General features: G+C 45.0%; 1 protein-coding gene across 1 annotated transcript; it reads left to right on the top strand.

Annotated features, from left to right (window-relative positions):
• Window positions 1-1574: 1574 nt before the first annotated feature.
• Xdh (xanthine dehydrogenase) lies at window positions 1575-56455 on the top strand. The gene is made up of 36 exons (XM_013013800.1): window positions 1575-1639; window positions 4904-4961; window positions 7852-7948; window positions 9202-9310; window positions 12498-12624; window positions 13427-13488; window positions 19282-19350; window positions 19664-19750; window positions 20872-21013; window positions 21109-21201; window positions 21785-21936; window positions 23458-23551; window positions 24069-24178; window positions 26533-26717; window positions 28551-28725; window positions 29461-29544; window positions 31108-31277; window positions 33877-34000; window positions 35570-35689; window positions 36424-36520; window positions 37358-37482; window positions 38350-38483; window positions 38772-38859; window positions 39892-39978; window positions 41732-41923; window positions 42165-42310; window positions 43093-43174; window positions 43910-44005; window positions 44632-44760; window positions 45364-45438; window positions 47978-48030; window positions 50543-50657; window positions 51591-51656; window positions 52925-53113; window positions 54450-54626; window positions 55880-56455. The coding sequence occupies exons 1-36, from the start codon at window positions 1598-1600 to the stop codon at window positions 55928-55930; spliced, it is 4002 nt and encodes a 1333-aa protein (XP_012869254.1). The 5' UTR covers window positions 1575-1597; the 3' UTR covers window positions 55931-56455.
• Window positions 56456-71632: the final 15177 nt, after the last annotated feature.

Raw genomic sequence — 71632 nt, forward strand, 5'->3', positions numbered from 1 at the left:
CCCAGATATAGCCAAATGTGTCCTTTGATGGCAAATCTACCCTGGCTGACACTGCTTTATAGTGACCGGCAACCATGTTTTCCCCCTAGACTGAGGGACTTGCCAGGAATTTAGTACGAAACTTAGGACAGACAGGGAAAACTGGGATGCTGATCACCCTACAAGTGAAGGTTCATCTCCTGTTTACATTGAGGCTATATGTTTATATATCAACATATATCAGTATATCTCTAGCTATCTATTTTTCTTTCTATCATCTATCTATCTATCTATCTATCTATCTATCTATCTATCTATCTATCTATCTATCTATCTATCTATCTATCTATCTATCTATCTATCTATCTATCTATCTATCTATCTATCTATCTATCTATCTATCTATCTATCTATCTATCTATCTATCTATCTATCTATCTATCTATCTATCTATCTATCTATCTATCTATCTATCTATCTATCTGCATTGGCTGCATGGCCATCCAGGCAGTCTTTAATTTCTCCAAGTTTTTGTACTTCTAAGCTAACACATCTGCATAATGCTTCCTTCCTCCCTGAATATGGCCTGCCAGAGGTGCAGTGGAAGTGTTCTGCTGCAGAAAGGCTGGCTGAATGACTATGAGCTGCTACTGGGCTTTGAAAGAAGACCCAAGTGAATGCTGGTGGGAAGAGCTGGAAGTGTGCAAGACTAGAGAGAGACCATTGGTGCTGCTTGAGTGGACAGTACTTTTGCCTGTGTTTATACCAGTTAATAGGTACTGGATTGGGGAAGGTATTTTTTTTTAACTTTGTGGTAATAGCCTTGGTGTGAGGTGTGTATTTTTTAGAAAGGAATTTGGTATTTGAAACATTCTTATGAATTACTTTCCAAGGGCATTTTGCTGAGGGAAATGAAACAATCTCAAAAGTGGTTTGCTACCACGTTTATGTTTGTTGTGTGGTTGAGAATACTTGCAATATTTGTAAGTAGTTTGGTTCTTTGCAAATTTGAAAGGCACTTTCAGGAGAGCATTGGTTCTTCAGGTTTTGGAGCTTAGTGTCATTCTTCTGCCCCTCTGCAGTATGGAAAACAGAATTCTGGGGGCAGTGGGTAATGTGCTGAAGTCAGATACTGAGATTTGAACCAGACCTGTGACTCAGCTCATGCATGACTCCACCAGGTTGTGAGAAAATAAATCTTGCATGCTGGTACTGAAGCACAATGGCCATTGTATATGGGGAGGAAGTGAATCAGCCCAATCAGTGGGGACTGGCAATGTTCTTCTTCCTCTTTGACTGGCAGCAAATGGGAGAGTGAAACAAGTTCCATGATGGCAGTGCCCAAGATATATTGTCACCTGGCAATATCTGTGTGCACTTTGATTCATTGTATAGAGAGTGTGAGTTGTTGTGTGCGATTTGCATTTTCCTGGATTATGTAAACCACTGGCTTTTGCCAAGAACTGTCTGTGCCCCAAAGCTCTGAGCTGGCTCTCTCCTATTGGCCAACCACATTGCATTTTATTGGGAGGCGTTTCTTTCAAGTTGCAAAGCAGTGATAACAACCAGTGTCTCTTAGGAGTGAGGAGCTTGAGGTTCAGGGACTCCATCAGTGACAATGACAGCAGATGAGTTAATTTTCTTTGTGAATGGCAAAAAGGTAAGTGGATACAAGATCTTGGAGTTCCACACTCCTTGGGAGGGGCTGTGTGTCCTCTGGAAAAGGTATGTTTTAGTGTTCTCTCTGCTTCTTCCCTCTTACTGTTCTCATCTCTCCCTGTACTCCAGAGGTATTGCTTCATTTTGGTAAACACTGGGGTGAGACCTTCTCAGGGATATAGTACAAGCAAGTAAAAGGGGGTGGGAGGCAAGGAGAGAGGTGCCAGTGAGCTGATTGCCACCTGTGAAGTAGTGGACGTGTGGATGTTACCATTACTGTTAATGAGCTCTAAGGTTACAGAGCAGTGTATTATGTGTACAAGGGCAACAGCTAGTCCTGCTTTGCTGTGTAGGAACACATACTGACATCTTGTGGCAAGCCACTGTGTTTTCCACAAAGGACCCTCCTCTCTAGTCCTACATATATGCATTTCAGATATTTTACCCACTTAGGCGAATGTCATTGGTGCTCAAGGATGTAGGGAAAGTGCTATAGGTATCACAAATCCCTGGACATTGCAAGGGTGAACATTTTTATAACTTTAAGGCAGAAGCAGAGAGAGAGAGAGACAAACCATTACATTTTCTTCAGCTCTGCTTGTTTTTCCTGCATTCAGCATTCACTGGTAAATCGGCTCTCTATTTAAGAATGGAAAGGGTCATCAAGGAGTAACAACAGCTTCTTGTTAACTGTCCACATGGACATGGGTTATAAAATGGAGTGGTTTTTGAAGAAAATTTCAAGAAATAGTAATGTGCTTGTTAGAATCCCTAAGACCTGAGCTGTTGGGATGTGTTTGAGTGACTGGCAAGAGAATGTTAGGAGCCTTTCAGCATCAGAGCTGCAAAGGTTGTTGGGTTCAGTGTGAGTATTGCCACTGGGGGACCCTGGAGTCAGTGACATCTTTCTGAGATGCTTCTTTTCAGGCTGGCATCATGAGATAGGGCAAAACTTCTAAATTGGGGTCAGCAAGATTTTTACTCCTAACTTTTGCATACAGCAAAAGTCTTAATAATGAACAAAAGCAGAGGAGCAAAAGACTTCATTCAGCAGTTACATCATAGAGAATGTAAAAAATACCTGTGAAATTAGTATACACACACACACACACACACACACACACACACACACACACACACACACACACAACTTCCCTGGAATTTTTTTAAAGTGGTTTTAGCAGTGAGCTAACCGTGACTTCCAAAGCTGTGTCTTTAAGTTTTAATTATGGATACAAGCTATCAATTCATGTGTGAAAGTAAAAGCTCATGTTCTTCTTTTGGTCTAGGCTTGGTATTATTTTTTGGACCTAGTAAGGAACATGTGATGGTAAACTAACCTGGTAAAAATTCTTTATCCTTGGATTTTATTTGCACTTAGGAAAAGGTGATTTTAAATTCTTAGAAGATATCATGACATAAAGCTTTATTATTATTATTTTGCTGGTCCTGGGGTTTGAACGCAGGGCCTAGGCTCTATCTCTGACTCTGTCTATGCTCAAGGCTAATGCTCTACCACTTGAGCCACAGCACCACTTCTGGCTTTTTCTGAGTAGCTTATTGAAGATAAGAGTCTCATGGACTTTCCTGTCTGGGCTGGCTCTGAACTGTGATTTTCAGATCTCAGCTTCCTGAGTAGTAGGATTATAAGCATGAGCTACCAGTGCCCAGCCACAAAACTCCACTATCTCTGGGAGTGTCTACTGCCAGATTGTCGTGGTGAATAGCTGTATTTGTTATTTACAAAGATGTGGGCTCTTGAGAAAATGCTGGAAAGAGGAACTGCTGGGAGAAGCCATGCTGAGTAATGACACAAAAACAGTGCTAAAATACAGGACCCAGTGAGGGATTTCTGGACAAATAAAGACAAAGAAGTTTTGTTTTAGATATTGTACAAAGAAGTTCCTAAAGAGGCTGTGGAAACATGCTGACTTACTCCTAACCAGAAGTATTTTGTTCCTCTGCTTCTGTTGAAACTTTTTTTTTTTTTGGGTCCAGTTGTGGGGCCTGAACTCTGGGCCTGGGCGCTGTCCCTCAGCAATTCAGCTCAAGGCCAGCACTCTACCACTTGAGCCACAGCGCCACTTCCGGCTTTTTTTCTTTTTGCTTATGTGGTGCTGGGGCCTCATGCATGCAAGGCAAGCACTCTACCACTGAGCCACCTTCCCAGCCACTGTTGAGACTTTTGTCTGTCTCCTCTAGAGTGGGCTAGACACAAATTGCTGACCCCGTATGGGGCCGCGTGGGGTGGTTGGGCCTTGCTGACTTCTGCTTTCAGGTTAGCATCGAAGGAACTGCTGTCTAAGATTTTATTATCTTGTAATGATAATGAGGAATCTAGCTTTTTTTTTTTTTTTAGCTGTCAGCTTATGTAGTGGAGATTGTGATTCATGGAGGATTCTGGCAAGAATGAAGAATGAAGGGCATAAGGAGTGACCCCACAAGAAGAAAATGTAGCTAGACAGAGCTCACAGTGATTTTCACTTAGCTTACTTTCATGGTCAACATCTGTCAGGCTCCTGAGAGACTCAAGGCAGGAGGAATGCCATCTCTGAGGCCAGGCTTTGGGAGCCATTTGCCACTGGGAGCCTATGGGCCAGACGGACAGGTGAATTATGATTAGGTAAAGTATTAGATATGCTAGGAGAGACTCTTCTCAGTGCAATACTTTGTAGCACAGCATCTGGTACATAGTAAGAGCCTATTAATGTGAACACTGAGAAGGCATGATTACTTAAAGGGGAAAGGTCTTATTGCTTTGGTCAGCCTGAATGGTAGGTATAACACCTGTGTTTCTTGCTACACCAAGGCAGAACTTTAGGATTTAAGGGTGTATGTAATAAGAGCATGTACCTAATTCAGCTTTGGTTCATATGTTCATTCTTTTCATTCTTTTTTTGGGGGGGTCCGGTCGTGGGGCCTGAACTCTGGGCCTGGGCGCTGTCCCTCAGCTCTTCAGCTCAAGGCTAGCGCTCTACCACTTGAGCCACAGCGCCACTTCCGGCTTTTTTTCTTTTTGCTTATGTGGTGCTGGGGAATCGAACCCAGGGCCTCATGCATGCAAGGCAAGCACTCTACCACTGAGCCACTTTCCCAGCCCCCATATGTTCATTCTTATGGGACTAAGAAGAAAAAGACCCATTTTTCTCAATCTATTTAGTGTACTCCCATGCACTACCAATTCTTGGGTGAGACCTTGTAGGGTGAAACCAATTGCAGAAGGATGGTTAAACAGGCCTTTGATGTCTTTCTTTCTTTCTTATAGGTGGTAGAGAAAGATGCAGATCCAGAAACAACTCTTCTGGTCTACCTGAGGAGAAAGTGTATCCTGATTTTGGAGTGAGAGCAAGGGATGAGAATGGGGGATTCATCTTCCTGGCCGTAGTCATTTCTTAGTGGCTAGCACTGGATCACCACTTGTATGTTAGCTTCAGCTGTGACATTCAGAAGTGGTGTGACCTTATGTAACCTTGGACAGTCCTTGAGCTCCACTGCTCATGGTAGTCTTTGAGATCTTCTCTAGCAAAGAGCCCAGCAATCCCAAGATATGACGAGCGCTTGACAAAACCCTTCATTACCTTTAGTGGCTTCATGGTCACCACCCAACCCCATCCCTAGGAGGTGTGGGCTCTTGCTTAGCTATCATTTACTGGATATGTAAGGGGTCATATCTAGGGAACACCCCCAGCTCTTACTAGGAGTGGAAAAGCAAGGGAAGAAGTGTCCATTGGGAAAGGATGCCTTCCATGGGAATTGTTTAGAGGCCCTGATCATCATAGCAAAGACAGTCCTGGGAGTCATCAAAAGCATGGGAGTCTGTGTTGGGGTGTTGTTCTTCTTGGTACAGTGAAGGCTTCTGTAAAATCCCCAGAATCCTCTCAGAGTAGTCTGAGACTCTGAGAGTTCACAGGGTTTGCTTAGCTGGTTGCACTTCATCCCCATGGCAGTCCCACAGGAGAGAACACATCCATCCCATCATCAGAGAGCAGGGAAAGTGAGGTCTGCATGTGTAAAGGGACTGGCCTGCCACCATGTATTCTGGGCCTAGACTGAAGCCTAGAGCCATGACTTGACTTCTTATCCTGCCTAAACGCCCAGAGGTCTGTTGTCAAGACTAAGCTTATTCTGATGTCTCTCATAAGAAATGGATCCCTTTCCCTGAGGGATAGCTGTGACTTTCTCCAATGATCTATTTGAAGAATTGTTTGATGCAGAAGTGAGCCCAAATGCTAACTCTTAACCCTGGCCTCTTACCTCCAACCAGTCGGCCTGGACAACTGGAGGCTCAGAGCCAATGACCCTGCATCTCTCTTGCAACAGAAGACTCTTGGGTAGAATGAGGGACCAAAAGAGTCTCCATTTCTACCTCATCTACCTGAATGTTGGGAAGAACAATTCTCAGAGGCTGTTGAAACCGGCTTGAGTTTTCTTAGTTTCAAGTTCTGTGCTTTTTCTGTTTGAGATTTTCTGTAGCCTAAGCCAGTCTGGAACTCATTATTTTGTCCAGACTGTCATAGAAAACCAATCCTCCTGCTGCAACCTCCTGAGTGCCGGGATTAGATGTGTATATCACTATTCCTGGCACTCAGTTTTAGTTTTTAAGGCCCAGAAACCAAAGAAATCCCTTGTTTCAAAGGCCAAAGCTCAAGTGAAATCTGAAACTGAAAGTTGGTATTAAAGTCTTCACTCTTCATTGTAGTCTGTGCTAAGGGTTTATTTGGAGGAGTTAGAGATAAGATCCGAATCTTGACTCCACCTTGCCTTCTAGAAAGATGCTCAGGTTGGAAGAATAGATTGTTCTGCTGCCATCTGTCTGTCTGCAGGCACCTTCTGGGTGTTCGAACTGCAAAGAACTGCATGTGTCCTGACCAGTGGAGAAGATAGCCTAGGACATAGGAAGCCTTCCTTGGTGATGAACTTAGAATAAGAGGCAGCATAGGAGTGGGGCACATGCCAAACTAGAGTCAGGTGACTGTGTTGGTGCCCTGACACACAGGTTAGAATTTGTGTAGTTCATGTTATATCTTGGGTCTTGATTTTTGTTTTTGATTTTTGTGTGTGCCAATAGTAAGACATGAACTTAGGGCCCGGGTACTGTCTTGTAGCTTTTTTGCTCACAACTCGTATTCTACCACTTGAACCATAGCTCCACTTCAGGCTTTTTGGTGATTAAATGGAGACAAGAGTCCCATTGACTTTTCTCTCCAGGTTGGCTTTAAACCACGATCCTCAGATCTCAGCCTCCCAAGTATCTAGGATTGCAGACATGAGCCTCAGGCTCGCAGCTTTTGTTTTCCTTTTAATCTGTGGGAGAAATAGTATCTGCTGTGTTACTTACTGATCAAATGCTATGAAGAACAAAGGCATACGTGGATATAACTGCTTCTTAACTATAAGATAGTGTATTATTGTTAATAATGGTTGATTTTGTCTTGAAAAGTGAAGGCTGTGGCCAGATGAGAATAACCTTGGTCCCCTGCATCTCCAGGAAAGGCCTGGGGGAAGTGGAGGCTTGCAGGCCTGCATAAAATCAGCAACAAAACCTGTGTGTCTCAGGGAAGGGGGCCTTGTAATTGCTGTTACCTGGAATCACCTATTAGCAGAGTAATGGATTATCTTTCCTCAATGTATCTAAGAGTTGGGCCCCAAATGGCTTCCTGACCTCAAAAAATGTTTTAATTTCCACTTGTACATATTGTGGGTTAGATGTTCCAAGGCCCTTAATTCAGCTCCAATTTTGGTTTCTGGGGCTTTATCAGCTTGCTAGGTTCAGGGTGAAAAATTGGGACCAAGTGAGCCCCAGAACAGATTATCACCTTGCCTGTGTGACTTCAATGTGTATCTACTCACTCAACTGTGTGGACTTGGAGATGTGTGGTTTACCTGCCAGGAAAACCACACCTAGTGGACTACAACCCCAAGAGAAATCTTCATAGGATGGTACCCCATTCCCTTGCTCTTTGGTCTAGAGAGAAGGAGAGAAAGAAAGGGAGAAAGAGAGAGGAGGGGGGGAAGGAGGGAGGGAGGAAGAGAGACAGGGAGAAAGACAGAGACAGAGATAGAGACAGAGAAAGCTCTGTTCCTGTCCTCTGGGGTATGAGCCTGAGCCATGAGCTAAATGGGAGAATTGACCCACAGGGCTATGCTCAGGCATTCCCAGAACCCCACAGCCTCTTTTTCCTTGTCCTTGTTCCTTAACTTGTGGCCATCCAGTGGGGCTGAGTGGAACGAAGCTTGGCTGTGGAGAAGGGGGCTGTGGGGCGTGCACGGTGATGCTCTCCAAGTATGATCATTTCCAAAAGAAGATTGTGTATCCTTTACGCACTCGCTTGCTGGTGGCCCAGGCAAAGGCCTTGGATGTAGGGTCAGCTGTAGGATGTAGGACGGAGGGTGTTAGTGTACATGTGTATGCAAGTGGGTGAGCCCTTGTGTTTCTGAGCTGGCTCAGACCATGAACAAAACCTTGTAGAATGACCTCTTGGCTGGTATGGTATGGCTTCTGAATTGATACTCTCTAAAACTCTAGGCTAACAACATACCCTATAAAACCCTTCATGACTCCCAGGGTAGAGCCTGGTATGTTCCTACTTTCTTCTCCAGTCTTCTCTCTTCTCCCTTATGTGTGCAATTCTCCCTTCAAGCTGAGACAATGTCCCAGGCACTCATTCCTGATTGCCGTATTGTTTTCCAAGTCTTGAATGTCCTCTCCTCCAGAACTTTTCCATCTCACAAACTTTTACCAATTACACTACAAGGAAGTCCTCCTCCATCTCCCAAGACTAGGTTAAGTGGCCCCTTGTTTATGTGGGCTTCATAGTGCTCCCCTGGCACAGTCTTATTGAAGTACTTGACATCAGACTTGTACATTGCATCTTGACACTTGCTTCTCGTTTCCTGCATTGATATTTCCCTTCTATTTCCTAGCTTTTTAAAGGTCAGAGATTTCATTCTATTCACTTCTACTTCCTCAGCCCTCAGCCAAGAACAGTCACGTGGGTGACAGTCAGTGATGTCAGTTGCATCTGTAAATGATGGTCACTGAAGTCACAGGCCGCAGGGTGAGGAAGCTCTAGCTCTTGGGCTTGGGGGTTTCATGTTTCCCTCCTCTCTCCACAAGGAGATGGGAGAGTAGAGCATGGTAAATGCAGGGAGACAAAGGTGATCAGAGGATCTGACCCTGGGGACACTAAGGAAAGACCCTGCAGAGCAAGGGACATGTTTCAAGGATATAACCTTCTAGAATTTTCTTCTCTATAGCCTCTAGGACTGGGCTGAGTAAAAAAATGGCTAAAAGGGACCCCAGCTTCTTGCTCCAGCTTTGGGATTGAGTGCACTTCAAGGGTGCCCTGAACCCGATAGCACTGTAAAGGAACTCAGCCTAGTTTGGGGAGAGCTTCTCTTGTCTCTTGTTCAGAGTCTTCAAAGGAAAGGCAAGGACACTAGAGGAATCAATGGCATAACATAGAGTAAAGAGATAGACTGAAGCCTCTCTGAGCCCCCCAGGCCCTAAACTACTTTGCTATCTCAAGTGGACAATGCGATGACCTTAATCTGGGGTTTTAGTCACTTTTCTGCCAATGCCTGCCTGACCCCCATCTGTTCCTTGCATCATGTTGCTGTGACGACGGTGGAAGGCATCGGGAGCACCAAGACGAGGCTGCATCCTGTACAGGTGAGCAGAGGAGGCGCTGTGCTCCTGAGGTCAGGGCAGTTTTGCAGGGAGATTCATGCCAAGGCTAGAGACTTGCTTGGATTGTTGGACAAGGTTTCACTGCCTGAGCAAAGGAGATGGGTCAGGGTTTTCTCCCCATCTTCTCTGGGTATTGTGAGATACCCAGAGAGCTCCCTCCTCTCCCCACCCTGTGGCTAGGGTGATGTTACATTGTGTGAATCTGGTGGTCAAGGGAGTCCAGATGCTCTAGAACTGGGAGAAGGGGAACACACACCTTGTTTCTGAATCTGCTAAGCCTTCCCACATTCTGGATTCCAAGTTCTCCAGGCCCTATGGTAAAAACATCTAATTTTGGTTCCTCCAATGGTCTTTTCAGTTGCATCCCTCACTTCTCACCCACAGACAGTACAATGGTGGATTTCTAGGCTTCTGCCCTCCTTGGAATGGCAAGTGGTAAACAAGGGAATGAAGGCCTATGAGTGCCTGATCAAGCTTGTCTCCCTGATGGAAACAGACCATCTGAATGAACGTGGATCAGAATCAGGAGCACTTGGAGGAGAGTAGGCAATAGTCTTGGAGGTTTCGTGGAAACAATTTGGATGATCTTAGGTCAGGTGGAAACAGTGGGAAAGGAAGGCTGTTGTTTTGTTTGGGGAAACTATGATAAGGACCCTTTGGGAGATCATATACTCAGGAAGTTTTAGAGTTAAGCCCATTGGAAAAGACATGTCCTTCCTTCCTTGGGCACCTGTCATGACATTATGGAGCTGGGGCCTCCAGTTGAACAAGTTAGTTCCATTCCTTGAGAAACATCCAGGACTAGTCTATGAGATCAGAAAAGGGTGGAGGTGACATTTTGCTTCTTAGGCAGGAAAAGGGGATAGTACTAAACTTGTCCAACCTGCAGGAAGCATGAGAAAATTAGTTAGGTGCCTGTCATTTTCTTTAAAATGACTAGGGGAAAGAAAGAATGAATAAACAGAGAATGTGTCAGTATAATTGGTCTAAAACCCATCCTTCCCAATAATAGAGGCCTTTGCTCTTTCTATCAAGACATCATCCAGATTTGTAATTTTATCCAAAAGTTTATAGTTCCATGTCTTAATTTTGCACTGCCTTTCTCAAATTTATTTCCAAGAATTTTATTCTTTTTGATGCTATTATAAATGGAATTTTAAATTTTTATTGGCATAAATTAATTTCACAATGGGATTTCATATTGTGATATTTAATTACACATATATATTATTTTGATCAAATTAATCCCATTCATATTGCTTTTAATCCCTTCTCCCCCTTAAATGGTTTCTAGTGTGTCTCATTATACTAGTTTCATATGTATGTTTATACAACCTATTTTTATCATATTCAACCCCTCAATTATGTCTTTCTTTTCTTTCTCCCTTTCATTGTTCCCCTCAAGAAAATCTGTCTCCCCTTTACAGTAATCAGACCTTAAATCTTTTTTTATATTAAATTTTTAAATTTTTTTATTTTTTAGACCTTAAATAAGCTGCAGAACTAGATCCCACTGTTTGTCAATTATTTGTTTTCTTTGGCTTCTGAGATCCTGCCCTTTCTTACAAGTCAATATCATGTGCTGATTCCACCTCAACCCCTAAGTGCTACAGTGCCGGTCTCTGGCCTCAGAACCTTTCCTCTCCACCCTCACATTCTGCCTAGGTGAATTTAGCACCACCTATCACACACCCATATAGGTGTCTTCAGCTTTGACTTCTCAGAAGTTAGGCATCTCCAGTGCCTACCTGGCTTCACTACAGAAAGGTCTCATCTGACTTACCAAAACCTCAGTTGTTTTCTAACTTCTTCCTTCCTTAGTCTTGTTCCACTCAAGTCTATGACAAAACTACCTATTGCTCAAGCTAAAAATAGTGTAGTCACTTCTGAGTCTTTCTCTCTAATCTCACACCTGATCTACCCAGAAAATAAGGTCTACTGCATCACCCAAGCCTACATCACCTTCACTCTCTGTTTACATTATTCCCATGTGGTCCAGGGCAGCACTCTGTTTTACTCAGTCTATTACAGTATATTGATGTCCTATTCTCACTTTTGCTTCTTGAAATCCCCACCTAGCAGCCAGAGGGACTCTTTAAAAAACCACAAATTAGATCATATCACTTCCTGTTGAAATCTGTCACATATAGAAAGTTCTAGATCCTTGCCCTGACTTGTAAAGAGTTGCTTCATAGCCAAGTTCTCTAGTTCCAGCAGTTCCACCTACTCTAGCCTCTCAGCAACTCTAGCAAGCAAGCCTGTTCTGTGCTGAGCCTTTCTGGTTACTCTTCTTACCCTCTTAAATAAGCTCTTTGTTGATCTAAACCATGTTATAAAATCCAGCTTCAAGGGCCCCTTTCAGAATGGCCTTTTCTGACCTCTCTGATTTCGCTGACATTCACTGTAACTCAACCTGAACAAACTCTACATTCAACCTGCAATTGTCTTATTTGTTCTTGCTATTATTTTCCCTACTAGAGCCTCTCTTCCTACCTTCTTTTTGCTATTGTCCTCCCACTACCTTTGCATGTCCGGGTTATCATAGATTCTCAGTCTGTAGATCTTTATGTTCATAAACATCGATGCACATACATAAATGTATGTGTATACAATTCTGGAAATTTTACTTGGCAAAAGTAGCAAGATGAACTCTCAAGAGATCAGGAGAAGAAAAAGAAAAATGAAAAGAGAACAAAGGTCATGTGGATGAGAAGAGCTCCTTATCCATTTATGAATGGAAATTCTGTGACATGGCTGCAGTGAATCAATTCAACTTTATACATTTCCTCACTCTCATGCCCCTCACTGGGCATTGGGGTTATTTTCACTTAAGAGCACAAGCACCTCAGTTGATCTTTGCTAAGATTTCTAAATCCCCTGGGTCAGAATAATCATGATTCCCAGCCTTCTGACACAGACTGCCTGCCTACCATACATTAGGTGCAACATCAAGACTTTTACATGGGTTATCTCATTAAGTCTTTAGAAGTAGTAAGATGATCCCCAACATGCAGACGAGGAACCTATGGCTCAGAGGGAGTTGGAGACCTGTGTTACTACCCACGGTGTTCCCCTCCACTGCCTCTCAACATGGGCTGCCTCTCATCCCTGGCAAGTGCCCCAGGATACCAGAGAGGATTTTGCCAACACAGTCATCTGTCCCTTCTAGGAGAGAATTGCCAAAAGCCATGGCTCCCAATGTGGGTTTTGTACCCCTGGCATCGTCATGAGCATGTACACACTGCTCCGGAACCAGCCTGAACCCACCATGGAGGAGATCGAGAATGCCTTCCAAGGTACAGGCTTCAGGCACAGCCAAGGAGGTGGACCGGGCCCTGGACAGGGCATGGTGGAGTGATAGGCAGGAACTGGCTAGGAGTGAAGGCACCGCCCTCCGGAAGAGCGCTGACTGACCCAGAGTCCTGTGCTTTCTGGGGAGTCTTCCTGCCTTTCCCCTGTATTTGGGACATCTTGGACATGGGCAGTTGCAATGGGACCTCATTTGAGAAACAACCCATGGGCAAGTCATATGGCTGCCTGTCCTCAGCTTCCACCAGAACAGGATCCCCCAGCGCACTGACCCTTGGGAGGGAGAGAGTCAGAACACAGCCATGACAGTGATTGCCTTCCTCTTTGGCCTCTTGTGAGTGGGCTGAGGAGCCCGGACCATGTGACTGCTCCTTGGCATCAAATCCAGAAGATTCCCCATCCAGCCAGCATTTCAGGCAACCATTTATTCAACCAGTCGTTCTGAGTCCTGTCCTGGATCAGGCACTGTACAAGGGGCAGAATGAAAGACACAATTCCTCCCTTCCCAGGGGTACGTGGGTTTATCATGTAGTTTGTAAGCTCACTCATGGGGCTCTGACCAGGCTTGGGGTACCAGGAGGGTCTCAGTCTGGGCATTCTAGGGAGACTTCCTGCAGGAAGCTATAAAGGGTATTTTTGAGATCAGAACTAAGAAGAACAAAAGGGTCTTTTAGGGGAGGAAATAGAATGTCAAACCAGAGTAGTAATCACTGAGCTAAGCTGGTGCATACAAGTCTCTCTGCCCCTGAGGGCTGGCAGTGACACAGTGGCCTTTTCCTTGCTCCACAGGAAACCTGTGCCGCTGCACGGGCTACAGACCCATCCTCCAGGGCTTCCGCACCTTCGCTCAGGTAAGTAGGGCCTGGGGAGCTCAGTAGTCTGATTCCTAAAGCAGTGGCCCACAGAGTGCATAGTTAGGGAGGGTGCCAAGGGAACTCTGCTATACAAAGAAGAAAGATGACCTAACACGTTTAGCAGAGTCTCCCCCTGGACAGAAGACTGTGTTGTTCTAATTCAGAGCACGGCTTTCCCTGTTAGTGAAGGCCTGGAGTCTTTCTTCCTGGAAGAGGCACACTATCTGGGTTCAGAGTCCTCTAGTGACTTCTGGCTTGGCTGCTTTCCCTGGAGGACTGGCAGGCTCAGTATGGCACAGGCACAGCATTTAACAACAGCCTGGCTTGCTTCAGACTTGTGCCCCTCCTTCTTCTCCCTCCTGGCTGCTTTCCATGGTTGGCACTCTGCTGGGTTTATGAAGCTGATAATTAGACCTCAAGACATTTTGTGACCCTCTGCAGTGTTCATGTAACTCCAAGTGAGAAACCACAGCCAGGCGTGTGGGCATTGATTCTCCAATCACAATGCACACCTGCCATCAGCCAGGCAGGGCAGAGGGCTGGCATGTCTTTTCTTGGCTTCCTTGCCTCGGCTTTTACCTGAGATTCCAGTCAAACCTTTGCATTCTGGTTTGGTGCTGGGCCCAGTGGTGAGTTACAGACACCAGTTCTTCTCACTTAACCTTTGGGGTTAACACAACATGGAAAGGAATGTTGTGTTCATATAATCCAAGAAGGAGTGGCTAGAAATGGAGATGGGGCTTTGTAAGGATACAGAACATGACATCCTGCAGAATGTTGTGATGATGAATTCGGAGGTGCACAGTTAAATAGAAATAATGGAAAACATAGATTCAGGGTCTTATGACCTCGGTTTAAATCCTTTTCTATTACTTAATTGATGCACAACTCAGGTCAATTTCCTTGTTGTTAAAAGGGATTATAATAATACCTGCTTTACAGTGTTAAGCACTTCTTGCAAAGCTCTTTGTACAATGCTTGACCTATCTTAGACATTTAATAGATGGAGCTATAAATTACAACATTGACATAGTTCTTCCCTAATGAATCACATGATGTTTATGAATCGCTCAGATTTCCCTGAGAATCAGGCGTTGTGGATCTTGTCTGTATCATAAGAGCCTTACTCAGAGACATTCCATCCAACCAGGCCTCAGATTGCTTCACAAGACAAGGGCATTTGAGTGTAATAAATAATGGTACTCCTTTCTGAGGTCTGAGTTAGATCCACATTGAAATGGTGGTTCCTGATTCTATAGTTCAGCAGACAGAACGTGCCTCAATTCACTTTTGGCTAAGAGTTGTGTGTGCAGGACACAGAATGGGGGGATGGGAGCACTGAAGCCTATGCCATCTTTATGCAGAGCCTATTGACTCTGGCTTTCCCCATGGTTTCAACATACTTGGAGTTTTTAGTTTTCCTGTGGATAGCACACACTGGAAAGAATCATACAAATAGGCACAAAGAAAGTTCTTGGTGTATAAGAAATTTAGAAGTTTTCATTCCATCCTAACAAGTAAAAAGCTAACCAAACTGAAAACTAGCAACTCTTCGAATCATCAGAGAAGAGATAGGAATGACTTCTGCTCCTCAAACAAGAGACAGACAAGAATAGAGTCATAACTGACTTCAGCAGAAACATGAGCAGAAATGTCTGCATGAACTAGTACTAGAGCAAGAACGCTTGAACAGTAATTGATAAACTACTGGATACTCAATATGGATAAGACTGGGAGGTATAAGCTATTGCTGTCTGAGTCCCTGAGTTCAATCCCCAACTCTGGAGTAAAAATTAAAGGTAGATATTACCAGAGTGGATCAAAACATAAGACTCAGTGATGATGTCTAAATGAAACTGACTGAATATAAAGTCACCTATAAATTGAAAGTTAGTGACAGTACACTTGTCATCCAACAGTACGGGAGGCAGAGGTGGTAAATTATGAATTGAAGGCCAATCTGAACTACCTAAATAAATAAACCCACACATGACTTTTGTTTCATACAATTCTAATAAAAAATCCCAGGACATTATTTTTTAGATATTGACAACTTGATTATCAAGTTGATATGGAGAGAGGAAAAAACCCCAGAATAACCAACACAATACTGAAGGACCACAAACTTGGAGAACTGACACTATCCAGACTCAAAGGCTTATTGCAAAACTACCATTATCAAGACATCATGGCATTGGTGAAAGAAAAAAAATAGATCAATGAAACAGAATAGAGCATCATCATAAATAGGCTCTCATTAATACAGTTCCCTTACCTGTGACAAAGGAGCAAAGACAGTGCATTGGGGCAAAGATAACCTTTTTATAAAATGGTGCTGGAACATCTAGGCATTCACATGCAAAATGATGAATCTAGACATGGGCTGGAAATTCTCTCAGACTATAAACGTAAATGAAAAACACCAAATCATTAAACTACTTATAGATGGCAAAGAGCAAATCTAGATGACATTGGGTGTGGCAAAGAATGTTTAGATATAGCACCATAGGCATGATCCACGAAAGAAAAGTTTTGATAAGCTGGGCTTCATTATAAATGAAATCTTCTTTGCAAAAGCAAATATCAACAGAATGAAAAAGACAAGTTGTAGACTGGGGGAAAGCATTTGCAAAGGACATATCTCCACATAAGGACGTTCTCAACATATACAAAGAAATTGTAAAACTCAACAACAAGAAGATGAATGACCCAATTACAAATGGGAAAACGACATGAACAGACCCTTCGGCCATAAAGACAAATGGATGAAGAGTTAGCATTGAGACTTGAACCTCATATGCCACCAGGGAGTTGCAAGTAACTAAATACCACCACATGCCTATTAGAATTGCCAGTTCCAAAACACTAACCCCACCAGTGTTGGGGAGGGTATGGAGAAACAGGAACTCTCATTTCTGGTAGCAAAGAAGAATGTATAGGCACTTTGGAAAATAGCTGGGCAGTTTCTTACAAAATGAAACACACTCTTACTATATGATTTATTAGTTTTCCTCTGTGATGTTTACCAAAGCTGCTGAGAACTGACATCTCCATAAAAACCTGAACAGAAATGTTTGTGGCAGTTTTATTGTCAAAACTTAGAAGCAATTGAGATGTCCTTTGAATTATGTAGGTGAACTGAATGGACAAAGAAGCGGTGGAAATTAAGAAAACAGAATATTATTCTGCTCTGAAAAGTAATAAATGATCAAGAATATAGATGTAGTGGTGTGTGTCTGTTACCCAGCTACACAGGAAGAGTTAGGAATAAACAGCGGCAATCTCTGACAAAAGTTAGTGAGATCCTATCTCAAAACTAAGTAAGGACTGTCTAACTAGGTAATGCCTTTAATCTAGCTACTCAGGAGACAAAGTTAGGAAGGACTTGGTCCAAGGGTAGATCCAGGCAAAAGTATATAAATTGCTTGGAAAACAAAACCAACTAAATAAAAATGGGCTGGAGGTGTGGCTTAAGTGAAGAGTATGATATTGGTATAAGCTTGAGACTCTGAGTTTAAGCCCTTGTAGAGCCAAACAGGAAGGGAGAGAAAAGGGAAAGAGGGAGAGAAGGAGAAGAAGAAGAGGGAGGAGGAAAGGAAGAGGAGAGAAAGGAGGAGGAAGAGAAAAAGGAGTATCAGAAGGAGGAGAGAAGGAATAAAGGAAGGAAGAAGCTATCAAGCCATGACATGGAAGAAAAGTTAAATGTAATTTGCTAAGTGGATGGAACTAATCATAAATGTGGACATATTGTATGATAAGATGCATGTACATTTGTCAAACCTCACAGTGCATAGAGCTCTGATGTAAACTCTGACTTTGAGGGCTAATGATGTATTAATGATGATATAGGTTCATCTATCATAACAAATAGACCATTCTCCTGCAGATGTTGATATTGAGAGAGCTTATTGGTATGTGTGTATAGGTGGGGGAGGGGCGGGGGTTTACAGCGCCATTCTTTGTACCTTACAATTTGGCTTTGAGCCTAAAATCACTCTGAAAAAAACCTTGGTTTATTAAAAAAAAAGGTACAAGTCTAGAAATCTTCACTGACTTCATAAAGTGGGAATATCAGGAGGATTGGGACAGGAAATATCATCCTTATCCAGTCTAACAGAACTTGGGGGTGGTGTCATGTTATTGTATATCATAATAATTTAGATCATAAACACACTGACAAGGCAATAAGGACAGGATCTGGGTGGTAGTGTGCCGACATATTAGCAAAATGTACCTGTATAAAATATGTCCTTATCCTGTTATGCAAGTCCATCTTTCTATAGGCTTGAGAGAATGAAAAGAGATATTAAGGGACCGTTCTTCCATTCTGAATTTGGAAGGGAGGGGGATTATTCAGTGAAAGAGCCAGGAGCAGGAGAGGAGTTCTGGAACAGACAGAATAGGTCTGACATCCAGTGGCCAGCCTGTAATGCAGGAGGGCTCAGCACACAGAGCCAAAGGGAAGGAGGGTGAGGTCAGGGAAAATGTTTCTTTTATGCTTGGCCATGCTTATAAGTTCTCAAAGGCCATATCTTTTAGCCTTCAAAAACTCTGAGAACTATCTTGAGAAAAGCTAGGGGAAGCTGGGCACTGGTTGCTCACGCCTGCAATCCTAGCTACTCAGGAGGCTGAGATCTGAGGATCATGGTTTGAAGCCAGCCCAGGTAGGAAAGGCTGTGAGACTCTTATTTCCAATTAATCTCAGAAAAAGCTGGAAGTGGTGCTGTGGATCAAGTGGTAGAGTGCTAGCCTTGAGCAAAAGGGGACTTAAGGAAAGCACCCAGGCCCAAGAGTTCAAGGCCCAGGACTGAGGAGGTGTCAGGGTTGGGGTGTGGAGAGGATGGGGACAGGGATGGGAATATAGGGGATTGTGTGATGCATCCTTGGAGATTGCCAGGCTGGAAATTGTCTCCTGGGGGGGGGGGACAGACAGCTCACAGACTGTTCCTTCAGGAATTGGCTACCCCAGAAAAGTCCCTGCGAATTTCCACCACTCCTGTGTCTGACATTTTAGAATGTCTGCTGCAACCCCTGCCTTTCTGGGGCCTATGTGCCAGGTGCGCGTACCCCTTCCTCACGCACGAGGCCTCCATAGTGGGAGGCAGTCACTTTGTGCTCTAATTGAGCTCGGGCAATGGCATCCCAAAGCGGTCCCTTAGCCAGGGCCTTTCCCATAGGTGATGGGGGAATCTAACTTTCCTCCAGAACAGGCTCACAGTAAGGAGTGGAGATGGTTTCGCTTTCTGGAAAGAAGTCTGCACTAAGTAGTTTGAGACTATTGGCCAAAATGTCTGGGCATATCCCTGGGACCAGCACTGGCCTTGGATATCCTTAGCAGCACCCCACAGACACATCAGGCTGGAAGTCGAATCCCACAGAGCCTGGCTGAGTTAGCACTAGCACATCTGTATCATGAGGGAACCAAGGAGAATGTCTCTTCTAGGGGCTGCCTAAGGAAGCAGCACCAGAGAAGGAAAATGAGCATAAAAATAGAATTTAACGAAGCAGGAGCTAACTTTCATGGAGAGTTTCTTGAAAATAAATTTCCCACTTGTCCCTATGTGTTTATCGCCGAGCTCTTTAATCTGCCTTAGCTGAGCAATAGAAAACACAGCGGAGGCCCCCACTCTGCATAGAGGCCTGCGGGTTGGGGCAGAGGTGTCATTTCCACCTGTGGATGTTGGGGTAGGTGTCAGAGCTGGGGTTCCCTCGTTATTCATAATCAGGACTTCTTAGAATCTGTGAAGACTATAAAGTATCCTCTTGCGAATCTGTTCTTCCTACTTCTAGGATGGTGGCTGCTGTGGAGGAAGTGGAAACAATCCAAATTGCTGCATGAACCAGAAGAAAGACCACATGGTAAGAGAGTCTTGCTTCCCTGGGAGGCTTGGGGGATCTCAGATGCAGAGGAATCACTACACTCTCCCCATGTCCCGGGCAAGGGTGGCAAGAGGATAGAATCATGATGAGAGGTGGTGCTGGTCAGATGATGAGCATGCTAAAGGTACTCATTGGCCATGAATCCCTTGGTAGGACCTTCCTCTTCCTGCCTCCCAGGAGCTGCCTGCCCTCCACCAGCCTTCCAGGGTTAGAGTTTACCTAGTAAAGGGCTGGATCAGTCCACCTGAGAAGAGCGGAGACTGCACAACTTCCCTATTCTCTTTCCCTACAGGATACTCTCACACCATCGTTGTTCAAACCGGAGGACTTCACACCCCTGGATCCCACCCAGGAACCCATCTTCCCCCCAGAGCTGCTGGTAGGTGATGCTTGGAGAAGTCTAACCGGGTCATTGTGCCATGGGCCTGTAAGACCTGCTTGATTTTTCATACCCACCTTCTTATCTTTTAGGATTTAGCCTAATTACATCTTCCTTTTAGTTTATGCCTCTGTAACCTCCCACACCTCTTCCTACTGTCCCACACTACAGTTTCTAATTTCATGTCTGTATTCCTATATTCCTAGACTCTAAGCCCTACAAGGAAAGGGACTAAGTCTTCCTACAGCACTACATTTCAATAGCACATACTCTCTAACCTTATGTTGACCTCTTGGCTTTATCTAATGTGTGTCCACCAAGCCACCTATTTTCTTCCTTATATTCAGCCTATTTATTTAAAACAAACAAACAAGTAAGCAAACAAAGCTATAGTTAGAGGACATGGTCCCTGGCTTGCAACTCTGCCTTAAGGACTTCTTGTCACAACAGCTTTCTTACCTTCATTCCAATATTTATGACAAGGGAAAGAAGCAAGCCACTCCCAGAGTTTGTCAGCTGCACATTTCATAAGGATGTAGACCCATGAAGATTGCCTTAGATGTTCAATAGGCCAGAGAGAACAGATTGCAGCTGGCCCCAAGCAAATCTTTCTCTGGATGGGAAAACCTTGAAAACACTATTAGTTTCATTTGAGGGATTTCTTTCTCCAGCCAGTATCCCCTCAGGTACACCAGAGTCAGCTCTCCTTTGCCATTGTACTTATCCCCTAGACCGCTGGCCCTTCCCACACCTGTCCAGTGTAGCCCCTAAAGGGCCCTGCAAGGAATCTGGGCTTTCAGCCAGGTCAGTTTGGGTCTTCTCAAGGTGCATGACCTTCAGCGGTTTCCATAATCTCCTTCATCTTCAAGTTGCTTTTTCACCTGTAAAATTGAGGCTCTGAATGCCTCCTCCCCTAAGGCATTCTCAAGACTAAGTGGGATGAGGTACTCAACTGAATTCCTTAGTACATGTAGTCCTCACTCTGCTCCAGTGTGTAAGGATCTTCCTTCTGACTCAGTATTCAATGAGTCAGTAGAGGCGCCTAGCCCATTGCAGACCTCAAGGGAATTAATGGTGGTAGCAAGAAGGAGACGGTGCCATAAGTAAACTATGCTTCCCAGAGGCTAAAAGACACTCCTCGGAAGCAGCTGCGTTTTGAGGGGGAGCGTGTCACCTGGATCCAAGCTTCAACCCTGCAAGAGCTGCTGGACCTCAAAGCTCAGCATCCTGATGCCAAACTGGTGGTGGGGAACACAGAGATCGGTAAGGCCTGCCTGTGATTGTGAGGATGTCACGGATCCTGCATGAATTGTGGGGAACACTCAGATCTATAACTCCAGGCTTCTCGTTTCTCTAAGGCATTGAGATGAAGTTTAAGAATGCACTGTTTCCTCTGATTGTCTGCCCAGCCTGGATCCCTGAGCTGAATTCAGTGGAGCATGGCCCAGAGGGTAAGGGGTTCTACTGAGGCCACAGTGGGCCATGATGCTGGGCCAGGTCCCTGTGTGTGTGTGTGTGTGTGTGTGTGTGTAGGAGTGCCAGGTAGCTTTGTCTATGGCTCTGGCTGCCTCCTACTTCCCCTAGAACCAGCCTGACATGGGGAGAAGGGGAGCCAAGTAAGGATGGTCCGCATTATCTTCCCTCTATTAGGCTGGCATGGTTGGGTGCTAGCAGGCGAAAGGCTGTACTCAATAGTTGTTCTCCTGCTTGACAATGTATTAGAATTGCTCGCTGGGGCTGAGCTGAGAGGTGCAGGGAGATGGGTGTGTAGCGTGCTTGGGTGTTTTTTATTTTTTAACAAATGTGAAGACTTTGCCACCAGAGATCCAGACTTCTGAGTGGAGAATCACTAGTTTAAAGGCTCACATGTTGATTCTAGAGTCCAGAGATGGAGGCTTCAGGCCTTGTTTATCAACTAGGGGGCATTAGTTTGGATCCTAATTTCCTGTAAGGCTGTAATACAGCCCGGCCTTGCTCGGGTCTCACAGGGGCTGGGGATGAGGGGTGGCTATTACTCCACGAATGTGTTTCCAGGTATTACCTTTGGAGCCGCTTGCTCTCTGAGCTCTATGGAAAAGGTCCTGGTTGATGTAGTTGCTCAGCTTCCGGTCTATAAAACTGAGGTGTTCAGAGGAGTCCTGGAGCAGCTGCGCTGGTTTGCTGGCAAGCAGGTCAAGTCCGTGGCGGTGAGTTCCTGGTCAGCGGCAGGCGAGGCCCGCAGGCCAGGCATGGGCTTTCCTTGAGCGGGCAGGGGCTTTGAGCTAGAGGCTCCCACTTGCTTTTGTCCAGTAGGCCCCACATTTTAGTGCTTAGACTTTTCCGAGGTGCTTGTTAAAATGCAGCGCCTGAGCCCCATGCACAGAGATTCTGACTTGGTAGGTTCTGGAGTGGTATACCCCAGAGATCAAGTTTTTAAGAAGAAGAAAGTTTGGGCACTTCTGATGAAGTGTGTGTGGTGGTGGTCTACAGGACACCCTAAGAAGCACAGTCTACCTTTGACTGAGGCCATCAGCAGGTAAATGAGAACTGCATCATAGAGAATTCACAACTGAATTGGGCAGGATCCTTTCAGACTTTGCCGGGTGGCATGGGGGTGAGGAACCCAGGAGCAGAGTCTCCCCACCCCCTACCCTGGAGAGGAGGGAGGAGTTTCACCTGTCAGCTGTTCCTTGGGCCTTCGAGTAGCGCAGAAATTCCTAGTTTGCAAATAATTGAGTTCACATACACTAGTCCATTCGGGGTCCACAACATTTATGATTTGGGGAGGTGAACTACCCCTTCTGTTCTATTTTTTAAACTGTTTCAAAGATTGAAACAGAGCAGGGTAAAACCAAGCGGCTGCCCTTGCTCTCCTCCCGCTCCCACTTGCCTGCTGTGCCTGGTTATAGACAAGGAAACACAAGCTAAGTACTCTTGACTCCTTCGCCCAGTTCTGCTCAATCCACTTCCACGAAGGACTGTGTTGGCTTTACACATCACTTTTCTTCCTCATTTCTGGTAAAGAGAACTCTCTATCTGATTCTTCTTCTAGTTTTCATGTTTTTTTTCCAAGTTGCCAGGAAGTTCAGATCCAAACTGAACAAATGATTCATCCTTCAGTCTTCCTGCTCTTTTTCCTTGATCGTTATCTTCCACTTCATTTTACTGCACACAGTAAAAAATGTGATAAATCACCTCAGTCCTTTCAGAAAAGGTTAGGTGAGGTCACTTTGAAAGAGACTGTCGGGCTGGGAAGGTGGCTCAGTGGTAGAGTGCTTGCCTTGCATGCATGAGGCCCTGGGTTCGATTCCTCAGCACCACATAAAAAAAAAGAAAAAAGCCGGAAGTGGCGCTGTGGCTCAAGTGGTAGAGCGCTAGCCTTGAGCTGAAGAGCTGAGGGACAGCGCCCAGGCCCAGAGTTCAGGCCCCACGACTGGACCCAAAAAAAAAAAAACCACAGAAAGAGACTGTCTCAGTTTACTGACCTGTACATTTCAGTAAATGTACTGGCTTGTACATTTCAGAGCTGGGACTCCAGCCTGAGGGTCCTGATTTCAACTTTGCACATTTCCCCAGAGGCCCACATGCTCACCGTGTTGCTCTTGTGGCTCTCTGGCAGTGGATGCAGGTCCTCAGGCACCCCCTGTAGCAGCGGGTGCCCCCTGCCTGTGTGCAGGAGCAGCTGCCTGAGTCCTGGGCAAGGCTCTAACTCCCTCTGCTTGTTCTAGTCCATTGGAGGGAATATCATTACCGCCAGCCCCATCTCTGATCTCAACCCTGTGTTCATGGCTAGTGGAGCCAAGCTGACCCTTATGTCCAGAGGTGAGCTGCCTGAAGAAGATGGGAAAGATGACTGGAAAGATGGGTTGGGGGAGAAAAGTCTCACAGGTCATTTTTCCAGAGAAAGAGTGGCGAATTCAGTGACTCAGATGTCCCAAGGCTTGGATTAATGGAAGCTGCTTGGTTGGAGGTGTGGGATAGTTGAGCTCCCCTCCCCTCCCCCCTCTCCCATGTCCCCTGTCCCCTCTCCCTTCTCCCCTCCCCTCAATTATTTCCCAAGTGCATTAGTCTGTAATGTCTTGTCTTTGATTCCAAACCAGCACCCAGCTGATTTACTGTTTCTTTTAATCACCATCCCTCCTCCTCCTTTCCTCTCCCCTCCCCCTCCCCTCTCTTCTCCTTAGTGGTATCAGGGTTCAAACTCATGACAAGCTAGTGCGCTACCACTTAAGCCATACCCCCAATCATTTGCACTTGTTGTTTTATTAGTAGGGTCTTAGTTTCTCCTTCTGACGTGGCCCCTCCCTCATGTAGCCTTCTTTATCCTGTCTACCTACAGGCACAAAGAGAACTGTTCGAATGGACCACACTTTCTTCCCCGGCTACAGAAGGACCCTGCTCAGTCCAGAAGAGATACTGCTGTCCATAGAGATCCCCTCCAGCAGGGAGGTGAGGCAGCAGAAGCTGGTCCAGGCTTTGCCTGAATTCTTTTCCCATGGCTGGGCTCCAGACCAAGAGCTAAGAGTCTATCTTAGGCCCAACTTGTGCAACTCCCAACTTTAACGCTGGTTCTTTCTCTCTGGACTTGGATGAACTAACTTTATCTAGCCAGTCAGCCAGACATAGATGCCTCGGAGAATTACTTAGCACTTTGAGCCCCAGTGTACTCCTCTGCAAAATGGGTACCTTATGCCCTCTGAAAAGATTATTCTCAGAACTGGAGGTCTGGAGCTTCACCAGGTTACTGGCACATGTCTGGAAGCCAGGGAGAACACCTGCCACTAGGTAATAGGGCACATTCCCAAGAACACATCCAGCTGGTTTAGGGTCAAGAATACTGTTATCTCCTCGTTGAAGAGTGTAGGCCCTGCTTCACTGCCTTTGAGTTGACTCATATGCTGGCTCTGACTCTGCCGGGACGTTGGTTCACTCACCTTGCTCTGGGCTGGCACTGTGAGATTGCTGCTTCATGAGCAGCTGGTCTGGTCTGTTTGGGGAAATCTGGGCACCTCTGGCCATCTTGCGTTTATTCCTCAGGGCCTGGACTAGCTTAACCTGATGTGGTTTTCTGGGTCCTCAGCAGCCACCAACTCGGGACAAGTCCACAATGAGCCTTTTAGAAAAGTGCTGTGGGAGGGCTGGCAACAAGCTGCTTCCTCCGAGAAGGTGACGGGCTGACTCCACTCACGCTTTGCTTTTGTGAGCGTGAGGTGCATATGCCCTTGGTGATTCTGACCTTCCTCCATGGGATGTTAATTCAATCACAGCAATTAAGTCCCTGAGGTGGCGTCTTAATGGTTTTGGGACTTAACTTTGCAGATTGTTTTAAGCAGTGATTCCCAGGGTTTTGAATTTCACAGATCACTGATTTTTTAAAATTACAAATAGGGAAAGGTGGGAGGAAACAAGTTTAGTACACTCAGTTTTAATTTTTCCAGGGACGGACATGAACAAAGTCATAATGTCATAAAAGAAATGAGATTTGAGAACCCCAAATTACAAAGCTTTCTCAAGAAAGGATGTTATCACCCGGATAACACCAGTGAAAATGTCATGATGAATGGTTTGGTCCTAGGAAAGAGCCAAATTCAAGTTCAGTGTCCCAGAGCTATGATATCACCAGGTTTCTTAACTACCTTAGCCAGCAGGAGGGGACTCCATGTCTCTCTGTGTCAGAGCGAGAGACTGTGGTAATAATCACAATGTCCAGGACGAGGGTGAGTACAAAACTCAGGAACAACTTGACATAGAAGGGCCAGTCAGTGGTTGACCTTAGCATGTGACTCCTGCTGTCCTCTCCCCAGAGACTCAGGCTCAGGCCAGGCCCAGAAGAAGCACAGACCCAAAGTGCAAGCACAGCCACAGTGATCTCACAGTGGGACTGATGCTCAGGAGGCAGGATTTCTCAAAGTCACCACAAGTCTAGGGGGAAGGAAAGTTCAGGCCCCCTGGGGAGGCTCAATGGAGGAGGCTTCATGGTGTGTACCATCTCTCTGTCACTGCTAGACAGGCCACCCGGCCAAGTGAGTTTCCAGTGAGCACTGGAAAGGCTGAGCTGGCTCTGATACTGGGGGCCAGGGAAGGTCTGTGGGAGTCTTCCTGGGGGTATCCTTCCTTATTCCAGCTGCCTGATCTGTGGGGACCAGTTGTCCCCCATTCTGCTTCCCCAGGAACGAAATCCTAACCCTTTCCCTTCTAATGATGCAACCTGGGACTTCGCAAATGTGTAATCAGTTATGTCTTGTCATCGATTCCAAACCAGCACCTAGCTGATCACTATGTTTGTATCACCTTCCTCTCCTCCTCTTTCCTTTCCTCATCTCCTTTCCCCTCCAATCCCTGCTGGCTTTTCCTCTCCTCCATCTCCATTCCTCCCTTCCCCTTACCTCCCCCCTTCTCATATTCCTTCACTGTATTCCATCTTCACTTCAGCTCATCTCACTCTACCTTTCCGCCCCTATCTTCCTTCCCTTCCTCTTCCCTCCTCTCTCTTCCCCTCCTTATATCTCTTTACCCAATCTCATCTTCATTTTCGCTCATCTCACTTCAACTTGCTTCCTTCTCTTCCTTCCCTCCTCTCCCCTTCCTTCCAATTTCTTCCCCTTCTCTCGCCTCTCCTCCACTGTCCTCCTTATATTCCTTCACCTCATCTTCACTGTTACTCACCTCACTTTACCTTTCCATCTCTTTCCTTTCCCTTCTCCTCCCCTCCCCTCTCCCCTCACAGTCCCGCTATTTCAGGCTGACCATTGCCAGCACTTGCGAGACAAGGTGAGGAGCAGCATCTCCCTGTTCTTTTTCAGGGTGAGTTTTTCTCCGCCTTCAAGCAGGCCTCCCGGAGGGAAGATGACATTGCCAAGGTGACCAGCGGCATGAGAGTCCTGCTCAAGCCAGGGACCACAGAGGTGCAGGAGCTGTCCCTCTGCTATGGCGGAATGTCCAACAGAACCATCTCAGCCCTCAAGACCACGCCAAAGCAGGTGTCCAAGTAAGAGATGACACCAAATGAAACCGCCATGATCACCACCAGAGTGGCTACTCGAATGTGACTAGAATATTACTGTGCTGTTAGTACTGCTGCTGCTGCTGCGCTGAGCCTGCCCACTGCTGCTTCACTGTTGTGAAAGGTGTTAGTAGGAGGGGAGGGACGTGAGGTGAGGCCGTTGCTGCTGGTGCAGTGACCACAGCCAGATGACCTCATGGAAGGCGATGGCGTCCCACACCCTCCTGGTGTTTCTGTTGTGTCCTTTCTAACTTACACATGTCTAGACGCACAGCTATTTATCACTGGTATTCAATCCAGTGACCTGCTGCCCAGGTTTGTAGCCTACGAGCAGTAAGCCACATACACCACACACCACATGACGCAGGGAGTAGCTGTGGCATCTGGCTAGGTCATCCAATGACACGCCTCGCAGAGTGAGTCTCTGTTGTCAAGTGTCACATGCCGTGATGTTGCTGCTACAGTGCAAGTGTCATCACTGCTAATGCTGCTGCTGGTTCAATGCTCTGCCATTGTACCTACAACCACTGTTGCTTTTCTCCTGCTGCTGCTTCTGGTATTTGTTCTTTTGCTACTATTACTTCCATGCTATCCTGCTTACTACTGGTGTACTTCTAGTATTGCTACCATTACGACTATAGTGACCATGCTGTTTCTACTACCCCAACAACCTTCTGCCACAGCCATTACTATTATTGATTCTAGAGTTAGTAACCTCCTTCTGATATCCATGCTACTAGCACTATTCTTCTTCCACTATTATTACTTGTGTTATTACTATCACTGCTGTTATTCCTCCTAACACACTAGCATGACTGCTATTATTGCAGTTTGATATCATATTACTGCTATTACTATGGCTCCTTCTCTCTCATCTATGATAACTACTACTATTGTTGATGCTTCTATTACTTCTTCTAGGTTTATATTAATAGCATTATTGTTGCTACCACCATATGCATTGCTATGAATGCAGCTGTTGCTATGACCACTGGTAGCAGTTGCTATGACTACTGGTAGTATTATCCCATGTTATTACTGTCACTACTTTCTGGCATTACTGTGGTTACTGCTACTATTCTGTAGCCACTTTTGCTGCTACTAATACAACTTCTAATATTTTTGCAGTTCTACTGATTCCACTATTATTATTAGTGTTACTACCCTTGGTTCCACTAATACTATTGCTTCTTTTGTTATTACTATCATTTCTGCTTCTTCTGCCATCAGGCCTATTGCTACCCCTACTCTTAATAGTAGTATTGGCTAGTACCATGGCTACTCCTACTCCTACTACCAGTATTATACTGGCACTATTATTACTACTTGCTACTACTATTACCATAGTGATCATATGATGGTGGTTGTGCCAAGTGTGTCACAGGCATTATTCTGTGAAACCCTACAAAACCCACATAAGATGGATAAAGCTTACTTGAAATTTGGCTCCCTGGCTTTAGTACTACGAGGTACTTAATCTCCCAGTGCCTCAGTTTTCTCAGTGACAGAATGGGTATGTTTTCAATTATTGAGAAGTCACGAGTCACATAGAGCCCTTAGGACGTTGCCTCACACGTGATAAGGACTCCATGGGTTTAACTGTGACTATTTTTGTGATTAAAAAAAAATTGCTTGTGCTTGTAAAGATAAGGAAACTGAGGCTCAAGGAAGTTAAGCAACTTGCATGAAGTAATGTGGCTTTGAGATGCCATTTTGGAAAGGATGTTTGCTTGAGCCAGAGGCCTTGAGGCTTTGCGGTGCACGTGCTGGCTGGCTGGGAGCCAGCGTGCGCACAGCTGGCTCTCCCTCGTCTGGCAGGTTCTGGAATGAGGAGCTGTTGCAGGATGTGTGCGCAGGCCTGGCGGAGGAGCTGCACTTGGCTCCCGACGCACCTGGTGGCATGGTGGAGTTCCGGCGCACCCTGACCCTCAGCTTCTTCTTCAAGTTCTACCTGACAGTGCTTCAGAAGCTGGGCAAGGGGCATCCCGCACATGTGAGTGCGGGTGGGTGAGGTGCACTCGCATTGTGGAAAATGTACAAGATGCAGAACTGTATCCCCAAAGAAAAAAGTCTGAAGTTATCCCTACTCTTAGATCCCACTGCTAATGTTTCTGTTTATCCCTCTGCTTTTCCCCTACATTCTTCTGTCCAGCGTTCCCTCAGGGGGATTGTCTGCCCTGTCTCTCTGTCCTTCCATCCATTGATCAATATGTCTGTCATTTTTCTAGCTTTTGGTCTGGATCTGTCATTTTCCTAAACAGATTTGGGATGGTGCTACCTAGAAATTTATGTTCCTCTTACTTTGGCTGATATTTTTCTTGCGGACATCTTTCATGTCAAATAATACTTCTTAGAGAACTGAGAAGGGCAAGAAGAACTTTTTCAGGAAGGCTAGTAGAAGGAAATGTCCATGGTGGGGGGGGGGAGTAGGGGAGAGGGAAAGAGAGCGAGCAGCGTGTATACATGCAGAGAAGAGGGGGCATTTCAGCTGGGGGAGAAAGTGCAAATCATTCAGGATCTGGAGATGGAGATGAGATATGCAATGATTACATACAAAGTTCTCAGAGCCCATGTTGAGATATTGAGAGATTCAGCCAATGTTCGAAAGGCAATAAAGTGAGGGGACAAAGGGAACACGTAACTTGTCACTTTTCTTATTTGGGAATTCCACAGGAGAGGCCCATGGTGCAGAATGCTCATGACTGTCTCTGTTGTCTCCCTTCCACAGAAGTGTGGCACACTGGACCCCACCTTCGCCAGTGCCACGCTGCTCTTTCAGAAAGACCCTCCAGCCAACACCCAGCTCTTCCAAGTGAGTACACACAGCGTGGGCTGCTACTCAATTCAAGCCTTTATAGATACAACAGATCATTAGTGGCTGATTGCTGGGGGGTAACTAACTTGTATATTGATGCATGAAGCTCCTTATTCTGTGCATAAATATCTAGTGATGGATACGAGGATTGTGTTGATGTCAGTGCAGCTGTTTCTCCTAAATATCTAATATCTTAGCCTAAATATCTGTTAGAATTATATTCTTATCTGTATAAAGAAAAAAATGAAAGAAAAATTATTTCCATTTAATCTTTCCTTGTCCCTCTGTAGGACTAATGTACAAATGCACAGACACACAAACACATGCACATATGCACACATGTGTGCACACACACATCCTTCTCATCCTTAGCAACTTTTTTCTGTCATCATTCTAGGTTTTGTGTGCCAGTCTCCATTACAACCCTTCAATTCTGTCATTGTAGCTAAAAAGAAGTGAAGGCAATATATGAATATATGAATGGAGTGGCCAAACAGTGGTCAGTGCCAATGGCTTATACCTATAATCCTACTACTCAGGAGAGTGAGATCTGAGAATTGAGGGTTGAAGCCAGCCTGGATAGGAAACTTCATGAGATGCTTATCTCCAATTAAGTATCCCCCCCTAGGTCCCCAAAAGTGGATCTGTGACTCAAGTGGAAGAGCACTAGCCTTCAACAAAAAGCTCAGAGACAGTGCTCAGGCCCTGAGTTCAAGCCCCAGGACCAGCACCCAAACAACAAAAATAATAAACAAAAAACAAGCAATAGTCCAGATTTAGCCCAAAAGCTACAGTTGGTTGGCTCTGTGTTGGAATGTAATGGCATGAACTCTGGGACATGACATCCTGAATTTGAATCCAAATCTGGCCATTTTTGTAGCAGTGTGACCTTGGACAAATTTCATACCTGAGGATGGGGCTTAAGTGGTTGGGTCTTGTCTGAAGCTCTGAGTGCAATCTCTACTACCACCCACAGGCAGAAATAAAGTGGTTCTATAGTTCCTAGAACATAGTAAATGCTCAATAGGGAGGGAGAAGGGGCATGTAGTTGTGAAGGTGGGAGGGAAAGGGGGGGTAGGGGAAAAACAAAGGAGGAGGTAACAATGCTTGATAGGAAATGTACTCATTACCTTACTCATGTAACTGTAACCCCTCTGTACAGTATTTTTACAATAAAATGTATTTAAAAATACTAGACATCCTACTACTTTGAAAAACAAATGAAAAGTAACTTCATTATAAAATTAATATATCGTAAAACACTTTGGAAACCACAGAAAAGCTTAAAGAATAAAATTAAAATCAGTTCAAATCTCAGATCTACGTGAAAATCATTCTGTTTTTGTTTACTTCCACTTTTCCTATGGGTAGATTGTCTATTGGATACTTAGGGCATACTTTTTATGCAGAAGTAGAATCATTAAACACACAAAGGCAGAATGTTTTATATGCTCATTTTTTAAAAGGTCGCGTATGAACATTCTTGCCTTTTTATTAAAATTCTTCAAACGTCTGCCTTAACGGTTGTAGCCTAACTGGTAAGGTACCGTGTTGTTTCAGGAGGTGCCCAAGGACCAGCCCGTGGAGGACATGGTGGGCCGGCCCCTGCCCCACCTGGCTGCCAACATGCAGGCCACTGGGGAGGCCATATACTGTGATGACATTCCTCGCTATGGCAATGAGCTGTTTGTCCGGCTGGTCACCAGCACCCGGGCCCATGCTAAGATTACGTGAGTGCCGCCCATGCGGGGACCGATGGTGGTCCGGCAGGATCTCACACCCTGCCAGGTGCTAGAGATACAAGGGTAACCAGGCTCCTCCAGGACTTCCTACCAGCCTAGAGAGCAAGACAGGAAACCATCCCAAGCCACCATGGGAGAGAAGCAGGAAGTTAAGACTCCATGGCACCCTCAGCTGGTCTGCCCCAGTGCCCAGGGAGGTGTGGCGTTTAGTATTTCTCACGACCTAGTTTCAAGTATTTTACACATAGTATCGAATTCAGGTTTGGGGCAGAAAGTTTCAGCTGGTCTAAATCTCAATCAGAAACTTAGGACTAGGCTCAGCCACCTGTCCCTACATACCAATGAAAGAGATAAAGCACTGGTTAACAGCAAAGGGAGGAGATTAAATTGAACATAGCCACATCAGTAAAACAAAAGGGTTTGGCGATCCCGAGATGGCCTTTGGGTTACTGACATAAATTTTAGGCTGAAGTATGGGAAGGGAAGGAGAGCCACACAGAGTTAAACAGCTCCAGTCACAGAAGTCATGTGGTCATAGGTGGCAGACTGCACTGGGGGTGGTCAGGCAGCTCATTGTCTGAGGATGGGCCAGGTGAGGTTATTGACAGATAGTGGTCAGCTTCTTGGATTCCAAGATGGCTGCAAAGTGACTGTTGTTACATTAGGAAGTTCTGGTCAAAGATCCCAGGGTGCTTAGATGTCATCAGACTGGAATGTCTGGTAGCAGGTGGCATCTGGTCACAGGAAAAAGAAGGCATTGTCTGTCAGAGGGGCAGTTTCACCTTTTGCCACAAGATGCTTATCTGTGAATCAGGTTCTTCCTGGAGTCCCAAAGTGACTATGGTAATGGAGAGACTTAGGGAAATATAAAGGTTAAAGAGGCAGAGAGGGACAACATGGAGTTCTAGGCCAGTGTCCAGGGCCCTCTTTCAGTAGCTCATTTATTCCTTACAGCAACCCTAGAGGCAGCTCCTATTATTATGTCTCTGTCACTTGCCCCAGGCTGAGAAGTGGTGGAGTCCAAGTTTGAAGCCAAGTCACACTGGCTTCTGGATGTTCAAGCTAGACACTGTGAGCCTCAAAGCTGGTGGGCATTAGACACAGAGCCGCAGTGCAGTGGAGTGATCAGGAAAAACCCTCCCTTTGGCCCCGATACTTCTTACTGATTTTTCTGTCTTCACTTACACTTAAGGTCTGACTTCAGACTCTGGGAATGGCAAGAAAGACATAGATAAAATCAATCAGCTATTTAACATTTTTCCAGGATCGTGAAAAAAGGTGTTACTGTTGAAAAGGTGTTCTGTTGAATTGTTTGCCAGCTGTAAGGCATAGCCTCTTCCTTTGTCCTTGCTTTGAGTCCATGTTGACAGTACTATAGCTACACACCAGTGACCTCTACTCAAGCCACATGTGGGTGGGTGTAGAAGGGTATGGTGGACACTTGTGATTTCCACTTACATGCTCAAACATGTAAGGGTGTGTGGTTGGGCAGAAGCTGATCTGTTTCTGGCATCTTCACAACTTAACCTTAGCTCTAATTCCAGCTGTGTTGCTTTCTGGCTGAGTGTCTTTGGACAAGCTTCCTTCCTTTGAGCTAGAGTTCCCCACATGTAAAATGGAGACAATTGGAGTTACTTTCAGGATTTCTTGTGAGGATTAAATAAACGATGGTTTCTTGGGGGACAATTTCTGGATCTTTCCCTGAGTTCTGGGCCCCCCATAGGGACTCAGTTCACAATTTAGGCTGTTATGATTGATAACCTCTCCAAGCACTCACCTTTTGAAGCCTGTATTGCCCAATTTTGTGTAGGATGCCCAGCCACACTGGGATAACACTGTTAATGTAGGGAAAGAAAGCCAGCTGTGTGCCAATGTTCAGTGTCATTGGATCAGCAACATAGCAAAGGCCTAATGTGCTGATTCTGCATGAGAAATCACCTGTGAGGTGGAGCTTAGCCAGAGCTCTCCAAAGAAAATGGTACTCACTAGGATGAGGCTTCTTTGTATGTGTAGACCAGATAGCATATTGCATAAAGTCTGTGGAGGCTGTGCTAGTTTATTCATTTTCATAGCCCTATAATGTGATGCAATGGCTGATACCTGGTAGGCATTTAGTCAACATAGGCAGAACAGAACAGAATTGAATTAAGACTTAATAGGAAAAGAAGATAGAAAAGGATAAGGGTGGAGGAAAGCTCAGTTTTAAAAGCTCAGTTTAATGAGTACATTTCTTATCAAGCATTGTAGCCTCTTCCTTTGTTTCCCCTTCCCATCCCATCCTCCCCCCACCAAGCAATGGGTCCACCTGTATAACCCCTCTGTACAGTATTTTCACAATAAAAAAACAACTAAAACTACAAAAAAAGCTCAGTTTAAAAAAGATACCTGGTAGGCATTTAGTCAACATAGGCAGAATAGAACAGAATTGAATTAAGACCTAATAGGAAAAGAAGATAGAGAAGGTAAGGGTGGAGGAAAGCTCAGTTTAAAAAGAACAGCTCATCCAGAACATCAGGTCCACCTGATCCATCTGGATCTTCTGCTTCAGATTTGCCTACCTGGCCTCTCACAAGGCTCATTCTTGCAGGTCCATAGACACCTCAGAAGCTAAGAAGGTGCCTGGGTTTGTGTGCTTCCTCTCAGCTGCTGATATTCCTGGAAGCAATGTAACTGGGATTTGTAATGATGAGACTATCTTTGCAGAAGATAAGGTAAATGGATTTGTTATACAAAGTAAATGGAATAAATACTGAAGTTCTTAATTAGTGCTCGTTGTTCCAAATCCCTAATCTTGAAAGATTATACATTTGCAAATGCTGTGGACTTCATCCAATTGGCCAATATTCAGGATGATCCATAAAGGGACAAAATGTTACTTGTTTATTTGACAGTTGCTGTTAGTGTAAAGTAGGACAATTCAATGCAAAAATGACAGGAAAACAAGGCTAGTGATTGTATTTGAGTTAACAATTGAATATCCAGAGTATAACATTAAGCTCCTTTATTGAAAGAAAATAAGAATGTATTAAACAAACTAGAAAAGAGATCAAATACTGCTATGAATGTGTACCCATAACCTACTTGTATGAAAGTCCATCTATTGATTTCAATTACATGAAATTCTCCTGCTTCCAGCCTTTAAGACAGTTGCTAATAAAATCCTTATATTTTGCTGGTAAGATAGTTCCCAAAGGGAATTGTACAATTCTTATATAGATCAATAGTTGCAAATTAGATGTGAGTGGGTGCTGCTATGGGGTAAGTGCATCTTATCATTGTAAAGATGAGGGAAATCTACAAATAAGAAACACAATGACTGTATAAAGAATGCATCTGCTAGAAAAATCAACTAGTTTTTGAACTTCAAGAGTCCCCAGGAGTGTTGCTAGCATTTTGGTTAGTGAGAGGCAGCTAGACTCAAGGAAGTCAATACTGAATTAGCCAATTTAAGTTAATAATTTACTTGTGTCTTAAGAGGTATTTATCAGACTTACACACTAAGCATTGGTTGATATCATTTGAAACCTTGTGTACCAAAGTGATTCATTTTTGCTTACATGTTGGGGATATAGGATTAAAATCATTAATGGAGGGTATCCATTAGGTTTTTTATAACTATGAATTATGAAAAGAAATAATGATCACTATATATGTATATACATATACATGTATATGTATGTATAGGTATATATATATATAGAGAGAGAGATCATTGTGATCATATATATATATATATATATATATGGTAACCATAAATGAAAGTATGAGATGAGACATGATTGTGGCCTTAAAGGAACTTTAGGTATAACTCTGGGAAAGAGCACGTAAAAGAGAATGGTGTGGTAGAAAGATGCTAAAACTGAGTCAAGGTCTAAAGGATCTGTAATCAGGCCATTAGAGCCTTGCCTTCCCAGTCTCCAGCACTTCATACAAAGACAAGTGGTGTTAGAATAGAACAGAGTTGGCAAACACACTTTCTGGTCCACATCTCCTGTTTTGCTTATGGTAACCCATTTCATCTACATTTCATCTTAACTACCACAATTAAAATGCCAGACCTGATCATTTGAGATGAAATCACTGAGACAAGCTATCTTACCACCTCCCTACCTTTTTGTAAGTATTTATTAAGAGCCCTATAAGCTCAGTCAGTAGGTTAAAGATAGGTGCTCTGATTGATTGTAGGGGCAAGCACTTCCTTTGCGCTTGTGAACCATCCATAAGTAGTTGCTTCATGAAGAGCTTTGCTGCAGTCTTTAACAGCCTGTCTCTGCTCCTAGGTTACTTGTGTTGGACATGTCATTGGCGCTGTGGTCACTGACACCCCAGAACACGCACAGAGAGCTGCACAAGGGGTGAAAATCACCTATGAAGACCTGCCAGCCATTATCACCATCGAGGTAAGTAGGAGCAGGCTCTGGCATAAAGGAGTGAGTAGTGAAGGCACGTTTATTAGCATCCTCCACAGCAGATGTGAGCGGCAAGTGGGATTTGACTACAGATGGCCCCAATTTACTCTGATTCTACTGATTGTTTTTTCAAGTTTTCAATGGTGCAAAAGCCTACCCAATAACTATTTTGTTTTTGTTGTTCACTTTCAGTTTGTTGTTCATTAAGTTACACAAGGCATTCCACACTTTAAAGGAGAATTTGTATTTGATGATTTTTGCCTAACTGTGGATTTACAGAAGAGTTCTGTGTATGTTTGCAATAAATTAGGCTAAGCCGTCATGTTCAGTAGGTTGGGTACATTTTAACTTATGGTATTTGCAACATATGACAGATTTATCAGGATGTAATCTCAGCACAAATAAGGAGCATCTGTAAGTAGATTTTAGAATTTCTTCCAGCCTTGTGAGTTAGGTTCATAAACAGCTAAATTGAGCTTTTCCCTCCTAAATTTTGGCTTCAGTTGGTTCTTTCTGGGGTCCTTTTTTGTTGTTGTGTTTTTCTAAGCATTTCCCAGTGGTTCATCCAACGTTGAAGAAATGGGACGTATGATTTTTCTGGATTATAACAGAGAGCTTGCTTCAAGTCATGAGAAGCAAGGGAGCAACTGAACCGCCAATCACTTTTCCCATCACTGTCTTCCTGTCTCTGAAAACCACATCACTGGTTTCCTTTTGATCCTCAGGATGCTATAAAGAACAACTCCTTTTATAAACCTGAGCTGAAGATCGAGAAAGGAGACCTCAAGAAAGGATTTTCGGAAGCAGATAATGTTGTTTCAGGTAGCTCTTGTGCCACGTGGTGGGCGGGATGGGGGTGATCCCTGTTGGTCAATTACATTCAAAAGATACCGGTGGAGCTTTGGGGGCAGAGGAGTAAGTGCCGAACACTTGCCAATGGAGTGATCTTCTGACATTTGTACCCAAACAGTGGACAGCTGGCTGGGTTGGAGCCACTGGCACTTTAACTTCCACTCTTCTGTCCTTGGGCTGAATGTACCTACACAATCCTAGAAAGATTATGTGTGGTGTTTCTGATTTGGGAAAGAAGGGAAGAAAATGGCTAAATTGTGGTCTATTGGGGGTTTTCCAGGCCTTTAACCACAGAGACTCCTTGTCTCTCCCTGTGGCTGAAGTTGCTTCTTGACCATCCTCTACTGGCTTTCTTTCCTGTCTGTCCTCCCTGCTCCCCTCTGTTCTGTCACTGACTGAGAAAATAGGTCCACTGCTCTCAGTCCAGGACAAGGCTGCTGATTAGCTCCTTTTTGACACTGTTTCTTTGGCATTGTTAAAGTCACTAGCGAGCCAACTAACTCCACTGAGTCTGAGAGCTTCAGTTGGGGATGAAGATCTTATTTTCAGCTGTCAAATCACATTGGTTGATTTCTTCCTTTCCTTTTCTAAAATTCTAAGAAGCCATAATTTCCATTGGCTGCAGTGAGAAGACTTGGGATGTGATGTTTCAGTCCCATGCCATGTCTTTGTTGAGGGAAAGACTGGAGATGATATATGACTTCCAAGTTTTAACTTGGGCCCTTTTGCACCACGGTCAGGGAACCTAGAGGCACCTGTGAGCAGCTAGCTCACTGGCTCACAGTAGAGCTCCCATTTATTCTCCAGGAGAGCTGTACATTGGTGGCCAAGAGCACTTCTACATGGAGACGCACTGTACCATCGCTGTCCCAAAAGGCGAGGCAGGGGAGATGGAGCTTTTTGTGAGCACACAGAACACCATGAAAACCCAGGTAGGTGACTTTGGGTTAACTCATAGTACTGGGGCTATGACTAGAAGGCCCCTAGCAGACCAGGAGAGCAGAAAGTAAATGAGAAGATGGAACTCTGGGCTGGTCGTGGAAGGCACTTAAGTATAGTAGACATGGTGCCAGACTGCCACCAGGGAGATGAAATCATTGAACTTGTTATATAATCTTTTACTGCCCCAGTTTCCTCACCTGTTAAATGGAGTCTGGAAGGCTTTTATATCAATGAGTTTTGATAGTATAGACTTATATAGTATGCCATATTGGCCTTGGTCAAGGAATAGCCTGAATATTCTTTTTTATTTGGTCCGGTCGTGGGGCCTGAACTCTGGGCCTGGGCACTGACCCTCAGCTCTTCAGCTCAAGGCTAGCGCTCTACCACTTGAGCCACAGTGCCACTTCTGGCTTCTTTTTCTTTTTGCTTATGTGGTACTGAGGAATCGAACCCAGGGCCTCATGCATGCAAGGCAAGCGCTCTACCACTGAGCCACCTTCCCAGCCCCAAGCCTGAATATTCTTGACCGCCTGTTATGTGACAGTGGTTGCCAGGATTTGAGGCAGCCAGTCCTACCCTCCAATCCTAGCCTCCCAACAGATTGAGCTTGGCTCTGCAAGTGTGTGGTGATCTTGCCTCTCTGGTTACAAACTAGTGTTAGATAGCATGAGTTCAGCCTGTAGTGAAGAACAGATGCTGGACTCCAGGACCTCTCAGCCCTGGAAGGGGAGGACATTTCCACCCCAGGAATTCTAAAATTCACAGCAGTAATGAGGCTCCTGCATGCTGGGCAGGCAAGGGTCAGCCCTGGGAAAAGGCCAGAAGATACATCAATGCCTTTTTTTTTCTTCTCATAGAGCTTTGTTGCAAAAATGTTGGGGGTTCCAGAAAACCGGATTGTAGTCCGAGTGAAGAGAATGGGAGGAGGCTTTGGAGGAAAGGAGACCCGGAGTACTGTGGTATCCACAGTTTCCGCCTTGGCCGCATACAAGTGAGTTCCAAGACTTCTTTTGTATTCTATTTGCATTCCTTCGTATTCTGACCTATGGGCCTGCATCATGACTCCCCTACCGGTCCATGAGGACCCCCAAGGGCAAGGACAGCCCTGCCAGCCTGATGCTCTTTGTTTTGTCCCGCAGTGTCTGCACAGCCAAGCAGCTCAGCATCAATCTACCTGGTGGAACATGAAGGTTCCAGTGCCATTCACAGCACTGAGCCTCACAGAGCTTAAGTTTATTGAGGGTTCATAGGTTTCTGACCTTCATGATTCTTCTCTTAGGACGGGCCGCCCTGTGCGCTGCGTGCTGGACCGTGATGAGGACATGCTAATAACTGGAGGCAGACATCCCTTCCTGGCCAGATACAAGGTTGTAGATGGGAAGCGTGTCAGGGTGGGCAATGTACTCTTGTAAGGACCCTAGGGACAAGGGTCCAGGGCACCTTGGTGTCACTCTTACTGCATAACTTTCTGCAAAAGGTCACAAAGAAATAGCATGGCGAGAAACTCAAATAGGCCATGGGCGACATAGAAAGGTATATTGGAGATGGCTAGCAGGCCAGCTTCCAGAGCTGTCACAAGGTGGTGCTCATTCTGTGGCTCTGCTATAGGCTGATCTGGTCTGTGACCAGTCAGGGTGAGAGAAGTTTGTCAGCAGTGGCAATCCCATCATCCAGGGCACCTGATATCAGCATGTTCACAGGAGTCACAATGACCCCTTAGCAGCTTAAGTGAGAAACATTTCCCAAGGTCCTATGTAGGCACTGGTTGTTAGGTTGAGCATGCAGTCCGTCAAAGAATGGTCAGGAGCTATCCAAACTTCTCTCTGGATTTCTGTGGATGACCATTTCCTGTTCTGGCCAGCACATGCTTTCTCTCTATGGATTAATAGAGGGCTCAGCCTGGTTCTATATACCTGGGAGTCATCTCTCCTCACCCACTGGCCTTGACAATTCCCCTTCCACCTATTCTGACTTGGTGTCATGACTGCACTTCCAGAAGGGATTTTCATTTCTCTGATTCCTAAAGTCTTGTAAGTCTGAGGAAAGTAGTTTAATCTTTTAGGTTCTCTGTATCTACACTAAATAAACTAGTCTCTAAAGGTTTTTTTTTTCACTTAAATAAGGTCAAGGATGGATGGGCATATACAGTCTGTTTCAGAGTAGAACTTTCATACTTTTATTATCTGTGGTCCAATGCTTTGAGGGGCCTGTCCACCTGTTACAACCTGGTGATCTCTCAAGGACACCTTTGTTTCAGGATGTGATATCCTGACCTTTCTGTTTCCTGCAGGCAGCGTAAGTGGGAAGGGAGGATCTCAGAAAGAGTGAGGGCATTGTTGAGCAATCTCTCTCTCTCTCTCTCTCTCTCTCTCTCTCTCTCTCTCTTTCTCACACATCAGGTTGGCTTTATGAAGAATGGGAAGATTGTGGCATTGGAAGTGGATCACTTTAGCAATGCAGGGAACACCCAGGATCTTTCTCAGGCTGTAAGTAGGACCCATCCCTGCAACGATGTGTCTGTGTATGTGTGTCTGTGGAGGTGGAAGAGCCTCCTGACTGGACTTTACCTCGAGGGTCTCACCCTGGGCTAATCTCTAATCACAGGGATGATTATATTCTCTGATTACAAAAGTCATCTTTCTTGTTTAAGATATTTTACCTAGCAAAATTTAAGTAGCATACACTAGCTAAAAAATTCTGTGTATGTGTGTGTAAGGATGCATGAAGTATTAATACATATATGTATATATGTATATGTATATATATAATAAAAACTTTAGACCAATTCAGTTTAGTAGAACAAAGGAATCAGGCAGCCCTCAGAATCAGCAAGGCTCAGGGAGCTCAGTTCACTATGTGGGTGGGTGGCATTTGTAGGCAGAAGACAGAAGTGAGGTGTAGAAATAGTTTGACTGGTTAAAGCTTGGCACTTGCCTCATTTCAAGATGGCACTGTCCGCTGGCCATCTGTGAGTGACTGAAACTTGGCTACTGTGATTGGCTGAGACTCAACTATTTGTTCCCAAACCTCTATGAGACTGACTTCCAGTAAGTTAGATTGCAACTTGCTACCTAAAGACCCAACTATAGAGAAATCTGCAGGCTAAGTGTAGTCAATTTAACAATTCATGAACTAAAACAGGTAGCAGATTTTTAGAATCAGGGAAAAGTTTAAGTGGGCCTAGTAATAAGTGCATAAAAGTGGTACAAATGAAAGACTAAAGTTAATGTTTACCTATAAGGTGAATATGTGAGTCAAGAGAGAGAGGGGGAACTAGAGAAAGGGACTGTGGGCATAGCTTAAGTGGAAAAGCAATTGCCTAGCAAGCATGAGGACATGACTTCAACCCTACTACCTAAACTGCAGAAGGTGGGAGGACTAATCTGAATGGAAAAATGCAAGTGTTGGCTTGAATATTAAGCTGACTATTGATTAGATGTAAATACAATGATATTATGAGCAGGTAGCTGGTATGTATGTACGAAAGGGGGAGAGGCAGGAATTGAATTCCCCTTTCCCATAGAGGGAAGACAATATGAAATCTTAAAACTGAAAAAGTCAAGATACAGCAATATCAAAAATTTTAATGAGCCAGGAGCCAATGGTCATACCTGTAATCCTAGCAACTCAGGAGGCTGAGATCTGAGGATCCTGGTTCAAAGCCAGTCCGGGCAGGAAAGTCTGTGAAATTCTTATTTCCAATTAACCACCAGAAAACTGGAAGTGGTGCTGTAGCTCAAGTGGTAGAGAGCTAGCCTTGAGCTGAAGAGCTCAGGTACAGCGCCCAGGCCCAGAGTTCAAGCCCCATGACAGACAAAAAAACAAAAAACAAACAAACCATGATGTGGCTGATAAAGGAGAGTGATGAGAATGAGGGCTGTTTGTTTTCCTAACATGACCTACAGAGGTATTTGACTCTAAACTATTGAGTACAGCATGGGTGGAAATAAAAATGAATTGACAATGGAATGATATAAACGGACTTTTTTTTTGAAGAGTCAAGGGCCAGTTTTAACTAGCCATTTGGGAAGCGCTCCACCCAGAGGAGCTAGATTAACATCTTCAGAGGCACATGAGGAATGGCAGAGAGGCTGTTAGCGTGCTTCGGGGCAGGTCTGATTTGGGCCCGATGAAGAGCAGTTAGCAGTGGGGTTGGGTGTTCAGCTCTTGGAGCTTCTAGTTTAGGAAGCCGATGAGATCGATGCACTGCTCTCTCCATTCCGGTTTCTGTTGCTTCAGATAATGGAACGAGCTCTGTTCCACATGGACAACAGCTACCACATCCCCAACATCCGCGGCACGGGACGGATGTGCAAGACCAACCTGCCCTCGAACACGGCTTTCAGGGGCTTTGGGGGCCCTCAAGGGATGCTCATTGCTGAACACTGGATGAGCGAAGTCGCGGTGACCTGTGGGCTGCCCGCAGAGGAAGTAAGCTGGGGAATTAGTTGGCATAAGTCAGCGTACGTTAGCCTATGTGTATGTGAGGGGGGAGAATGAATGTGTACCTTGGGCGTCCTCCATGGTTGCAGAGGATGAGCAGCCTTGAGGCTGCTGCAGACTTGTCTTGGGTGAACCTTCCTTACTCCCTCCCACCGCCCCCCCCATCCACCACACACACGTCACCATCCCTTGCCACTAACATGGCCCGAATGCCTCTCTCCTTGGGAAGGTGCGGAGAAAAAATATGTACAAAGAAGGGGACCTGACGCACTACAACCAGAAGCTTGAGGGATTTACCTTGCCCAGGTGCTGGGATGAATGCCTGACGAGCTCTCAGTACCACGCTCGGAGGAGTGAGGTGGACAAGTTCAACAAGTAAGCGACAGGCTTGAAGGCGCTCGCATTCCGGTGCTCTCATGTGTTTTCTATTCTGACAGTGTCTGCGGGACCCCAGCTCTGCAGCTTACAATGGGATGGGTAACTTAGGAGGCTGTTAACTTGGATAGCTCACTGAGAGTTCCCTTTCTTTAGCTCTTATAAGGAGGCAGGGGCTCGAGCCTGCACTCAGCACCAGTGGGCGTCACTTGTGGTTTATTTTTACACATTTGTGTGCCTTCTGAGGACATTGCGTTGTTGAGGGCATTGGTCCAGGACTAAGGACACTGGAGTAAGATGCCTGCCTCTGACACTCATCTGTGAATTTGATGTTGGCAGTCATTCCATCTCTCTGGAGTACACTTCAGTTTCATCATCTGAAAAATAGGGGTAATTATCCCAACTCTGTGTTCTTCACGGAATTATGCAGATAAGCAAGTGGCAAGCATAGAGAAGGCACAATTACCTCCTTGTCTACAGCAAGGTCAGGCCAAGATCACTGGGGCACACTGACCCCATGTTAATTCTGCTCAGGGAGGAAGAGTGATGGTTTTTTTGAAGACAAGATTCCCAGGTGATCTCTCTACCACCCGCATTGCAAATCCCAGAATCCAAATTCCTACCTCTTAACTTTTGTCTCCACTATTGAATACCGCTCAGTTATGGCAATTAGCTATATGGGGATGGCTCATGTTCTCACACTGAGATGTTGACTGAAAACATATCCAATCAGACAAAAACACATCGGGAAAACATTACAAGAACATTTCTTTTTCCCACAGGGAGAACTCCTGGAAAAAGAGAGGACTGTGTATAATCCCCACCAAGTTTGGAATCAGCTTCACTCTTCCTTTTCTGAATCAGGTAATTGCTTTATAGAATTTTGTCTAGATCTACCGGTCTGGGGCTCCATCTCTTGTCTTCCTGCTCCCCGTGTTTAGTATTGCAAGAGACATCCCTTATCACTGGTTACAGAGCTGACCAGGAGCTCTTTACTGTTGAGATGAAATGGTTAACTTGTATATTGTTCTTAAGCCAAGATTCACCAGACAGTGACACACAAGAGACCTGAGCTTACATTCTGGGTTTTACCCTTTCTGATTGTAGGAGTATATATAGCTACTCTGCTTTCTTGTTTCTTCATGGATAGTACAAGGACCACCTCAGAATTCTCTCTGAGGTTGACCTTGAGAGAGAAAGATATAAAAGAAAGCACTTTGCAAACTATTGCAAAGCTATGAAATGAGATTTATATGATACCATTTTTATTTGGGATGTTCATCTAAAATGTTACTGATAGTTTTCTTTTTTCCCTTAGGCTCTATACTTTTGGTCCCAAGCTGTAAGCTAAGTTAGGATTTACCAATTTTTTTTCCAGTCCTGGGGGTTGAATTCGGGGCCTGGGCACTGTTCCTGAGCTTTTACTCAAGGCTAGCACTCTACCATTTGAGCCACAGCTCCATTTCTGGCTTTTTCTATGTATGTGGTACTGAGGAATTGAACCCAGGGCTTCATGCATGCTAGGCAAGCACTCTACCACTAAGCCACATTCCCAGCCCCAGATTTACTTTTGTTTTTGATCTTTTTCTCTTTTCTTAGGGAGGAGCCCTGATTCATGTGTACACAGATGGCTCTGTGCTACTGACCCATGGGGGTACTGAAATGGGCCAAGGCCTTCACACCAAGATGGTCCAGGTGAGCTGCCTAGAAACTGGGGATGGCTCTCCAGCACAGTGGTGTCTATTGGGAGGGAAGATGCTGTGAGAAATGGAGCAGGGGTAGGTGTCAGAAGAGAACCAGCAAGCCCGTGACTTCCTTTATACATGGAGTCCGACAGCTCTTCACCCCTCAGTGTCCTCTTCTGTGCAAGGAGATTGGTCAGCAAGATCTCTGAGTCGCTTACCAGTATTTTCAAGCCCTAGGATTCTGGGTATAAGGTGGATGCATGGTAAGGCAGCCATTTTCCCCACACCGTGAAACTCCTGACGAGGGAGCTGGGATAAAGGGGCTGGGTTCGAGTCAGCACTTCTGCTTGGCTCCTGAGAAGTGACCAGATTGGACTCTACCACAATCCAGCAATTGCTTCTTAAAAGGCACTTGCAGTCACCATGGGCTGACGAATGTTTTATCTAACCAAACCAAGTGATAAAATGTTTCTTCAAATGTAGCCAGATGTGAGCGTATCCCAGAACCGATAGGATTAGAGCTTACAAAATGATTTTCTTGCTTTTAACAGGAAACCTAAATCTTACCTTGGGAAGAAGACAGCCAAGCTCCATTATAACCTCTTCCCTAGTCTTTGATGCTGTCCCTTTTCACAGGTGGCCAGCCGAGCTCTGAAAATCCCCATCTCCAAGATTTACATCAGCGAGACGAGCACTAATACCGTGCCCAACACCTCCCCCACTGCTGCCTCAGCCAGTGCTGACATCAATGGTCAGGCTGTTTATGTAAGGAGCCTGTTGGAGCTGGCGCAGCTCAGGACCAGAGCAGGACATGGGAGCCTTCAAAACCCCCTTGTGCAGGGCTTTGTCTCTGTTCTCCAGGAGGATTCTGTTCCTTCAAACACCAGACTAAAAGAGAATTCTAACTGTAATCACCATCAAAGACTGAAAGGCAGGGGCCAGGGTGGAGGGTGTGGGGAGTTGAAGGGAAATTAGGGGCTTCTGGGAAAGTGTACTTCCTGGTATTGGAAGTGGTTACATGATAATGGCCTGAAACTACAGAGTGATTCTGAGGTCAGCCAGTCAGAGCTCTTTATTGTCTCTCAAGCAAAGAGCTTGATGAAAGACGGCCCTAGAGTCTCTCACAAGTCTCTCTGACATCTTAGGAACTGGGTAAGGAAGGCTCTCCAGAGGACCAGGGGTAGGCCCTTAGGAGGGTCCCTAGGCTTCCCTCTGGACCTCAGTCATTCCTGAATGGCACCCTGGGCACAGTGTTGGCTAGCCGTGGCCTTGTTCAGCCTCTCGGGGATTTATACATGGCCTGGGTATCACCTGGGCTGTGGAAGCAGAGGACTGACATGTCTGGTGTGTGGTGGTGGGGTTCTTTAGGCAGCTTGTCAGACGATCTTGGAAAGGCTGGAACCCTTCAAGAAAAAGAATCCCAATGGCTCCTGGGAAGAATGGGTAAGTCTGGTGGGGGATGGAAGGAATAGTGGGAGAACACTAAGGGAAGGGGTTACAATGCTGGACAAGAAATGTGCTCATTGCCTTACTCATGTAACTGTAACCCCTCTCTACAGCATCTTTACAATAAAATAAAATTTAAAGAAAAGAAAATGAGAGAGACATTAACAATAGCCGGGCCTTTGTTCCCACCCACCCAACTATAGGGGATGATGACCTAGTCACACAAGCCCAAAGAAGCTGAGGTGGTCTGTGTGATTTCATACACACTCAACCTCAACTCTTCATCATGTTAACTCTGCGGGGCCCCCTTCTCTGTGGTTTTCAGAGTTAAGGGGAGTCACGTCAGGGAAGTTTTTGATCTGTAAATCTCAATAGTATTGTGGGAGTTGTTTTTTGGCCTTCCTGAAGCAAAGGCATCCTTGTCATATCGACTCACCTGGACCAGGTCCTACACTAGATGTGTCTAGCAGCCTCCATGAGCAGTGTCTGTTTCAGACCTTCATCTTCCTGATGGCTGTCTCTGGCAGATTCTCCTCTCACACAGCTCTTGAGTCCAGGGCCATTAAGATGCCATCCATGAGAGAGTCAGGAGAAAAACATCCCTCAGGAGCTTTTGATCACTCCTGTGATTTTAGTAATGACAGAACAAAACTCCTAATAAAAAGGAGCCCAGCTTTCTCAGTGCTAGACCAGATGCCGGCACATTTGAAACCCTCAGAAGGAAGCTGCAAGGAGGCCTATCTTCAGTGGGAGCCTCCAACTCCACCAACATGCAGAAATCTCAATGGTGGTTCTGTTGTAGCGCCCTCTGTTGTTGGAATGGAAGAACTGCATATAACCGTGACAGGTCTCTATATGAGCCAGCTGATAGTACAAATCCCCCTCCACAGATTCAAAGAAAGTAAGCTACTCTATTACAGCTATTAATCTTTCCATGTGGCACTTGACCTCAGCTTCCCTTCCCACCTTCCTAGGGATCACTGATAGGGATATAGCTTGATTCTGGTAGGTTGCTTTTTAGCATAGATTTGTCTGATAATTTTACTGTTTTCACACCAGCCTTGACAAGTTTCTTTCTCTGACTTGGTGATTTGAACTTTGTCCTCACTATGGCCACGTAGTTTAGTGTCATTTGTGAGCAGTTAACCCCAATATATAAGCCATAATCACCAACACACACACACATATACACACACACACCTCGTACACTATTACATGTAGCCTAGTACAGATCTAGGCCAAATCTTTTTCTCTGAGCCTTAGTTTTCTCCAGCTCAAGAACGAAGATAATAATAATTTAAATCATACAGGGTTCTGGTGAATATGAAGATAATACACAGGGATGGAAATGTGGCTAGGTGGTAAAGTGCTTGCCTAGCACTCATGAAACCCTGGGTTCAATTCCTCAGTACCACATAAACAGAAAAAGCCGCAAGTGGCACTGTAGCTCAAGTGGTAGAACGCTAGCCTTGAGCAAAAGAAGCTCAGGGACAGTACTCAGGTCCTGAGTTCAAGCCCCAAGACTGGCAAAAAAAAGATAATATGTGAAATTCTAATTGTCGTCTGGTACCTGGTAAAGAGCTTGATAATAAACATTATATAAAACACAACTTAAATGTTAGTGTTGTACTAGTGCTGAGAATACTGAAGAATCTATTATATAGGTAAAGAAAGTATAGATAGCTTTATTAATAGGAAACTCCACATACAAGGTTAATATATTAAAGCAAATGATCCCTTACAGAGACTTGCTTCTATAGTGTCCTAAGTAGGGTAAAATCACCAAAGAGAGGTGATAAAAAGTGGCAGACCTGTGTTAATTGTTGAAGGGGGAAATAGCAGAGGAGCCATATAACTGTAGGGGCACTGAAGGGTTAGGAGAGAGATCATAGTTGAGTGCGGATGGGTTGTCAAAAGACCAGAGAGCAGCTGGGTGCTGGTGGCTCATGCCTGTAATCCTAGCTACTCAGGATGCTGAGATCTGAGGATCGAGGTTCCAAAGCCAGCCTGAAGAGGAAAGTCTATGAGACTCTTATCTCCAATTAACCACCAGAAAACTGGAGGTGGTGCTGTGGCTCAAGCACTAGCCTTGAGCTGAAGAGCTGAGGGACAGTGCCCAGGCCCAAAGTTCAAACCCCATGACCATCCAAAAAAAAAAAAGGCCAGAGAGAAAACCATGTCCCTAAACATCAGACCTTTGCTCCACAGGCAACAGGGAGTCATCTAAAGCTCTAGGCTAGTGTGGTGTGGTGTGGTATGATAACAGTTCTGATGGGCTGGGAGATGGCTGGAGGCAGCAGGCCAGTTAGAGGCTACTGCTGTAGTCCGGGCTCTGGATCATGCAGACTTGGTGCTGGTCACAGCAGCGAGGATACAAGGTAAGAGTTACGGAGATGAGGTCTCTAGGGAGATGAGGTCTCTAGGCAGATGAGCTGATGATTGGCTTCTAGGTGCAGAGCTCAGGAAAGCTTAGGAGTGGGCCAGACTTTCTAGAAACCATCCTTGCCCCCTCCTAATGGTTATTTCCTCTCCTCAGATCTCAGCTGCCTACATGGACAGAGTGAGCCTGTCTGCTACTGGGTTTTATAAGTAAGTCTGCCCACATCCATGCATTGTCACCCTGAGCTCCACTGTCACCTTCAGTTCCACATGCTGTTAGCCTGTGGGCAAGACAAAAAGAAAAGCAAAAAATCAAAAAACCCCAGCTCTACCCAAATGCTGTTTCACCTGTAGAGGAGATTCCAGTCTAAAGATGCTGTGTCGTGTGAGCGTACCAAACCACGTGCCAAGGAAGCAAAAGCAGGGGCTGCTGTAACCCAAGATCCAAGTTCTCGTTCTGCCTGTGTAGTAGACGATTTCACTAAGGGAAGGCAATCAGGGAAATCCCACCTCCCCATTTCTTTCAAGATCCAGGGTTCTGTTGCTCTGAGTTGGGCATCATTGTAACCCATGTGCTCCTTTGTACTAGACATCAGGTTTCCTTCCTTCCTTCCCTCTCTCTCCTTCCCTTCTTTCCTCTCTTCTTCCCTCATTTTCTCTCTCCCTTCCCCTTCTCTACCTCTCTTTTTATTTTGTCAGTTGTGGGGCTTGAACTCAGGGCCTGTGTACTAACCCTGAGCTTTTGTGCTCAAGGTTGCTGCTCTACCACTTTGAGCCACAGCTCCACTTCTGGTTTCCTGGTGGTTAACTAGAGATAAGACTCTGGCAGACTTTCTCGTTTTGGCTGGCTTCAAACTGACATCCTCAGATGTCAGCCTTCTGAGTAACTAGGATTACAGCTGAACCACCAGTGCCTGGTTTCCCCCCACCCTCTCTCTCTGTCGGTTGTGGGGCTTCAACTCTGGGCCTGGGCCCTGTTCCTCAGCTCTTCAACTCAAGGCGAGCACGCTACCACTTGAGCCACAGTGCCACTTTTGGTTTTCTGGTGGTTTATTGGAGATAAGGGTCTCAGGGACATTCCTACCAGGGCTGGCTTTCAACTGTGATCCTCAGGTCTCAGCCTCCTTAGTAGCTAGGATTACAGGCGTGAGCCACCAGTGTGGGCAGCTTTTCTCTTTTATATCCTTTTATTTTCTTCTTTTCTTTAGAGAACAAGAAGCAGATAGAGTTTTAGTCTCATTCCAGCATACAGAGTACAGTGGAACTTTATTAATACAGTGAAATGTACAGGGAACACATAGCTTCTATAGCTTTGAAATTGAGTAGCAGTTTAATAGATAGAGACCCTGATTATCTGACTTTGGAGCTGTAAAAGCTACAATCATTCACTCTGGGTCTATTGAGAAATTTAATGAGGAATTTTTCTTTCACCGATCAGTAGATATGAAATTAGTTCAACATTTGTTTAAAAATAGCTTGTATGAGGCTGGGAAGGTGGCTCAGTGGTAGAGTGCTTGCCTTGCATGCATGAGGCCCTGGGTTCAATTCCTCAGCATCACATGAGCAGAAAAAGCCGGAAGTGGCGCTGTGGCTCAGGTAGTAGAGCGCTAGCCTTGAGCTGGACAGTGCCCAGGCCCAGGGTTCAGGCCCCATGACCGACAAAAAAAAAAAAAAAAAAAGCTTGTATGAATGTGTGACCATTAGAACATCTGAATATATAATTGTTACATAAATATATATGTGAAATATTTTCCCATGTTCTCTAGGTTATATCACATTTAACTTGTACAAATATGAACTTATGTAGATTTCCCCTTACATTTCCCTTATAGTTTAGAGTTCAGCTAAGATGTTATCAAGTTGTAATAGACAAACAGTGAAGTGGGAGGTGGAGGAGAGTCTTGGGAGAGGCCCTGTCCCTCAGCCTCATGTTGGTTTTATTTTGGTGTGGATTCTGAGCCTGTCAGTTCACATTATTTCTGTATAATATAGGAAACAGAGGTACAGTGTGCCATAAGCTCTGAGTAGCTGAAAACATAAAAGCCATACTGTCCCACACATACATGATTCCTGCAAACTGGGAACTGGGTACAGCTCTGAAAAATGGAAAAATAAAACCCAAATACGTAAAGGAACTTCTGCTTCTGTTTATAACATATCATGTCACTTGTGGAAGTTTTAACGGAGTCAGGAGTTGGGGAGTAGCTGCTTAGATGTACCAGCCTGGCGCAGCATCCTGCCCTGATCCCTTTCACCTGGAGAAAAGCGAGCAGGTGAACTTGTGTGAACAGCCCAGGCAGGGCTGTAGTGATAACAACTTGCATTCTAGTTCAGTTGACTACTTTTTAGAGATTGCTGTGTTTTATTGTGGGCCAGATATATCCCTCATCTTTGTTTCTAACCTTACAGGGGTTGGCACACTGATAGGAAATGCCACTAGACTGTTCTTAATGATCACAACACAAGCCTTGAAACATAGGTACACATACAAAATGCTTAGGAACACCTGAGTCTCATTTGAGATTCAACAAGGGCTGTGACTCAAGTGGAGGAGTGAACAGCTAATATCAAACTCCAGTAGCCCCCAAGGACTTAGCTGAATTAAAAAAAAATTAAACCATTAAGGTTTAAGGATTTTGGAGTACCAGCTGTGTGTGTGTGTGTGTTTGGGAAGGGTGTGGGTTTATCTTAACAAACACCAGCATCTTCTTTTTTCTCCCAGGACACCCGATGTTGGCTACAATTTTGAGACACACACTGGGAAGCCCTTCCACTACTTCTCATATGGAGTGGCTTGCTCTGAAGTAGAAATTGACTGCTTAACGGGGGATCATAAGGTAAGTAGTTTGTAGCTGGGTGCCGGTGGCTCACACCTGTTATCCTAGCTACTCAGGAGGTTGAGATCTGAGGCTCGATGTTCAAAGCCAGCCCAGACAGGGAAGTCTGTGAGACTCTTATCTCCAATAAACCACTCAGAAAACTGGACATGGCACTGTGGCTCAAGTGGTAGAGTGCTAGCCTTGAGCTGAAGAACTGAGGGAGTGCTCAGGCCCAGAGTTCAATCTCCATGACTGACCCTCCCCCCCCAAAAAAAAGTGTAAAATTTTAGTCCTAATGGGGAAGCAAGAGAAACAATGGAACAGTAATTCTGAGAACTGACAGAGACCAGCTTTCTGGCTGGGAACACATGCGTTATATTAGGGTTAGGTAAACCCTCCATAAAGGACCACAGAGTACATGTTTCAGACTCTGTGGATTTCACGGTCAGCCTCAACCATTCAGCACTGGCGCTGTAGTGTGAAAGTAGCTGCAGGTGGGAATATGGTGAACATGACTATGTTCTAATAAAAACATTATTTGTGGACACTGAGGTTTGAATTTGAGATAAACTTTCCTTGTCAAAAAACAATCTCCTTTTTATTTTTCATCATGTGATTATTAGCCTATAAACCCTACATTAACAGGATACACTGGACTCAGCCCATGGAATGTTGTTTATTTCATGTCTCCTTCCGTACATTATCACTCCAGAACAAGTTCCCACCGTCCACACATGTGCACAGATGTTGCTGTTTGCCAAGAGGCCATTGCTATTCGATTCTCTGACCTCAAATTTCAGCAATGACGATGGCGCTCAGGATGTAGTGGGGGCCTTACGTTTCTGTGGACGTGCTGGTTGGATTGGGTCTTTAGTCTATGTGAAACCAAGATGCATCTAGATTGCCCTGAATGTTCCTTTGTTCTCAAACTCCTATGTTACCACCCTCCAGAACCTCCGGACAGATATTGTCATGGATGTTGGCTCCAGTTTGAACCCTGCCATCGATATTGGACAGGTGAGACTCCTGGGGAGACACAATAGTAAGAGTCTAGTCTACCAGTGTAACCCTCCTCCCTAGGTCTAATGGTATTTTTTATGGGGGCCAGAACATGATACTTAGGAATTCTTTCTCCCAGAGTGAGATTTAGACTGATGACAGACAGCCCACCAATTCTTGAGGCAGAAATCAAATAACCATGGATTAACTTGACAAGGGTGTTCACCCTCTTCTCCCTCAAAAAAACACAGGTTGGTGAATGAGGGACCATTGGAAATGTGTGTGCACACCCTAAATTTATGAACGAACACATTAGGGAAGGGAGATTGAGTTTGGGATCAACACTCAGGTAATGAGATCCGAGATCAGAATGATTCCTGCTCATTGCTTTTCCATCCAAGATGCTTTTCAGCTTCTGGGAAGTAAATGGTACCATGCTTGGGATAGTGGAGGGCCCCAAGGGCAAAAATCCAGGCTTAATGAAGAAGGGTAAATGGATTACCCAAAGAAAACCACTATTAGAAATTATGAGACTATTGGGCAGAATCCATGAATCAGGAGAAGAGAGGGAAGAATCAAGACTTGAAGTTATGAACATCTGGTAGAAAATATACATTGCATTTCTCCAAATTGGACAATTAGTGAGAATGTGGAATCTAGCCATTAGTCAGTCATTTCACTAATTTACTGAAACACCATTTAGAGAGCCTTCACTGGGGGCGGGCACTGCGGATGCAGCGGTGATTGACAGCAGCCTCTCCCAGAGTGCTTGTTCAGCTATGGTGGTACCTCATGTCACTCTCTGTGCAGAGAAATGGGAGAACACATACAGGGTCCAGCATAAAGTGACTGGTGTCCTAGAAGAGATCTGGAAGCCACGGATAGCAGGGACCCTTCTCCCAGAGGACAGGCAGGGGAGAGGAGGAGTCCAGCAGGCTGCAAGTAATTCTCAATCTATCATCTAAGCAACTCCTCCTGTGAGCGTGCTTCTCAGCCTTGGGTTACCTTATTTCCCCAGTGGCCACATGGTGGCAGGTTCTAGATAACCTTACAATTATTGCCAAGTTTTCAACTGACCCTCTGGAATGAAAGCCTTTGTTCTGCCTGGTGAAAGCTCAGCTCGGTTATCCTGGGGGGCCGGGGCAGGCAGCAGGCTAGTAGCTGAGATCTGCATTAGTTCCCTTCCAGACGGTACCACAGGTGTGGCTTTATGTCCGTCCATTGTGACTAGCGGCACAATGTGCCTAGGGAAGGGACAGACGGTAACCACAGTCTCGGTTCTGCAGGTGGAAGGGGGATTTGTCCAAGGCCTGGGCCTCTTCACCCTGGAAGAGCTGCACTACTCCCCCGAGGGCAGCCTGCACACGCGAGGCCCCAGCACCTACAAGATCCCCGCGTTTGGCAGCATCCCCATTGAGTTCAGGGTGTCTCTGCTTCGAGACTGCCCCAACAAAAAGGCCATCTATGCCTCCAAGGTACGGACATTGGGGTCAGCGTGACCTTCTGACCTGCACTGTGGATGGTAATGATGGCCTTTGGCCAGCCACTTGGTGGGTCTGCAAAAGAGCCTTCCAGTTCATACTCACTGAGGGCAGCAGAGGACCGGGCAGTATTGCCTGAAGACTGATTGAGTTGGACTGAGGACCCTGCCTTTAGTATGGCCAGAGGCTCCTTTGGGTAGACTCAAAGGGATTCCTTAATGAAATCCTGCAAGGTCAAACCTTGCAGACCTGTGTCCCTGGTGCTTGATTCATGATTTTACAGAATAACATCCTCATGGTCCTGTGAGAATCAGCACATTTACTACATTTGTGCTGTCCAACCTTGACCAGCATGGCCGGAGGACTGTGGACAGTGATCTGCCTTATCCCCAGTAACTGTAACACAATGGTGGAAAATCATTTTATTGGCTGATGGCTATAGTTCTAGATCTTACTTGTTCATGTAATTTTATTGATTTTAGTGTGGCATTGGGGATTGAACTCAGAACCTTGGCATGCTAGCTAACCACGCTACCAATGAGCCACATCCTCAGCAGCTCAGTCCTGGATGGGTGAAGGAAGCTAGATAATCTCTTGTAACCAATGCAACGTTCATTTGTTCATTTGTGGCTTCCTGTGTCTGTGTACATGGCTCTCATGCTTCATCCTGTCTGAGGAATCCCCAGAGCTCTTGACACAAATGTGCCTCTGTGGATCACCCAGTTGAAATTTTTGATTCAGTAATTCTGGAGGTCCTTGAAACATTCATTTTAATAAACATCCTTAATGATTCTGACACAGATGGCCTCTTCTTTATGTTTTTGGTGGAGAAAAGCCAAGCTCTGCAAGGAAGTATTTTAATTAGTGTTTGCCACTATTCCTATAATTCCAGTAGCTACTGAGTGTAATTATGGGGTCTAGCAGTGTTGGTGTCAGAGTTACAGGTCATTTATACCCTCCAGGCTAGTAACTGTAAGGTGGGCACTCATGCCAAGTTTTGCTGATCTATAAAACATAATTATTAAGCATTCATAAACTTTCAGTGGAATATTGTATTTACATGGTTCCATCAGAGAAAATGCCATAGCAAAAGCAACAAGATGTTTCCCCAGAGGTCCACTCATTCAGGAGAAGAATACATCAGCACCTGATTAGTTTTTACTGCCCTTTCCTCCTGTCATTGGGTGTGGACCCCTTAATGCTGGGTGTGGCCCTGTAAGTACCACCAGCCTTCCTGTGCCCGGCTCACCAGCTGGCCTCCTGGATCTGGGCACAGACACGGAGCTGGGCTGCTCTGACTGATGGCCTGCCTCGTGCTCTGTCTGTTCAGGCTATAGGGGAGCCGCCCCTCTTCCTGGCCTCCTCCATCTTCTTTGCTATCAAGGACGCCATCCGTGCAGCTCGGGCCCAGCGCACAGATTACAATGTGAAGCAACTTTTCCAGCTCGACAGCCCTGCCACCCCTGAGAAGATTCGCAATGCCTGCGTGGACCAGTTCACCACTCTGGTAGGATGCCTTTCAAACGCCCAGACGACCCGGGCTAGGCTGGCAAGGTGCAGGGGAAGCCTCTGCAGGGAGGAGAGCTGTCAGGCTCTCCCTCACCTGGGCAGCTCTGCGTTCCCCAAGTGGTGCGGAACACCCACTTGAACTTGGAATAAGGGGAAAGCCCTTTATAGCAGATATTTTTGCAGCTAGGCCTGCCTAGTGATCAGAGGCCCGGGGCATTCTCTGTTTGCTATTAGGCTGTGTGGGATTGGTAAACCTCCAGAAGAGTCTAGTGTTCAGTGTCAGTCACCACCATTTTGGGGACTTTTCTTTGTGAGATGGCTGGAGGAGGAGACTGATATGATCAGCTCCAATTGTGTCATGATCACCATGTGCCACGTTGATACTAGGGACACCGCAGTGACCTTGAGGATGGTGCAATCCCTTGGGAACCCAGGGTATCTGCTTAGATGGAGGCGTGCAGGAGCAGTTGTACACAGAGGCTTTGCACTCAGCGCCTCTGTTGGGTTGGCAGGACTGGACTCTTCTTGATACTAGAGATGAGGTTCCTCTTTTTGAAATTTGATGGGTCTTTGTGTGCTTGTGACACAAAGGGTTTCCTGTTGTGAGGAGGTGGGAGAGGCCCCAGGGCAGCAAATCTGTCATCCTACACAAGAACACCAAGGGTGCCCAGTCAGCAGAATCCTTTAGGATCTCCTAGGCTGGGTAGTTCCCACAGCGGTACAGCCATGTTCCTCTGGCCTAGAACCCACCGTGGCTCCTCCCTATTCAAACCCCTCTCTTCCACAGTAGTGGTGTTGTGTATCTCCCAGTAGCTTACACAGAATGTAAGGTGAGCTCGTGGTATGGGGTTCAGTCATTGAAAGAACCCCTCAGAGACCTCCATCCTCAAACATATAGCTACATACCCATGACCTAAAATCCACAGAGCCTATGGATTTGCCTGAGCAGATAGGAGGACTGAGTCAGCTGTGTTTTGCAAGGACTGTGAGTTCCAGGGGACAAGGGACCACTTCTAAATGGTTTGTCACCAGACCTGACTAGAACGGCTGCTACCTGGACAGTGTTCAGTGAAAATAAATGAATGACTGGGCAGTGAGGGAGTCCTGCCCTGGAGCATCTCCTGTGGCTGAGACTATGTAATGGTGCTCTTGGAATGGTGGCTGGCAGTAAGGAAGGGTGGGTGTGTCAGGCAGGGCAGGAGGGACTCCATCAGAGGACCCTGACCTGAGAATTCTATTGTTCCTTTCCAGTGTGTCACTGGAACACCAGAAAAGTTCAAACCCTGGTCTCTTCGGGTCTGACGAGAAAGCCTTTGTGTATTTGTGGGTCACCATGGTACATCTAGAATCCAGAAGCACGTATCGCCAAACCCAGATCCACACACCCAAGACTGCAAAGCTGTGTTTCTGCAGGATGACAGTTAGAAGACAATGAATACACTGCAAGATTTTGATCAACAAATACAATTTTCAAACAATGATATGCAAATTCATAACCGTTTGGCCTAAATGGCAAAGAAGCAATCGGAGTTGTTTCAAGTCTCTTTTAATCATGTCTTTGAAGTAGGTTTGTGCACCCAATGCAAAGCCTGCATAACCCCAAGTGCTATCCTTCAAAGAGGATCCCACAAACTGCAAAAACTTTAAAGCAAAGTCACTCCAAATCTTCGCATCTTCTCCAGCAAACCTTTCCTTCAAAACAATGAACTGAATTGACTATATTCTAAACACAGATCTACACTCACCTTTCCCAATGAGGCAGATTCAAACCTCTAACCACCCCTGGATCATTGAAGAGAATAAAGAATGAAACAAATTCAAGGTTAATTGGATCTAGTTTTCTGAAGCTACTTAAAGTAAAATCACCCTCTCATGCAAAAATCCCACCAACTCAGTTGCTGAGAACTTTCAATGTGTTAGATTTCTTTCCCTTTCAGCATCATCTTCTTCTATATTAAAATTGAACTATCTTCTTTATTTTAAAGCCAGTATAATTTTCCTCCAGGAATGATGCTGTTGAAATCAATATCATCCGATGGGAAAGAGTCAAGAAGAGCTTGGTTCTGATCCCATTTCTGTCTCTTTGAGTGACCTTCAACTGCCATTTTCCTCATCTGTTTCATTTCACTGCAAAATAAACGTGTTAGAATAATCTCCAAGATCTTCTCCTGAGTCTATAAATATATGACCCCAAAACTTCAGTTATGTAAGGGAGCTGCAGCTTTCAAACACTTGGCTCCCTCCACTATTATGCAATGTCTAGACCTAATACCTGCTCAGGTTCCCCTGGCTTTTTGTGGTTGGTAAAGAAAGCAGGAGGAAGACAGGTTCATTGTTCCAAGAGCTGATTCTATCACAGCATAGTACTGAGTAGATAGTGTGACATTGTCATGTGCTTTCATAGTCTACAACACCCACCCTACCACAGTCCACAGTGCTGGCCCTAGAGACAGGGGAAAGGAAGTGGTTTAGTTGGTTCATGAAGTCAAAAGAAATGCAACTACTGTCAGTTGGTTTGCATGCGAGAAATGCTTATTAATCATTAAAGTCACATCAAATGCTAGCATCTTCCATAATGTAGCCAGCCTTTATTTCTTAAAGGCATACACCAAATACACACAAACGTGCACATCTGTGCATGCACATACATACAAAATTCCTTTCTTTGGTATAGTGTGTGCGTGCATGTGTGTGTGTGTGTGTGTGTGTGTGCGTGCACGCGTGCGTGCGCGCCCATGTGCGCCAGTGCTGGGACTTGAACTTAGGGCCTGGGTACTGCGTCTTAACTTTTTGGCTCAAAGCTGATATGCTCCACTTCTGGCTTTTTGGTGGTTAATTGGAGATAAAAAAAAAATCTCACAGACATTCTTTCCTGGGCCAGCTTTGAACTGTGAACTTCAGATCTCAGCCTGAGACATCCTCCTCAGACACCTTTCCTTGCTTTGTTGTTTTTCTGTGTAGTTCCTCAAGTCTAAAGGGTAAGTAAGGTGTTTTTGGAATTACACAAGGCAGACCATTAACGTTGCCTGCAGTGTGACACTCTGTCCTGCAGAGGGCAGTAGAGGATCATGAACGAGACCATTCTTCCACTGGCAAGGTATCTGGTTATTACTGAGCCTCTCAGAGTAGATCAAATGTCCTCAAGGGCTTCTCCAAGAGCTGGATTTGAACCTCATAGGCTGAAAAAAAATCTCAAAGGAGCTTGTTAAAGATGTGGGTAGGACTGAGAGCCTGAGCTCCAGATGGAAGGCTAGCAGGGGGGAGGGGAAGGAGATTACTTCTCTGAGCATCTGTGATATGCCAGGTGCCAAATTGAATGCTTTTCCTCCAAGGTCTCATTTAATCCTCTCAGTGGTCAGTGATTGGAATACCTAATTAGAGTAACCTCATGAAGGGAAGCCCAGCCTCTCACCATGCTTAGGGGCTTACTCCAGGTTGTTTATTCCTAGAAATCCACCATTACGCATAGACAGTGTTTGACCTGGCAGGCCAGGAGATCTGGCATATATTGGGAAATGATCTGCCTATCCGAGCGGACCTCTGCCCTGCAGGGTTTTGGAGGCAACAGATGCCTGCCTTTTTCTTGTAGGCAGTGTGGGGATTCCCACGGTGACATAGCCACCTGCTGGCCTCTTGTCAGGACAGTGGACCAGCCTCATCCCATTCCTCGGCTAAGGTGGCGGGGAGGCCAGGCTGGGGAGGACGGGGTGGAGGCTGCAGGAGGAGCCTGGGGCAAAGGATAAGAACAGAAATAGTTGTGGCTGATTGATTTATGACTGGGAACGTCCCCTCAGCCCACGGTATTTTTATCTTTAGCTGAGCAGGAGCTTAGAAACCAGTCAATGCACTCTCTATTTTGGATCCTGAAACAAGGCTATTCATGACACGCAGCTTCCTTCTGCTGATGAGGTCTGACATTGCCCTGGTACTCTCCCCTCCTACCCCTACCACCGCCCCCCCACCCCCACCCCAGGCCTGGCAGCTTGCCCATTTGTTTCTATCCTGAAGTTGGAGAGGACATGCCCCTAAGGCAGGAGACTCTTCCGGTGACAATCTTGCCACCTGAAAGAAAGCCACCCATTGATGGAAGTAGAAATACCAAGGCTCTGCTCTAAGGGATGCTGGCATTATCTCTGTCCTTGAACTGCCCTGACCTGGGCTTTCTGTAATCCCTCAGACCATAAAGGGACCTTGGGAGCCATCAAGCTCAATCCTTTTGTTTTAGAAATGAAACCTCCAAGCCCATCGATGGCTGTTTGTCTAGCATTCCACAGCCCTTTAGTGGCAGAGCCAGGTTTTCAAGAAGACCTTTGACCTCGTGGTTCAGGCCTTTGAAATGGAACCATGCATCTCCTAGTCAGGTGAGCCTTTAGGTCTGAGAACTGGCCCGTGTCTGTGCAGTTTCTCCCTTCACTGGGTGGTGAATTTCTAGGAAGCCTCTTGGCTACGGATGTCGGTGGGCACTGTCTTCATTTCCTTGCTACATAGCTAGACTGAGCACTTGGTCTCGAGGTGGTGACTCAACATGGCACAGGCCAGGCTTGGCTGTGAGGAATGGAGCATAACTGGTGTAAATGGTCCAGGTCTTTCTGCTTCTGCTCTTCTTCCCTCTTCTCTGTTATGGGTTATTACAAAGACTGAGGGGAGGGGAGTAAAATAACAGAGTTGTTGTTTTCAGACCTTAGGATGCTGACTTAAAAGGGAAGATGATCAGAAAATCAGAAGAAGGCTTTTGGAAACTCAGGTGGGAGGGAAGATGCAGTGTTGAGTCAAACTTTGGACCATAATGAGATGTGGGGTGGCGGGAAACAGGCTGCATCTGGGGAACTGTGGTCTTAATCAGGCAATGCCACAAGACACTTCTGATCAGCAGTTCATGGCAATTTGATATTCCCAGCACACTGGCCGGGTAGAAGGGCTGCGCTGAACCCCCCCCCCAGCTGAGAGGTACAGAGGAGATGGGGGGTGGGGGAGGGGACAGGAGTCTCCCAGCTGCTCTCCCAGCTCACTTCACACGTCTTATCCCAACTTGCAAGTGTTTTATTCTCTATATTAATTCACATTGTAGAGCCGGCTGCCTGAGTACTGTCAAATCCTAAGCACCCAAAATATTCAAATATTCTCCTTCTGCACATACTGAATTTTTTAAAGTGCTGTCATTATTCATCATCAAGCAGCGATTCCTCCCTACATTTGAAAATATCCCTAGATTCCATATTTCAATTCCTAGCGATCAGAGCAATTCATTGTCTTAAACAAGAGCCCTCCATCCAGGCGGTGAGTCATTCTTCCAACACAAATTGAGCACTGACTATGCACGAGATGTAATGTGCTACTATGAAAGGAGAATGAAGATGAACCGGCCTCATCAATTGCTCAGAATGGTATGCCATCTGACAGAGGAGACGCGACATCACTGAAAGAATCCCAAGATCTGAAGGACCCTGGAATTGGCTGAAAAGGGCTCAGGGAGATAGTCATTGGAGGGCCCGAGGGGAGGAGCACTCACCTAAACAGAGGGAGAAATCAGAGGAGGAGTCACGGAGGCGGCATTTGTACTGCCTCTGAAGAACAGTACACACATCAGTCAGTTTCATGCTACTACAGTGAGATCTGGGGGCAGTTAGCTTCATAAAGAGCGATGGCTTTTTTGGCTCAGGGTTTGGGAATTCAAGTTCAAGACTGGGCAGTTCCATTGGGTTATGCCTCTGGAGAGGACAGCCCATGACAGTGTGGGAGCAAATAATCACATTTGGAACTGGAAGGTTGGGGCGGGAGAGAAAGGGGAAGGAGGAGGTGGAGGAAGAGAAGAAAGAGAGGGAGATGGCTTAGAAACATCCCATAATTTCCTTTCAAGAACACATCCCCAGTGGTGGACACCAGGACACACTTGCCACACATTTTGGGGACCACGCTTTTACATGTGGACCTTTGAGGGATGCACATCTAATCCCTACTGTGTGTTAGTTTTCTGTTGCTGTCATAAAAAGTTACCACAAATGGAACAGACACACATCACCCCTGCATATTATCCCACAGTGCTGCGGGTCAGAGGCGTGGGTTTGGTGTGGCGCTACCAGGTCCTTGGCTTAGAGTTGCACGGGGTTGGAGCCAATGTGTTGGCATGGCTGCATTCCTTCCCCACAGCTCTGGGGTTGAAGGTGCTCCCATTCTTCATTGGCTAGATTCAGTTCCTAGTAATTGTAAGAAATGAGAGGCGAGTGACAGCAACCAATATGAACTCAAGGCTTTACTGGAGGGCAGAATCTTCTGGGCTGCTCCAAGGGGGAATGGAGGCAGCAGCCATGGCCAGGTGTGGGATGAGTTTAAAGAAAACTTTAGGGGGCAGTCACACGGGTCATATTACGTGCCCCACGGGAATTGAGGGGTCGCGCCAGTTCTGAGAAGTGTTATGAAGGTGTTACATGGACTACGGGGAATCGAGGGACAGCCACATTCTGAGAAAGAGTGTAAGGAGACTGCTGCAACTGAGGTGGGAATTTGTACGTCACACCCGGAAAACAATACAGCCTTGGGGAAATAGAAACTCAACAGATTTTGGCAAACAGGTAGGGACACAGGGCAGGGCCTTGATCGGCAAGCTGACTCTGAGACCTTAGAGCAATTGCAGGAATTAGTAAGGTCCCCACCTCCTTTCTGGTCAGCTGGGATGCCCACATTCCTTATGCCCCTCCAGCAATGGTGGACAAGTCCCTGCCATGCTTCTAATCTCTCTGACCACTGTAGCCTTGTCTTTTTGCAGAAGGTTCTGTGCTTTTGATGGCTCTCGGGAGTAGACAGGTGTCCCTTCACAATCCAGAGTCCTCCTCCTCCTTCAGGGTCTTTCATGGAAATCACCTCTACCAAGTCTCCTTTGTTTTGCTAAGCAATGCAACCCAGCACGTGCACCTGATTGAGCAGAGGAGGGTGTGCATTTCTCTGAGGAGCCACTATCTGGCCTAGAATTTGGTAGAATGTGCTAAGCCAGGCCCCAGGGTTCTTCAGGTGGAGGGAGTGGAGAGAATGAAACTATGGAGGCAAGAACTATCATGAGTGGTTCCTCTAACCCATGGAAGGCATGTGCAAGTTGTTGGATGCGTAAGACCTTCTGAGGGACACAGAGACCATCCATTGCCTATCTGTGCTCGGGTCTTCAAGGTGTAACAATGGAAAGCCGGGCACCTTTAAGAAGGAACTCTTAGTAGTACACACTTGTAGCACAAAGCCCTGGCGTATCAGAAGAATGTAATAATGACTCATAATCCTGGCCCTGAGAGAGAACCTGTTAACACTTGGGTGCTTTGTGAAATTCCTTTAAAACCTGTCAGCATATCCACCCAGCTCTCTGTGTCTATTAATATTCTTCCTCAGTGTTGTTTTTAATGGATTCGAGATTTTTTCCATTGTATGGATGGATGGTGGGTGCCACCGTTTATTTAATGAATTCCCCCAGTGTTGACATTTGGCTGGTTTCCAAGTGGTTCTACCCTCATCAACAAGGCTGAGATGAACATAACAGGATTGTTTTTTAGGGCTATGTTAAACAGGATGTCATCAGACCCTCGGCAGGAATGTGGATAGGGGCTTGGGGGGTGGTGGTGAACAGCCCCTGGCCCTAGTTTTTTCATGGGGGGGGGCTCTTGGAAGAACCACTGTGTATTAGTATTTGTCATTAACTTGATCCAGCTGCTCCTAAGGACTCCAGGTGGGACCCTTGGCCTATGAAGAATAGGTGTGGGTGGTGATGTTGTAGCATTAGAGGAAGGCTCCTGGGAGGAGGGAGTGTCAGAGCACTAGTCATGGAGTACAGTGGAGCTCAGGTAAGGAGGTCCCCAGATGGCAGACTCTTGAGCCTGGCCAAGAGGAGCCATTGAAGAGAGGTGCTGACATTTTGTAGGATCCTGTGTGGGAAACTGTGTCTATTGGAAGGGAAGAAAGCAGAAAAGGGCTAGCAGCGTCAACAGGATGTAAAGAGAAAAAAGAAAAAGAAACATGGCTCCGAATTCCAACAGAGCCAGGAGCAAGCTCTGTCCCTTCTCCTCCGGATCCAGCTCTTTCTTGCTTCTGGTTCCTCCTGTCTCCAGGCTCCTGGGATAACAGGAATACAGGACTGTGCCTCTTCCTCTACAGTGTCCTCTGGAAGGTGGGGATTGACTGGGAAGTACACAGGGTCTTTCTGGAGGGTGATAGAATCATTGCTTATGTTGAGGGGGTGAGGTTATGCATCTACCAAAACAGATTTCACGGTGCGCTTAAGAGCTATGCATTCCACAACATGGAAATGATCGTGGACTTTAAAAAAGTCTAGATTTGCAAACCAACGACATCTTCTTACATCGGAGCCCTATTCCTTACCCTCTCATTTGCACAAAGCCTTGTCTCATTTAAGATCCTGTGTGTAAAAGCCCAACATGGCACCTAGCAAGAGACAGGAAGTCCATGTGAGAGCCATTCCAGGGCCCACAGGATTTTTCAAGGCAAATCTGCAGCCAGTGTCAGGCTGCTTCTGTGCTGTGCTTTCTCCTGTGTGTGGTAGGGACAGGTGTATGTATGTAGTTGGATACTACTATCTGAGGGCTAGGGAAACCTAACCTAGTATGTGGGGCTATATCTAACTCTGTGAGGAGCAAGGGGAGTGGGTGGCTGAGGACTTGGTATGGATGAATGAAGGAGATGAGCTTACGGTACAATGGAAGCTGCTTTTCATCAAAAGCATGAAACTGGGGAAGAGCGATAGCTTACACTCACAAGCTGACTCAGAGCTTCTCCACTGTCTCTGCCAGCCCTTCCCTGCCCATCACTTTCCTTTTTGCCTTACCCGATTGCTCCAATGTACTGTCAATCTAAAGCAGATGTGTATCTGCTTTCATGTTGAGGTCGTACGTTTTAGGACGGCAAGCTGCTGGTCTTAAAGTCTAGTTATTGGGAATATGGAGGCCACGATTTGTGTTGATGTTAATCTTCATCTTTTTTGACATACTACATCTACCTTTTGCCATCCCACATAAATCCATAGTCAAACCATGAGCAGCAGAGAAGCCCTTCTAAGTGTGAGTGGGCACTTGTAGTGGTTTTGTGGAGGTCTGAAGAATGTTCTATTACTACATAGCTGCCTCCTTTTCTAGCAGTTTATTGGGATCTTCTGTAAACATGGCTAAATTCCTCCTGTGAGGTCTCAGCTTTCAGTGTCAGGGATAAAATACCTCAGTTAATTAACTTAAAAGACAAAAAAAGAGGTTTGCTTGTTCATAGTTTCAGTCTGTGGTGGTTTGGCTCTTCCTTGGCCTGTGTCTGCCAATGAATCATGAGAGTGAGTGTTGGAGGAGGTTTTCTCTCTTCATATAGGCCACGAAAGAAAAGAGAAAGAGCAAGTTTCTGAGGTTGAAGTGGTCTCTTCAAGGTAAGGTGCTAAGGACTTAACTTCTCCTAGATATGCCCCTCCTCTTAAAATTCTACTACCTGTTTTGAATGCCACAGGTGGAGGAGCAAGTCTTTGGGGGATGAAGATCCAAACTATGGCACGTCAGATAATGAATTTCAAATAATAATCATCATCACTTGATAGCTCAGAAGAGAGATACTTAGTAAATGGTCTTTTTATTTAAACATTAAGAGAGGATCAGTGACTTAGCAGCCTGGCCCAAAGAAGCAGAGGAAAGGGGTAGAGGTAGACCACGGAGAAGGGTAAAAAGATGTAGGAGAGGTGATATTAAGGGAAAGAAACGCATGGGCCTGTGTCATTGATGCCAAGGGCTGCAGGTACCTCTCCTCCTCATTGTTCTCAAGGGCATGATGGGATTGGGAAGAGCATCCCCTCTCCTCAGCAGGAGGTGAGGGCTCCCACAAGTTATCAAAGGCTAGAAATCACTCTGGGAATATGGTTTCATGCCAAGACCATGTGGCTCCTAAGTTCTTCCCTTTTGTTTTTTAACTGGAAGGCAATAAAGTGTTGTGCAGCTGCTCACCCATCAGTACCATTCTGGATAAGCTCCCACTAAGTGCCCCATGCTGACATAGAAGCATAGGGATTGATGGGTAAAGAAAACACACTGTCTGCTAGACCTCAGTGGATACCACGTGCACACAGAGCTATCACCTTTGTAAGAACTGAGAAGGTTTTATGAGAAAGTAAGCGAGGAATCTTCAATTTAGACCGGAGGGTCAGGAAAGGCCCTTGCAATGTGAAACTTAAGCTGAGACTGGAAGGGGTAGGAGTTAAGGGGGAAATTTTCCATAATTATCTGTTATGGAAAACAACTGTTCAAAAAAAAAACTTTGTGCTATCTATTGGGATGGTGATTGAGCCTTGGTTTCGAGGAGCTGAATTTCAAATTTTATTTAATTTTAACTCATTTAAATATACATCTTAAAAGGACATGTGCTTATCAGCTCGTTGTGCTAAATGGCACGGTTGTAGAACAAATGTAAAGCTTAAGCAAAAAGTATGAGCTGCAAAAGGTTTGGTAGCTTCCAGAAAGCTAAAGTATGGTGGGCGTCAGGGAGGGAGAAAGAGAAAGAGCAAGAGCTCAGGGGGCCAGGCTTAAAGTACAGATGCTCAAGGGAGCAGGACTGAGCATGAAGACACTCAGATGAACAGGACTGAGTGTCTAAGCATTCAAGGGAGTAGGGTTCAGACTGAGCAGACAACCCAAGGGAGCTAGGCTGGGGATGCAGGCATCCATAGGCTTGAGAGCTTTTCGATTTTGCAGCACTAGGCAAGTTCCTAAAGGGCTTTAAGAAGAGTTTAAGAAGATGGGTTTTATTGTCTTATATTCATATCCAACATATTCATATATATGATGCAATCTCTGTGTATATATACATGTGTATATATATATGTGTATATATAGTCTCTAGATCTTCTTCATCTCTGAAATCCTTCCCTCCTCACTAATCTAGACAGCCCCTCTTTTACATTTATGGGGGAGGAAGGAGAGGAACGATGATTGATGGGAATATGGTAGAGGGGGCGAATTTGTTCAAAGTGCACTATGTGTATGTACAGAAATAGCAATAGTGAAACTCCCTCATATTGTAAATGTATGATAATTCAAAAATTAAAAAAGGAGGCTAAGAAGAGGATTAACTTAGCCAATTTTTTTAAAAGATCACTCTTTACTGCAGTAAAATAATACTAATGGGTTATAATTGAAGGAGAAAAAAGTTACATCATTTCCTAGGCAAGAGATATGTGCAGCTCAGCCCAGGGTGGAAATTGGAGACATTAAAGACACATATATGGATATGTATTAATGTAAGTTTCAGATAGGATCAACAGAATGTACATTTTTTATTGTTATAATAGAACTGATGTACAGAGAGGTTACAGTTTAATAAGTCAGGTAATGGTTACATTTTTTAATGAGTACATTTCTTTTCGGTCCATGCCACGCTTTCCTTTGCTCTCTCATAGTTTTCCCCTCCTCCAGTCCCCCAACACAAGTTGTATAGTTCTTTTTCAACATAGTTTCTACTGAGAAGGATTGCTGTGTTTCTTCATCCTATCTCCTTCCATTTCTGTGCCCAGCAAAAGGCAGATAAATCAACAACAACAACAACGAAAATATAAAACTTCTTGTTTCCTGGAGTTCATTTGATACATATTATTTTCTATGATCAGAGGCACAGAAGCATTGTGCCTTGCTCTGCCCCTAAGACTCTCCTCCTTTGGTCTCACTGTGTGTGAATGCCTAGAGTCCTGTATGATTTATCATGTATTTTAGATCTAGCTTCCATATATGAGAAAAAAAAAACATGCACCATTTGTCTCTCTGAGCTTGGCTTATCTCAGCATGATTTGTTCTAGATCCATCCATTTCCCTGCAAATGATATAATATTTCTTTCTAATGACTGTATAAAATTCCATTGTGTATAGGTACCATTTTTTTATCCACTCATCTATTGTAGGGCATCTGGGCTGTTTCTATAACTTGACTATTGTGAATAGTGTAGCAATGAACATGCAAGACATGCAAATGTCTTTATGGTATCCTGCCTTTTGATGTTCTGTGTGGGTGCCCAGGAGTGCTATGGCTAGGTTGGAGGGAAGATCTGTGTTTAATGTTTTGAGGAACCTCCAGGCTGTTGTCTAGAATGGTTGTACTAATTTACATTTCCACCAACAGTGTAATAGGGTTCTTTTTTCCACACATCCCTACCAGTATTCATTGTTGTTCGAATTCATGATGTTGGTCAGTCTAACTGGAGTGAGACTGAATTTGTGTTGTTTTCATTTGTACTTCCTTTATGACCAGGGATGATGAGCATTTCTTCATGTTTTGTTTGTTGGTTTGCTATTCTTACCTCCTTTTCTGAGAAGTCTCTCCTTAGCTCCTTTGCCCATTTAGTGATTAGTTTATTGGCTTTGAGAGGAGTTAATTTCTTGAACTTTTTATATATTTTTATATATTTTTGATATTAGGCCTTTGTCTGATGTATTGCTAGTAAAGATATTCTCCTAGTCTATTGGCAGCCTTTCTAGTTTAGTAACTATGTGCTTTGCTGTGTAGAAACTTTAGTCTGATGCAATCCCATTTGTCAAGTCTCTCTCCTAGCTGCTGTGTGTGGGACTCTTTTCAAAAAGAGTCTGCCTGTGCCCATACATTTGAGTGTTTCTTTACTTCCTCTTGCAGTATTTTCAATGTTTCGGGTTTGATGTTGAGGTCTTTGATCCACTTTGCATTGATATTTGGGGCATGTTGACAAATAGGGATCTATTTTAGTTTTCTGCATATGGATGCACAGTTTTCCCAACACCAATTATTGAAGTCTACCTTTTTTCCATTGTATATCTTTGGCTCCCTTTTCAAATGTCAAATAGCTCTAAGTATATGATTTTATTTCTGGGTCTAGTCTGTCCCATTGATCTTTGGGTCTATTTTTTGTGCCAATTTCCAAGCTAGTTTTGCTATTATAGCTTTGTAGTAGAGCTTGAGGTTTGTGATTATGATACCTCTAGCACTGTTTTTACTTTTATTTTTTTGTCATTGTTTTGCCTAAAGTTTCTTTGGCTATTCAAGGTCTTTTGTTGTTCCATATGATTATCTGGATCATTTTCTCTATTTTGGTAAAGAATATCATTGGGATTTTGATGGGGACTGTATTTAAATTTGTAGATCATTTTGGCATTTTGGCCAAATGGTATTAATATTATAACATTAATATCACAATTAATGGAAGGTCTTTCCATTTCCTGATAACATCTTAGTATGCAATGACCTTCCTTGTCTCTTCATATGATTTTAATGAGAAGTCTATTTTATCAGATAACAGTACGGCTATTTCTGCCTTTTTGCAGGATGCATTTACTTGACAGATCTTTTTCTATTCCTTCACTTGGAATTTCTGTTTCTTTGACTATAAGATGAGTTTCTTGGAGACAACAAATGGTTGGATCTTGGTTTTTGATCCAATCTTCTGCTCTGCCTTTTGGTTGGGGAGTTGAGCCTGTTGATGCTTAACATTATCATGGAGAAATATGTCATGTCTTCTGCTATTTTATTGTTTTTCTGTATTTTGCTTTGTCCTCTTACATGTACTAAACTAGTCTTCCAGTGATTTTTTTTATGTTGTGTTTTCCTTTGTTTTCTTCAGATAATATACTACTCTTTAGTATCCTTTGAAGGGCTGGCTTAGTGTTCATGAATTCTTTTACTTTTTGTTTGTCATGATAGGTTTTAGTTTCTCCATCAATTGTGAGTATTAGTTTTACTGGGTACACCAGTTTAGGTTGGCAATTATTGTCATTCAGAGTTTGAATTATACTACTCCAGGCTCTCCTGGCATTCAGAATTTGGGGGGAGAAATCTCCAGTAATTCTAATCTTCCTTCTATTGTAATAAAGTTCCCTCTTTGATTTTACTGCATTTAAAATTAATTTTTTTTAGTTTAAAGTTTTCACAACGATGGATCATGAAATATTTCTTCTTAGATCCTGTCTGCTAGGAGTTCTGTATGCCTCTGTCAGCTGGGTGAGATTCTCTCTTTTGAGATTGGGGAAGTTTTCTGCTATTATTTTGTTCAATAGTTTTTCAGTGCCTTTAGTTCTGAATTCTCCCTCATCTATCCCGACTATGCATAGATTTAATCTTTTGGCTGTATCTACCAATTCTGGAATGTCCCTTTGGTATGTTCTGAATGTTTTTTCCATGCCTATGATTTTTGGTTCTAATTCCTCTGCTTTATCCCCAACTCCTGATGCCCTGTTTTTTACTTTACTTATTCTATTGCCTAGGCTTTCACCTGTGCTTTGCAATAGGGAGATGGAGTCTTTCATGTTTTCAAGTTCTTTGTTGATGTCAGTTCTCACAGTGTTAATTTTGTCTTTCATTTCCTTCATTGAGGTATGTAATGTTTCTATCTTATTATCCACATTTTCTTGGATGTCTGCATTTTCCTCATCATTTTCTCCCTGTATTCCTATAGTTGGTCATGGATCTGCCTTTTTATTTTAATGGCCAATTCCTTCATCATTGCTTTAATTTTGTTCTTCTCTTGGACTTCACTCTCACTAATTTCCTCCCCTGCATGTTGATTTTTGAGGGTGGCATATTGTCTTGATCATGAATTTTGTGATCTTTTGCTCTGATTTATGTGTGTGGGTTCAAGACTGTTGGGGCTGTCCAGTTTATGTACTCAGTTTAGTTGTGATGGGATGCGGTTCACTGGATCTCTGATCTACTTTGCGCCTGGAAGTGTTCAAAACAGAGTGGGGCTGGCAGTGTAATGGGCCCTAGCCTGCTGTTAGGCCCAGCTAACATGTAAAGGACTGTGGGAAGTCTAAAAGGTCCCTGCCCTGGTCTGGCTGTGGTATCCTGCACGGAGGGGTGCCGGCAGTTTACTGAGTCCTAGCCAGAGGACTGACTCAGCCATGGGGACTTGAGTGGAGGGGTAGGGGCAGTTTAATGGTTTCTCTCTGAACTGAATAGAGAATAGGTATGGGCCAAGGGCTCTGAGTCACCACCAGTGACTGGTCTCCCAGGAGACCAGTCTCTGGTGGGGTACTCATTGTTCCCAGCATTAGTTCTAAGCCAACCAGAAGCACTGTGGTGAAACCTCTCTGTGTCTGGATATAGTGATCTCTTGTTCCTCTTCCTGCTTTTTTGCAATTCTGGACCTTCAGGTATGTTGCTGTCTTTGCTGGTCAAATCGCAGGATCATAGCTTAGCCATGCTGTGGGTGGGGTAAGGGGGTATGTGTAGACACTTTGCAGATTTTCTGACCTTGTGTTCATGTGGTATAAATTCTCCTTTGTTAATGTGTTTCTCTGTCTGTTTAGTTTCCTTATTGTCATTCTCTTGAAGTGAAGTTCATGCTAGGGCCCTAAATCTTTGTTTGTCACTACTCCTCCATCTTCTCCCTTTCTCCCAATGTACATATTAAGAGGAGGAATCCAATAGCCTAGACCTGTGTTGTCTAATATGGTAGCCACTGGCCCCTGTGCCATACTTAGATTTACATTGATTAACGTGAAATGGAATTTTATAGTGTTGCTCAGCTGCCCTGGTCACATTTCACATGGTCAAAAGCCATATGAAACCAGCTAGAGATTGTTGTTATTAGGCATAATCCCATCATTGCAGAAACTTCTGCTGGATAGTGCTGGAGTCATTGGCAAAGTATCTAAAATGGAGCTAGAAGAGATCAAGAGGTCACAAGGGATCATGAGCATACACTGATGGTCCATCGTCGGTGCTGTTCAGATCTACTTCTTACAAGTTCTAGAAGCATCCCCTTTACATGACTTGCTTCATTTTCCAATTACTGTCCAAATGAGGCAAGAATACTAAGAGTTACCCAACAGAATTACCAGGTGTCAAAGATCATCCCTCTTAGCCTCCACACCTGCTACCTTGCTCCTGTTGATCAGCGCCTACCCCTCTCTGCTAGCTACTTGTTTTCCTGCTCTTGGTTACAAGAATCCCAAGTGCTCAGCTGCCAGCTGAGCTCAGTTCAATGAAACTCTTTCTATGATTCCCAATAGAAGTTTCCCTTTTAGAAGCCAGTGCTTCTGACCCACAGACTCCAGAGCTTCAGGGATGAGGAGTAAGACCTTTCCAAGACACAAGAATGACTGTAAGTGGAGCTATTCTTGCTTTCTAAGCCTGTGTATTGGGGGTTCTGTTCCTCTAAAGGGGATCTGGGATGAACATATATGACACTGTGAGCATCATTCACGTTGATAGTGTCGGCCAGTGTCATGTCATGTTTCCCTCAGTATTTTGGGAAAGCCTCCTCTGGAGGTACAAATGGCTGTCCTAAGTAGAATTCAGAAGTCAGCTTGTGCTCAAGAAAGGAGCTGTGTATCCTCCCTGGTCAGGGAACATTTAGTTGTAAATTTCTCCATGGCCTATACCTTTTCTGGCCCCCTGCCTTTTCTGAGTTCCCCTCACTATATCAGCAGTGGGTAGAACTTAGATCATAGTCAAAACTTCCCTTTATTCCCTAGCCTCTCTTGGGAATTCTCTGCCTAAGCAAGTACAGGCCACCTTGGGGTGTTGAAAGACAGGGAGGCCTGGCAGAGTTAGAGGAGAGACACTGGGGAAGGAAATACTAAGGTTTTTACCACTTAGTGATAATGGCAGGCCTTCCCCTACTTTTCATGTTGTTTGAGGTCTCAGCTACAAGGAAAAATATAATCACCCCAGGTTGGGTTTCATTCTGAGTAAGAAACATCAGGTTTCTTACACAGTTTTCTTTCAAGTCCTTCCAAGTTCGAAGGTGACCTCTGCTTCCAGATTTCTTGCCAAAACTCTTTCAAGCCTTACTGGGGATGACCACTGTCTCAGTTTTCTCTGGGAAGGGAAGGTGCTCCAGGGAATGAAAAGCCCTTGCAATAGCTCTAAGTGTTTTCAAGTGGTTTTATTCATCCGTGTTTGTAGGACCTGAAATAGAACTGGGTGACAGAAGCTTTGTAGCTATTTTTCTCCTTTCCTGGACAATCAGTAGGGCAGGAATTTCAGACTGTGTCTGTTTACGGAAGGCTGCAGGGGGTCTACAGAGAG

The sequence above is a fragment of the Dipodomys ordii genome, unplaced genomic scaffold (assembly GCF_000151885.1).
Source record: "Dipodomys ordii isolate 6190 unplaced genomic scaffold, Dord_2.0 Scaffold20, whole genome shotgun sequence".
Lineage (NCBI taxonomy): Eukaryota > Metazoa > Chordata > Mammalia > Rodentia > Heteromyidae > Dipodomys > Dipodomys ordii.

Coding starts and splice junctions, on each gene's coding strand:
- Xdh (XM_013013800.1), top strand. CDS start 1,598: ATGACAGCAGATGAGTTAATTTTCTTTGTGAATGGCAAAAAG. Junction 36,521..37,357: donor AGCAGATAATGTTGTTTCAG/GTAGCTCTTGTG, acceptor TTTATTCTCCAG/GAGAGCTGTACATTGGTGGC. Junction 44,006..44,631: donor TTCACACCAAGATGGTCCAG/GTGAGCTGCCTA, acceptor CCCTTTTCACAG/GTGGCCAGCCGAGCTCTGAA.